The sequence below is a fragment of the Bombina bombina genome, chromosome 7, assembly GCF_027579735.1.
Source record: "Bombina bombina isolate aBomBom1 chromosome 7, aBomBom1.pri, whole genome shotgun sequence".
Classification (NCBI taxonomy): domain Eukaryota; kingdom Metazoa; phylum Chordata; class Amphibia; order Anura; family Bombinatoridae; genus Bombina; species Bombina bombina.
Genome location: NC_069505.1, coordinates 453,819,666 through 453,891,754, shown reverse-complemented (window position 1 = coordinate 453,891,754; position 72,089 = coordinate 453,819,666). Strand labels below are relative to the sequence as shown.

At 42.4% G+C, this 72,089-nt stretch overlaps 1 protein-coding gene across 1 annotated transcript; it reads left to right on the top strand.

Moving 5' to 3' along the window:
- The first annotated feature begins 26,500 nt into the window (after nucleotides 1-26,500).
- Nucleotides 26,501-66,694, top strand: LOC128636428 (gastrula zinc finger protein XlCGF8.2DB-like). Its single transcript, XM_053689442.1, has 4 exons — nucleotides 26,501-26,519; nucleotides 26,601-26,702; nucleotides 33,721-33,828; nucleotides 66,219-66,694. The coding sequence occupies exons 1-4, from the start codon at nucleotides 26,501-26,503 to the stop codon at nucleotides 66,650-66,652; spliced, it is 663 nt and encodes a 220-aa protein (XP_053545417.1). The 3' UTR covers nucleotides 66,653-66,694.
- Nucleotides 66,695-72,089: the final 5,395 nt, after the last annotated feature.

Here is a 72,089-nt window from a genome sequence, read left to right as displayed (position 1 = left end):
ATTTATAGCGTCTTCCTTTCTTCTTGCAGGTGTCACATTTATAGCGTCTTCCTTTCCTCTTGCAGGTGTCACATTTATAGCGTCTTCCTTTCCTCTTGCAGGTGTCACATTTATAGCGTCTTCCTTTCCTCTTGCAGGTGTCACATTTATAGCGTCTTCCTTTCTTCTTGCAGGTGTCACATTTATAGCGTCTTCCTTTCCTCTTGCAGGTGTCACATTTATAGTGTCTTCCTTTCCTCTTGCAGGTGTCACATTTATAGCGTCTTCCTTTCCTCTTGCAGGTGTCACATTTATAGCGTCTTCCTTTCCTCTTGCAGGTGTCACATTTATAGCGTCTTCCTTTCCTCTTGCAGGTGACACATTTATAGCGTCTTCCTTTCCTCTTGCAGGTGACACATTTATAGCGTCTTCCTTTCCTCTTGCAGGTGACACATTTATAGCGTCTGCCTTTCCTCTTGCAGGTGTCACATTTATAGCGTCTTCCTTTCCTCTTGCAGGTGACACATTTATAGCGTCTTCCTTTCCTCTTGCAGGTGTCACATTTATAGCGTCTTCCTTTCTTCTTGCAGGTGTCACATTTATAGCATCTGACTCAGTCACTGACAATAAACAAGATGAAGAAATACAGGAAGCAGATGGCAGAGCAGTTCCTGAGTCAGGCCCTGGGTATCATTTGCCTGCTCACCGGAGAGGTGAGTGCTGCTGGGAAATGTCATGTGACACTGGTCCTATTTACTGTGCTGCTGGGAAATGTCATGTGACACTGGTCCTATTTACTGTGCTGTTTCTGATCCACCAGACCTATCTCACTAACCCTAACTTCATCTCACTGACCCTAACTTCATCTCACTGACCCTAACTTCATCTCACTGACCCTAACTTCATCTCACTGACCCTAACTTCATCTCACTGACCCTGACTTCATCTCACTGACCCTGACTTCATCTCACTGACCCTGACTTCATCTCACTGACCCTGACTTCAGCTCACTGACCCTGACTTCAGCTCACCCAGACCAGCTCACTGACCCTGACTTCATCTCACTGACCCTGACTTCAGCTCACTGACCCTGACTTCAGCTCACTGACCCTGACTTCAGCTCACCCAGACCAGCTCACTGACCCTGACTTTAGCTCACCCACACCATCTCACTGACCCTGACTTTAGCTCACCCACACCATCTCACTGACCCTGACTTTAGCTCACCCACACCATCTCACTGACCCTGACTTTAGCTCACCCACACCATCTCACTGACCCTGACTTTAGCTCACCCACACCATCTCACTGACCCTGACTTTAGCTCACCCACACCATCTCACTGACCCTGACTTTAGCTCACCCACACCATCTCACTGACCCTGACTTTAGCTCACCCACATCATCTCACTGACCCTGACTTTAGCTCACCCACATCATCTCACTGACCCTGACTTTAGCTCACCCACACCATCTCACTGACCCTGACTTTAGCTCACCCACACCATCTCACTGACCCTGACTTTAGCTCACCCACACCATCTCACTGACCCTGACTTTAACTCACCCACACCATCTCACTGACCCTGACTTTAGCTCACCCACACCATCTCACTGACCCTGACTTTAGCTCACCCACACCATCTCACTGACCCTGACTTTAGCTCACCCACACCATCTCACTGACCCTGACTTTAGCTCACCCACACCATCTCACTGACCCTGAATTTAGCTCACCCACATCATCTCACTGACCCTGACTTTAGCTCACCCACACCATCTCACTGACCCTGACTTTAGCTCACCCACACCATCTCACTGACCCTGACTTTAGCTCACCCACACCATCTCACTGACCCTGACTTTAGCTCACCCACACCATCTCACTGACCTGATAGGCATAACTCTCCACTATAAAAAATAAATTAATCAGCTGGCCCCGAAAGATGAGAAGCTCAAATCAACACGCATCAACTATAAACGATTGGTAATTGATACAGACCTAAGTGTCATAGTTCATGATGTATGAGACTGGTTGATATCCACTCAGTTCTATGTGAAAATGTTCTAATGATTGTACAGTCATACTTACATATTCATTTATTGCATTGTACATTATTGTCAAATCAATAAAAAAAAGTTATTGTTAAAAAATAAAAATAAATTAATTAATAAAAAGTAATCCTAGCACCAAGACCATAATATAAAATCTCAAGCACTTAACGAACTACTATGTGACACTCATTGCAAAATTACTGCTAGAACCTAATGGTCCCTCTTTATGACCCCCAACTACAAAAATAAAATCCCTTATATCCAACGGCCACCCGTAAGGGACTCTAGCACCCAAGGGACCTCCTGTCACCTAAGGCCTCAACCCCCAGACCCCCAGTCACATCCCATAAAATGTTCGATCCTAGAATAATCCATAATAGAGCAATGTGCTCATTTGTGGGTTTGTCTCATGTCCTCTTTCGCATCATCTCACCGTAGATGGTTCCACAACATAATCTGTTCTGTTTTTTAATTTATTTATTGTGATAGAGGCTGCTCATAACCCTTCTCCTAAGTTAAATAAACTTAAGTAAACAAAAACTTCTAGTCCTGAGAAATGGAGTGTGATGATTTCCTCCTACATATTTATAGGAATATGCCATTGTGAAGAAGAGGCCCCAACACAGCAGCATTTACCGGCACAGCGGAGAGGTGACACTACTGGGGAATGTGACATTATACAGTGTCAGGGCACAGTGACTCCCTTTACTGACCCATCTGACCCTGTGTGTATTTCCTACCTTCTGTTTGTCTCTGCATGTTCTCAGTAACATTATCACACAGCAGCAGTCACCGGCTGAGCAGAGAGGTGACACTGCTGGGGAAATGTGACATTATACAGTGTCAGGGCACAGTGACTCCCTTTACTGACCCATCTGACCCTGTGTGTATTTCTCTTGTTAAGTGTATCCAGTCCACGGATCATCCATTACTTATGGGATATTCTCCTTCCCAACAGGAAGTTGCAAGAGGATCACCCACAGCAGAGCTGCTATATAGCTCCTCCCCTAACTGCCATATCCAGTCATTCGACCGAAACAAACAGAGAAAGGAGAAACCATAGGGTGCAGTGGTGACTGTAGTTTAATTAAATTTTAGACCTGCCTTAAAATGACAGGGCGGGCCGTGGACTGGATACACTACAAGAGAAATAAATTTATCAGGTAAGCATAAATTATGTTTTCTCTTGTTAAGTGTATCCAGTCCACGGATCATCCATTACTTATGGGATACCAATACCAAAGCTAAAGTACACGGATGGTTTGATTTCTGCCTAGAGACAGTTTCCTGAAGCTTTCCACTGTTGCAATATGAGTGGGAAGGGCCTATTTTAGTGCTTTTCTGTGCAGCTAAAAATACTGACAGACATTCAGCTTCCCTCTGCATGATACAGGACATCTTTGAAGGGCTCAAAAGGCTTCAAAGTCGTGTTTGAGGAGGGTAACAACCACAGTAGACTGTGGCAGTTGTTGTGACTGTGTTTAAAAAACGTTTTTGTCATTTATTATTCTGTTTTTGTTATTAAGGGGTTAATCATCCATTTGCAAGTGGGTGCAATGCTCTGCTGACTTGTTACATACACTGTAAAAATTTTGTTAGTGTAACTGCCTTTTTTCACTGTTATTTCAAATGTTGTCAAAATTTGTTTCTCTTAAAGGCACAGTAACGTTTTTTTATATTGCTTGTTAACTTGCTTTAAAGTGTTTTCCAAGCTTGCTAGTCTCATTGCTAGTCTGTACAAACATGTCTGAAACAGAGGATACTTGTTCATTATGTTTAAAAGCCATGGTGGAGCCCCATAGGAGAATGTGTACTAAATGTATTGATTTCACCTTAAACAGTAAAGATCAGTCTTTATCTATAAAAGAATTGTCACCAGAGGGGTCTGTCGAGGGGGAAGTTATGCCGACTAACTCTCCCCACGTGTCGGACCCTTCGCCTCCCGCTCAAGGGACGCACGCTAATATGGCGCCAAGTACATCAGGGACGCCCATAGCGATTACTTTGCAGAACATGGCTGCAATCATGAATAATACCCTGTCAGAGGTATTAGCCAGATTGCCTGAATTGAGAGGCAAGCGCGATAGCTCTGGGGTTAGACGAGATACAGAGCGCGTAGATGCTGTAAGAGCCATGTCTGATACTGCGTCACAATATGCAGAACCTGAGGACGGAGAGCTTCAGTCTGTGGGTGACGTCTCTGATTCGGGGAGACCTGATTCAGAGATTTCTAATTTTAAATTTAAGCTTGAGAACCTCCGTGTATTGCTTGGGGAGGTATTAGCTGCTCTGAATGACTGTGACACAATTGCAGTGCCAGCGAAATTGTGTAGGCTGGATAAATACTATGCAGTGCCGGTGAGTACTGATGTTTTTCCAATACCTAAAAGGCTTACAGAAATTATTAGTAAGGAGTGGGATAGGCCCGGTGTGCCCTTTTCCCCACCTCCTATATTTAGAAAAATGTTTCCAATAGATGCCACTACATGGGACTTATGGCAGACTGTCCCTAAGGTGGAGGGAGCGGTTTTTACTTTAGCAAAGCGTACCACTATCCCGGTTGAGGACAGTTGTGCTTTTTCAGATCCAATGGATAAAAAATTAGAGGGTTACCTTAAGAAAATGTTTATTCAACAAGGTTTTATTTTACAGCCCCTTGCATGCATTGCGCCTGTCACTGCTGCGGCGGCATTCTGGTTTGAGGCCCTGGAAGAGGCCATCCATACAGCTCCATTGACTGAAATTGTTGACAAGCTTAGAACTCTTCAGCTAGCTAACTCATTTGTTTCTGATGCCATTGTTCATTTGACTAAACTAACGGCTAAGAATTCCGGATTCGCCATCCAGGTGCGCGGGGCGCTATGGCTCAAATCCTGGTCAGCTGATGTGACTTCAAAGTCTAAATTACTCAACATTCCTTTCAAGGGGCAGACCTTATTCAGCCTGGTTTGAAAGAAATTATTGCTGACATTACTGGAGGTAAGGGTCATACCCTTCCTCAGGACAGGGCCAAATCAAAGGCCAAACAGTCTAATTTTCGTGCCTTTCGAAATTCCAAGGCAGGTGCAGCATCAACTTCCTCCGCTTCAAGACAAGAGGGAACTTTTGCTCAATCTAAGCAGGCCTGGAAACCTAACCAGTCCTGGAACAAAGGCAAGCAGGCCAGAAAGCCTGCTGCTGCCTCTAAGACAGCATGAAGGATCGGCCCCCTATCCAGCGACGGATCTAGTAGGGGGCAGACTTTTTCTCTTCGCCCAGGCGTGGGCAAGAGATGTTCAGGATCCCTGGGCGTTGGAGATCATATCTCAGGGATATCTTCTGGACTTCAAAGCTTCCCCTCCACAAGGGAGATTTCATCTTTCAAGGTTATCTGCAAATCAGATAAAGAAAGAGGCATTCCTACGCTGTGTGCAAGACCTCCTAGTAATGGGAGTGATCCATCCAGTTCCGCGGACGGAACAAGGACAGGGTTTTTATTCAAATCTGTTTGTGGTTCCCAAAAAAGAGGGAACCTTCAGACCAATTTTGGATCTAAAGATCTTAAACAAATTCCTCAGAGTTCCATCTTTCAAAATGGAAACTATTCGGACCATCCTACCCATGATCCAAGAGGGTCAGTACATGACCACAGTGGACTTAAAGGATGCCTACCTTCACATACCGATTCACAAAGATTATCATCGGTTCCTAAGGTTTGCCTTTCTAGACAGGCATTACCAATTTGTAGCTCTTCCCTTCGGGTTGGCTACAGCCCCGAGAATCTTTACGAAGGTTCTGGGCTCACTTCTGGCGGTTCTAAGACCGCGAGGCATAGCGGTGGCTCCGTATCTAGACGACATCCTGATACAGGCGTCAAGCTTTCAAATTGCCAAGTCTCATACAGAGATAGTTCTGGCATTTCTGAGATCGCACGGGTGGAAAGTGAACGAGGAAAAGAGTTCTCTATCCCCACTCACAAGAGTCTCCTTCTTAGGGACTCCTATAGATTCTGTAGAGATGAAAATTTACCTGACAGAGTCCAGGTTATCAAAGCTTCTAAATGCTTGCCGTATTCTTCATTCCATTCCGCGCCCTTCGGTGGCTCACTGTATGGAGGTGATCGGCTTAATGGTAGCGGCAATGGACATAGAGCCATTTGAGCGCCTACATCTCAGACCGCTGCAATTATGCATGCTAAGTCAGTGGAATGGGGATTACACAGATTTGTCCCCTCTGCTAAATCTGGATCAAGAGACCAGAGATTCTCTTCTCTGGTGGTTGTCTCGGGTCCACCTGCCCGAGGGTATGACCTTTCGCAGGCCAGATTGGACAATTGTAACAACAGATGCCAGCCTTCTAGGTTGGGGTGCAGTCTGGAACTCCCTGAAGGCACAGGGATCGTGGACTCAGGAGGAGAAACTCCTTCCGATAAATATTCTGGAGTTAAGAGCAATATTCAATGCTCTTCTGGCTTGGCCTCAGTTAGCAACACTGAGGTTCATCAAATTTCAGTCGGACAATATCACGACTGTGGCTTACATCAACCATCAAGGGGGAACCAGGAGTTCCCTAGCGATGTTAGAAGTCTCAAAAATAATTCGCTGGGCAGAGACTCACTCTTGCCACCTGTCAGCAATCCATATCCCAGGCGTGGAGAACTGGGAGGCGGATTTTCTAAGTCGTCAGACTTTTCACCCGGGGGAGTGGGAACTCCATCCGGAGGTGTTTGCTCAATTGATTCATCGTTGGGGCAAACCAGAGTTGGATCTCATGGCGTCTCGCCAGAACGCCAAGCTTCCTTGTTACAGATCCAGGTCCAGGGACCCAGAAGCGACGCTGATAGATGCTCTATCAGCGCCTTGGTTCTTTAACCTGGCTTTTGTGTTTCCACCGTTTCCTCTGCTCCCTCGACTGATTGCCAAAATCAAACAGGAGAGAGCATCGGTGATTCTAATAGCGCCTGCGTGGCCACGCAGGACCTGGTATGCAGACCTAGTGGACATGTCATCCTTTCCACCATGGACTCTGCCTCTAAGACAGGACCTTCTAATACAAGGTCCTTTCAATCATCCAAATCTAATTTCTCTGAGACTGACTGCATGGAGATTGAACGCTTGATTCTATCAAAGCGTGGCTTCTCCGAGTCAGTCATTGATACCTTAATACAGGCACGAAAGCCTGTTTCCAGGAAAATCTATCACAAGATATGGCGTACATATCTTTACTGGTGTGAATCCAAGAATTACTCATGGAGTAAGGTTAGGATTCCTAGGATATTGTCCTTTCTCCAAGAGGGTTTGGACAAAGGATTATCAGCTAGTTCCTTAAAGGGACATATTTCTGCTCTGTCTATTCTTTTGCACAAGCGTCTGGCAGAAGTTCCAGACGTCCAGGCATTTTGTCAGGCTTTGGTTAGAATTAAGCCTGTGTTTAAACCTGTTGCTCCCCCATGGAGCTTAAACTTGGTTCTTAAAGTTCTTCAAGGAGTTCCGTTTGAACCCCTTCATTCCATTGATATTAAGCTTTTATCTTGGAAAGTTCTGTTTTTGATGGCTATTTCCTCGGCTCGGAGAGTCTCTGAGCTATCTGCCTTACAATGTGATTCTCCTTATCTGATTTTTCATGCAGATAAGGTAGTTCTGCGTACCAAACCTGGGTTTTTACCTAAGGTGGTTTCTAACAAGAATATCAATCCAGAGATTGTTGTTCCATCATTGTGTCCTAATCCTTCTTCAAAGAAGGAACGTCTTTTACATAATCTGGACGTAGTCCGTGCCTTGAAGTTTTACTTACAAGCTACTAAAGATTTTCGTCAAACATCTTCCCTGTTTGTCGTTTATTCTGGACAGAGGAGAGGTCAAAAAGCTTCGGCAACCTCTCTTTCCTTTTGGCTTCGGAGTATTATACGCCTAGCCTATGAGACTGCTGGACAGCAGCCCCCTGAAAGAATTACAGCTCATTCTACTAGAGCTGTGGCTTCCACCTGGGCCTTTAAAAATGAGGCCTTTGTTGAACAGATTTGCAAGGCCGCGACTTGGTCTTCGCTTCACACTTTTTCAAAATTTTACAAATTTGATACTTTTGCTTCTTCGGAGGCTGTTTTTGGGAGAAAGGTTCTTCAGGCAGTGGTTCCTTCCGCTTAATCCCTGCCTTGTCCCTCCTATCATCCGTGTACTTTAGCTTTGGTATTGGTATCCCATAAGTAATGGATGATCCGTGGACTGGATACACTTAACAAGAGAAAACATAATTTATGCTTACCTGATAAATTTATTTCTCTTGTAGTGTATCCAGTCCACGGCCCGCCCTGTCATTTTAAGGCAGGTCTAAAATTTAATTAAACTACAGTCACCACTGCACCCTATGGTTTCTCCTTTCTCTGTTTGTTTCGGTCGAATGACTGGATATGGCAGTTAGGGGAGGAGCTATATAGCAGCTCTGCTGTGGGTGATCCTCTTGCAACTTCCTGTTGGGAAGGAGAATATCCCATAAGTAATGGATGATCCGTGGACTGGATACACTACAAGAGAAATAAATTTATCAGGTAAGCATAAATTATGTTTTCCTACCTTCTGTCTGTGTCTCTGCATGTTCTCAGTAACATTATCACACAGCAGCATTCACCAGCTGAGCGGAGAGGTGACACTGCTGGGGAATGTGACATTATACAGTGTCAGGGCACAGTGACTCCCTTTACTGACCCTGTGTGTATTTCCTACCTTCTGTCTGTGTCTCTGTATGTTCTCAGTAACATTATCACACAGCAGCAGTCACCGGCTGAGCAGAGAGGTGACACTGCTGGGGAATGTGACATTATACAGTGTCAGGGCACAGTGTCTCCCTTTACTGACCCATCTGACCCTGTGTGTATTTCCTACCTTCTGTCTGTCTCTGCATGTTCTCAGTAACATTATACCACAGCAGCCCTCACCGGCTGAGCGGAGAGGTCACACTGCTGGGGAATGTAACATTATACAGTGTCAGGGCACAGTGACTCCCTTTACTGACCCTGTGTGTATTTCCTACCTTCTGTCTGTGTCTCTGCATGTTCTCAGTAACATTATCACACAGCAGCATTAACCGGCTGAGTGGAGAGGTGACACTGCTGGGAAAATGTGACATTATACAGTGTCAGGGCACAGTGACTCCCTTTACTGACCCATCTGACCCTGTGTGTATTTCCTACCTTCTGTCTGTGTCTCTGCATATTCTCAGTAACATTATCACACAGCAGCAGTCACCAGCTGAGCGGAGAGGGGAGTACTGCTGGGGAATGTGACATTATACAGTGTCAGGGCACAGTGACTCCCTTTACTGACCCATCTGAACCTGTGTGTATTTCCTAACTCTGTCTGTGTCTCTGCATGTTCTCAGTAACATTATCACACAGCAGCATTCACCAGCTGAGCGGAGAGGTGACGCTGCTGGGGAATGTGACATTATACAGTGTCAGGGCACAGTGACTCCCTTTACTGACCCTGTGTGTATTTCCTACCTTCTGTCTGTGTCTCTGTATGTTCTCAGTAACATTATCACACAGCAGCATTCACCGGCTGAGCGGAGAGGTGACACTGCTGGGGAATGTGACATTATACAGTGTCAGGGCACAGTGACTCCCTTTACTGACCCTGTGTGTATTTCCTACCTTCTGTCTGTCTCTGCATGTTCTCAGTAACATTATAACACAACAGCATTCACCGGCTGAGCGGAGAGGTGACACTGCTTGGGAATGTGACATTATACAGTGTCAGGGCACAGCGACTCCCTTTACTGACCCTGTGTGTATTTCCTACCTCTGTCTGTGTCTGCATGTTCTCAGTAACATTATCACACAGCAGTATTCACAGGCTGAGCGGAGAGGTGACACTGCTGGGGAATGTGACATTATACAGTGTCAGGGCACAGTGACTCCCTTTACTGACTCATCTGAACCTGTGTGTATTTCCTACCTTCTGTCTGTGTCTCTGCATGTTCTCAGTAACATTATCACACAGCAGCAGTCACCGGCTGAGCGGAGAGGGGAGTACTGCTGGGGAATGTGACATTATACAGTGTCAGGGCACAGTGACTCCCTTTACTGACCCATCTGACCCTGTGTGTATTTCCTACCTTCTGTCTGTATCTCTGCATGTTCTCAGTAACATTATCACACAGCAGCAGTCACCGGCTGAGCGGGGAGGTGACACTGCTGGGGAATGTGACATTATACAGTGTCAGGGCACAGTGACTCCCTTTACTGACCCATCTGACCCTGTGTGTATTTCCTACCTTCTGTCTGTATCTCTGCATGTTCTCAGTAACATTATCACACAGCAGCAGTCACCGGCTGAGCGGGGAGGTGACACTGCTGGGTAATGTGACATTATACAGTGTCAGGGCACAGTGACTCCCTTTACTGACCCTGTGTGTATTTCCTACCTTCTGTCTGTGTCTCTTCATGTTCTAAGTAACATTATCACACAGCAGCAGTCACCGGCTGAGCGAAGAGGTGACATAGTAACATAGTAACATAGTAGATAAGGTTGAAAAAAGACTGAAGTCCATCGAGTTCAACCTATACAAATCTAAAATACTTACAAAAAGCTCCAGTTAAGCTTAAATAACCCCATTAAAATGTGACCCATTTAATACTAGCAATCATATCCATGAATTTTGTTTATATACAGAAATTTATCCAGACTATTTTTAAATGTATCTATGGTATTGGCATTCACTACCTCCTTTGGTAATGAGTTCCACAATTTTATTGCTCTTACAGTGAAAAAACGTTTCCGTTGCAGGAGATTAAATCTCCTTTCCTCCAACCTTAAATTATGACCTCTTGTCAGAAACAATTTTCTTGGAATAAAAAGAGCTTCTGCCATCTCTGTATATGGGCCTTGAATATATTTATATAAAGTAATCATGTCACCTCTCAAGCGCCTTTTTCTAAAGAGAACAGACCCAGTTTGGCTAGCCTCTCCTCATAGGTTAATTTCTCCAATCCCCTTATTAGCTTTGTGGCCCTTCTCTGAACTTTTTCTAGTTCTGCAATATCTTTTTTAGCAATCGGTCCCCAGAACTGCACTCCAAACTCAAGGTGAGGTCTTACCAGGGCTTTATATAATGACAGAATTATGCTTTCCTCCCTTGAATCAATGCCTCTTTTAATACATGCTAGTATCTTATTAGCCTTTGAAGCCGCTGCCCTGCATTGTGCACTCATCTTTAGCTTGTTATCTATTACTACTCCCAAATCCCTTTCCTCCTGTGTTTGGCTAAGTGTTGTCCCATTTAAAAAATACGTAGCCTGCTTATTTTTACTTCCAAAATGTAGGACCTTACATTTTTCCGTATTAAATCTCATTTTCCATTCACTTGCCCATAGTTCTAATTTTAGCAAATCCCTTTGTAAAGAGAGTTCGTCCTGCTCTGACCTAATGACCTTACTTAACTTAGTATCATCTGCAAAAATAGAGATGTCGCTATTTAATCCTTGCTCCAAGTCATTTATAAAAATATTAAAAAGAACAGGGCCCAGTACTGATCCCTGGGGGATGCCACTGATTACCTTTGTCCAATCTGAGTATGATCCATTTACTACTACTCGTTGCTCCCTATCTTTTATCCAGTTATTTATCCATGAGCTAACATTTTCAGCTATTCCCAGTCCCTTAATTTTGTGCATTAATCTCTCATGTGGCACTGTATCAAATGCCTTTGCAAAATCTAAGTATATCACATCAACTGATTCCCCTTTATCTATATTTTTACTTACTTCCTCGTAGAATCTAATTAGATTAGTTTGACATGATCTATTTCTCCTAAAGCCATGCTGATTAGAACTCATAATCTTGTTTACACGAATATGCTCATCAATATAATCCCTTATAATCCCTTCAAATATCTTCCCCACTATTGATGTCAGACTAACTGGTCTATAGCTTCCTGGATCATCCCTGCTTCCCTTTTTGAAGAGTGGTACCACATCAGCTTTACGCCAATCCTGGGGTACCATGCCTGAGGATAATGAGTCTTGAAAAATTAAGAGTAAAGGTTTGTCTATAACAGTGCTAAATTCACTTAACACCCTTGGGTGTATTCCATCTGGGCCTGGAGTTTTATTTACCTTAATTTTTTTAAGTTTTTTCCTGATATCCTCTAAACAAAACCCAGTTAGTGGTATGGACTGACATGTTCTATTCTGTTCCAAAGTATCATTCAATGGTTCCTCTCTTGTGTATACTGAAGAAAAAAACTGGTTTAGTACCTCAGCCTTCTCCCTGTCATTATTTATCATGCTACCCTCCACACATTTTAATGTACCTATATTATCCTTCTTAGATTTTTTGCTATTTATGTACTTAAAGAACCTTTTAGGGTTAGACTTAGAATCCTTGGCAATTAATTTTTCATTTTCAATTTTGGCTAATTTGATTGCTTTTTTGCATGCTTTGTTACATTCCTTATAAATATTGTATGCTGAGTCTGTACTATTTTCTTTTAATAATTTAAATGCCCTACGTTTTTTCCTAATTTCTCTTAACACATTTTTATTTAGCCATAACGGCTTAGTTTTTTTATTTTTATTTTTATAACCATATGGTATGTATTGATATGTATATTTATTTAACACATTTTTAAATATTATCCATTTATCCTCTGTATTTTTATTAGAAAATACATTGTCCCAATTTATATTATTTAATGATTTCCTTAAATCGTTGAATTTTGCTTTCTTGAAATTAAAAATCTTAGTTAAGCCTTTAAAACACTGCATATGAAAAGAGATTTCAAATGTGACCATGTTATGATCACTGTTACCCAAATGTTCTTTAACTTCTATGTTTGATATTATATCTGTATTGTTTGATAGCACTAAATCCAATATAGCTTTACTCCTAGTTGGCTCCTCTATTAATTGTGACAAGAAGTTATCCCTGAGAACATTTTAAAATCTATCCCCCTTAGCTGAATTACTAGTTTCATTGGCCCAGTTTATATCAGGATAGTTAAAATCTCCCATAATTACAGCACTGTTATTAGCAGCCTTACCTATTTGGATAAGTAGTTGAGTTTCCTCCGGGTCACTAATGTTGGGAGGCTTGTAGCATGTTCCTAGTAATATTTTTTTAGGATTTTTCCCCCCACTCTTTATTTCAACCCACAGGGTCTCTACATTGTCACTTGTATCATAAATATCTTCCCTTATTGTAGGTTTAAGGTCAGGTTTAATATACATGCAAATTCCTCCACCCCTTTTATTATTCCTATCCCTCCTAAATAATGTATACCCCTCTAAGTTAACTGCCCAGTCATGTGAATCATCCCACCAAGTTTCAGTTATACTGATAACATCATAGTCCTCTTCTGCAACTAAGAGCGTCAGCTCCCCCATTTTACCTGTCATGCTTCTTGCATTTGTTGTCATACATTTAATTTTCATGTGCTTTCTGCTGCTACTTGGTGTACTTTCCTCTATACTTTCTAATGTGACATTTCTTAAGTCATCCCTTCCTTGAGATATTAAGGGAGTGACATATTCAGAGACTGATCTCTCTGTTCTATTTTGTTCTAATTGACCCTCCCCCCCTTTGCCTAGTTTAAAAGGTTCTCTAAACGTGCTACCATCCTTTCCCCCAACACACCTGCACCCATGTCATTCAGGTGCAATCCATCCTTACTGTACAAATTGTACCCTAGTGAAAAATCAGCCCAGTGTTCTAAAAAGTCAAACCCCTCATTTTTACACCATGTTTTTAGCCATGAATTAACAGACCTTAGCTCCTTCTGCCTTACTGAGTTAACACACGGCACTGGTAATATCTCAGAAAATATTACTTTGGAGGTCCTTGCTTTAAGCTTGCTACCTAACTCCCTGAAGTCATTTTTTAGGACTCTCCATCTCCCACTGATTCCTTCATTAGTACCAATATGCACCATGACTGCAGGATCAGACCCACATCCCTCTAACAATCTATCAATACGCTCCACAATATGCCTAACACGAGCCCCTGGAAGACAGCAAACTGTTCTATGTAAAGGGTCTGGATGACAAATTACCCTATCAACCTTCCTTATAATAGAGTCTCCTACCACCAACATCTGCCTGTGGCCCTGACTTGTATGCCCCTCTTCCATGACTGAAGGACTGCCCACCATAGTATGCTCCTCTTCCACAGCTAAAGGACTGTTCACTATACTAGGCAACACGGCCCTCTCTGACACTGCCACCCCTGAACTGATATCCCCAACATCTTCACTTAATCTTGCAAATCTATTGGGGTGTACCAGCTCAGAACTGGCCTGTCTCTTCTGCTTACTTCGCCCTCTTACTGTGACCCAGCTACATCCTGGAGTCTCCTCATCTGAATCCTCCCCATTCCCACTGCTGGAACCATTAACAACCAGCTCAGTCCTATCCATTTCCCTTTCAAGTGTCAGAATTTCATGTAGTGTTGCAATTCGTTCCTCCAGATCCCCAATACGAGTTTCTAAAGAGACAATATGCTCGCACTTGCCACAAACATATAATCCCAGAAGCGGCTGCTCCAGTGATGCAAACATGTGGCAAGCTGTACACTGAATGAGATTCTCACACATTCTTAATAAAAGGTTTAACTTAAAAGTATAAAATATATTTCCCCTTGGTTACCCCAAAACCTTGTTTGCCTAACTACCTTGGTTAGCTAACTATTATACTTAAACAGACAATGTTACTTTAACAGATAATCAATACAGCAAGCCTGAAAGAGCAAGCTCACAGAGTAAATGTGCTAAATTTATAGGCTTGCAAGGCCCACACAGGTGAAAATAATCCCACCCCTAATTACCCACACAGACAGAAAAAAAAAAAAAATGGAATGCTAGAAATAAAGTTATTTAGTTATTTCCTTTTTTAAAATTAAAAATGCAACCCTTGCAAAGCAAATAATTTATAAAATAGCTTGGTTAGCTATTATACTTAAACAGACAATGTTACTTTAACTGCTGTGTAATGTGACATTATACTGTGTCAGGGCACAGTGACTCCCTTTACTGACCCATCTGATCATGTGTGTATTTCTTACCTTCTGTCTGTGTCTCTGCATGTTCTCAGTAACATTATCACACAGCTGCACTCACCAGCTGAGCGGAGAGGTGACACTGCTGGGGAATGTGACATTATACAGTGTCAGGGCACAGTGACTCATAGAAACATAGAAACATAGATATTGACGGCAGATAAGAGCCATAGGCCCAGCAAGTCTGCCCGACCTTACCTAACAGTATAAACTTATCTAGTTCGTAGGATAGCCCTATGCTTGTCCCATGCATTTTTAAAGTCCCCCACAGTGTTTGTTGCTACTACCTCTTGAGGAAGTTTATTCCATAAATCAATCACTCTTTCTGTAAAGAAGTGCTTCCTCAAATTACTTCTGAATCTACTACCCTTTAGCTTGAGCTCATGACCCCTTGTTCTTGAATTTTCCATTTTATGTAAAATACCCACAGCCTCAGTTTTACTAAACCCTTTAATGTACTTGAAAGTTGCTATCATATCACCTCTTTCCCTTCTCTCCTCTAAGCTATACATATTTAGGTCATTGAGCCTATCCTGGTAAGTTTTATTTTTTAGACCATGTACCATTTTGGTAGCCCTCCTTTGCACAGATTCAAGTTTGTTAATATCCTTCTGAAGATATGGTCTCCAGAACTGCACACAATACTCAAGATGAGGCCTAACTGATGATCTATAAAGTGGCATAAGAACCTTACTATTTCTGCTGCAAATACCTCTACCAATACATCCAAGCATTCTGCTAGCCTTACTCGCTGCATTACTACATTGTTTACTAAGTTTTAAATCATCTGAAATAATAATTCCCAAGTCCTGTTCCTCGTCTGTAACAGTCAGTAAAGTGTCATTGAGTCTGTAATTAACATTTGGATTTTTCTTCCCTAAATGCATTATTTTACACTTTGCTGTGTTAAACTTTAGACCCCAGTCATTTGTCCAATCCTCCAATTGTTGTATATCACTTCTCATTTTGTCTACCCCCCCTGGAACATCCACTCTGTTGCAAATTTTTGTATCATCTGCAAAGAGACATACTTTCCCCTGTAGCCCTTTGCTGATATCGCAGATAAATATGTTAAACAAAACAGGCCCCAGAACTGACCCCTGAGGAACACCACTAGTAACAGCCCCCTCTGCTGAATGAACTCCATTTACTAAGACACTTTGTTTTCTGTCCTTAAGCCAGCATTCCACCCAGTTCACAATTTTTGAATCTAGACCAAGAAGATATAGTTTGTGAATAAGTTTATTGTGTGGGACGGTGTCAAATGCTTTGCTGAAATCTAGATATGCTACATCAACTGCTCCTCCCTTGTCTAATACTTTTGTTACATAATCAAAGAAGTCAATTAGATTAGTCTGACATGATCTCCCTGAAGTAAAACCATGCTGATTTTGGTCCTCTAAATTGTTTGTCTTTATGTAAGTCATAATTCTTTCTTTTAAGAGGCTTTCCATTAATTTCCCTACTACTGAAGTTAAACTAACTGGCCTGTAGTTGCCAGATTCTTCTCTACTGCCCTTTTTATGAAGGGGTATTACATTTGCTATTCTCCAATCATCTGGGACAGCTCCTGTTAATAGTGACTTATTAAACAGATCAGTTAATGGGACAGTTAGCACTGATCGAAGTTCTTTTAAAACCCTTGGATGAATATTATCAGGACCCACTGCCTTTGTAACATTTATTTTTGATAATGCTAACAAAACCTCATCCTCTGTAAAAAGATTACTGTTAAGCTTGTTTCTATTTTGCGTTGCATCCCTTAATGTAGACATTGTATCTTCACAATCTTTAGTGAAAACAGAACAGAAGTAATCATTGAGACAGTCTGCAATCTGCTTATCTCCTTCTATTATTCTCCCTTTACTGACCCATCTGACCCTGTGTGTAGTTCTCAGTAACATTATCCTGGCTCTGTCAGTAAAAGTGTGTAACAGAACCAGTCCCTGTGTCAGCGCTGAATGAGTTGTGTTTGTGTGTTTCAGGTGCCTATAAAGTGTGTGACAGAACCAGTCCCTGTGTCAGCACTGAATGAGTTGTGTCTGTGTTTCAGATGCCTATAAAGTGTGTGACAGAACCAGTCCCTGTGTCATCGCTGAATGAGTTGTGTGTGTGTGTTTCAGGTGCCTATAAAGTGTGTGACAGAACCAGTCCCTGTGTCAGCGCTGAATGAATTGTGTGTGTGTTTCAGGTGCCTTTATAGTGTGTGACAGAACCAGTCCCTGTGTCAGCGCTGAATGAATTGTGTGTGTCTTTCAGGTGCCTATAAAGTGTGTGACAGAACCAGTCCCTGTGTCAGCGCTGAATGAGTTGTGTGTGTGTTTCAGGTGCCTATAAAGTGTGTGACAGAACCAGTCCCTGTGTCAGCGCTGAATTAGTTGTGTGTGTGTTTCAGGTGCCTATAAAGTGTGTGACAGAACCAGTCCCTGTGTCAATGTGTGTTTCAGGTGCCTATAAAGTTTGTGACAGAACCAGTCCCTGTGTCAGTGCTGAATGAGTTGTGTGTGTGTGTGTTTCAGGTGCCTATAAAGTGTGTGACAGAAGGAGTCCCTGTGTCAGCGCTGAATGAGTTGTGTGTGTGTTTCAGGTGCCTATAAAGTGTGATGACGTTGCCGTGTATTTCTCTATGGAGGAGTGGGATTATATAGAGGGTCACAAGGAGCTTTACAAGGACGTCATGATGGAGACTCGGTAAGCACTAAGAACTATGGAGATCCCAGGAAATGAGAGCTCAGGTAATGCTGTGTAGTAATAAATATTCTATAGAAATTGACTTAACCACCAGTGAGTCCATCACATGTGAACTTATGAGCCGTCTTATTTTAAACGAGTTTTGTAGCAAACCAAAATACAAAAAAATAGTTTTTACTGGTTTATGAGTGGATTTTGTTTTTTCAAATGAATGTGAAGTCAATTATGTGTGTTAGCATTTTTATACACATTTTGTATTTTATTTATTTTTACTTAGAAAAAAAAACGTACGAGGAAATACATATTTAATTCCTAGGTTTTTGATTACTGTTAAGCTTGTTTCTATTTTGCGTTGCATCCCTTAATGTAGACATTGTATCTTCACAATCTTTAGTGAAAACAGAACAGAAGTAATCATTGAGACAGTCTGCTTATCTCCTTCTATTATTCTCCCTTTACTGACCCATCTGACCCTGTGTGTAGTTCTCAGTAACATTATCCTGGCTCTGTCAGTAAAAGTGTGTAACAGAACCAGTCCCTGTGTCAGCGCTGAATGAGTTGTGTGTGTGTGTTTCAGGTGCCTATAAAGTGTGTGACAGAACCAGTCCCTGTGTCAGCACTGAATGAGTTGTGTCTGTGTTTCAGATGCCTATAAAGTGTGTGACAGAACCAGTCCCTGTGTCATCGCTGAATGAGTTGTGTGTGTGTGTTTCAGGTGCCTATAAAGTGTGTGACAGAACCAGTCCCTGTGTCAGCGCTGAATGAATTGTGTGTGTGTGTTTCAGGTGCCTTTATAGTGTGTGACAGAACCAGTCCCTGTGTCAGCGCTGAATTGAGTTGTGTGTCTTTCAGGTGCCTATAAAGTGTGTGACAGAACCAGTCCCTGTGTCAGCGCTGAATGAGTTGTGTGTGTGTTTCAGGTGCCTATAAAGTGTGTGACAGAACCAGTCCCTGTGTCAGCGCTGAATTAGTTGTGTGTGTGTTTCAGGTGCCTATAAAGTGTGTGACAGAACCAGTCCCTGTGTCAATGTGTGTTTCAGGTGCCTATAAAGTTTGTGACAGAACCAGTCCCAGTGTCAGTGCTGAATGAGTTGTGTGTGTGTGTGTGTTTCAGGTGCCTATAAAGTGTGTGACAGAAGGAGTCCCTGTGTCAGCGCTGAATGAGTTGTGTGTGTGTTTCAGGTGCCTATAAAGTGTGATGACGTTGCCGTGTATTTCTCTATGGAGGAGTGGGATTATATAGAGGGTCACAAGGAGCTTTACAAGGACGTCATGATGGAGACTCGGTAAGCACTAAGAACTATGGAGATCCCAGGAAATGAGAGCTCAGGTAATGCTGTGTAGTAATAAATATTCTATAGAAATTGACTTAACCACCAGTGAGTCCATCACATGTGAACTTATGAGCCGTCTTATTTTAAACGAGTTTTGTAGCAAACCAAAATACAAAAAAATAGTTTTTACTGGTTTATGAGTGGATTTTGTTTTTTCAAATGAATGTGAAGTCAATTATGTGTGTTAGCATTTTTATACACATTTTGTACGAGGAAATACATATTTAATTCCTAGGTTTTTGATACAGACGACAATTACAGCACTGTTAGTGGTGAAAAACACCTTTCTAGAAGGTTTATTCAGCTGAGGACCATCTGTTTTAAGAAAAATAGAATATGTTTTAATATTAATTTTTTTAGATGCATCAAAAAGTTTTCATGTAATTTTAATAAAATAAACTGATTCTATTCTTTATCAGAACTAACCAGTCACAGTGATGAAAATCTAGACACAGCAGCACATGCAGAACTTGTACAGAATATTCAGCCACTGGAGACCCCATCAGACGTCGCTGCAGGTAATCGGGTGTGTCTTCATGATATCACATGATACTGTGTTGGGTAACCGGGCATCTTCATGCTATCCCATGATACTGCGTTGGGTAATCAGGCGAGTCTTCATGATATCACATTATACTGTGTTGGGTAACCGGGCATCTTCATGCTATCCCATGATACTGCGTTGGGTAATCAGGTGTGTCTTCATGCTATCCCATGATACTGCGTTGGGTAATTAGGCGTGTCTTCCTGATATCACATCATACTGTGTTGGGTAATTAGGTGTGTCTTCATATCACATTATACTGTGTTGGGTAACCGGGCATCTTCATGCTATCCCATGATACTGCGTTGGGTAATTAGGTGTGTCTTCATGATCTCACATCATACTGTGTTGGGTAATCAGGTGTGTCTTCATGATCTCACATCATACTGTGTTGGGTAATCAGGCGTGCCTTCATGTTCTCACATCATACTGTGTTGGGTAATCAGGCGTGCCTTCATGTTCTCACATCATACTGTGTTGGGTAATCAGGCGTGCCTTCATGTTCTCACATCATACTGTGTTGGGTAATCAGGTGAGCCTTCATGTTCTCACATCACACTGTGTTGGGTAATCAGGTGAGTCTTCATGATGTCACATCATACTGTGTTGGGTAATCAGGTGAGTCTTCATGATATCACATTATACTGTGTTGGGGAATGAGGTGAGTCTTCATGATGTCACATCATACTGTGTTGGGTTGTCTGGTGTGTCTTCATGATATCACATTATACTGCGTTGGGTAATCAGGCGAGTCTTCATGATATCACATTATACTGCTTTGGGTAATCAGGCGTCTTTATGATATTACATCATACTGTGTTGGGTAATCAGGCGAGTCTTCATGATATTGCATCATACTGCATTGGCTAATCGGGCTAGTCTTCATGATATCACATCATACTGTGTTGGGTAACCAGGTGAGTCTTCATGATATCACATCATACTGCGTTGTGTAATCAGGCGTCTTTATGATATTACATCATACTGCGTTGGGTAATCAGGCGTGTCTTCATGATATCACATCATACTGCGTTGGGTAATCAGGCGTGTCTTCATGATATCACATACGGCATTGGGTAATCAGGGGTGCCTTTATGATATCACATCATACTGTGTAGGGTAATCAGGCGTGTCTTCATGATATCACATGTGTTGGTTAATCAGGCGTGTCTTCATGATATCACATGTGTTGGTTAATCAGGCGAATCTTCATGATATCACGTGTTGGGTAATCAGGTGATACCTCATGATATCACATTATACGGCGTTGGGTAATCAGGTGAGTCTTTATGATATCACATCATACTGTGTTGGATAATCAGGCGTGTCTTCATGATATCACATGTGTTGGTTAATCAGGCGAGTCTTCATGATATCACATGTGTTGGGTAATCAGGCGAATCTTCATGATATCACATGTGTTGGGTAATCAGGTGAATCCTCATGATATCGCATTATATGGAGTTGGGTAATCAGGCGTGTCTTCATAATATCACATGTGTTGGTTAATCAGGCGTGTCTTCATGATATCACATGTGTTGGTTAATCAGGCGAGTCTTCATGATATCACATGTGTTGGGTAATCAGGCGAGTACTCATGATATCACATTATACGACGTTGGGTAATCAGGTGAGTCCTCATGATATCACATTATACGACGTTGGGTAATCAGGTGAGTCCTCATGATATCACATTATACGGCGTTGGGTAATCAGGTGAGTCCTCATGATATCACATTATACGACGTTGGGTAATCAGGTGAGTCCTCATGATATCACATTATACGACGTTGGGTAATCAGGTGAGTCCTCATGATATCACATTATACGGCGTTGGGTAATCAGGTGAGTCCTCATGATATCACATTATACGACGTTGGGTAATCAGGTGAGTCCTCATAATATCACATTATACGGCGTTGGGTAATCAGGTGAGTCCTCAAGATATCACATGTGTTGGTTAATCAGGCGAGTCTTCATGATATTGGTGTGTTGGGTTAATAAACTATGCGCTGTGGGGGTAAAAGCTAGGGAGTCTCGAAGAAGTAATCTCACAAACTTCAAAGTGGGGGTAAAATCTGGATTGGATGAGACTCTTAAGCGCTTGTGCTTAATTACCCAATAAGGAAAGATAGTCTTACTATATAGTTGGATTCAATGAGATCTATTTATTTTTAGAATTATAAATACATACAATAAAATTTAAAACAATAGAAATTGATTCTTAAAACAAATCTAACTGGTTGGCCAACCATACAGTGTGAATAAAATGTTATAATATGTTTTCCAATCCCTGTTACTTAGTGTGTTATACAAACATATCTGTATATTTGAATTTTTGAATTTTGGTTTAATTGCAGATATTTTTTATGGATTTGATATAGTGGACTTGTGAAGAAGTATGGTATCCACAAAGAATATTCGCAATATTAATTCTTAATTACCATATTTACCATATTCGTTTGTTTAAAGCTGAACATACATAATTAAAATAGCGTCAATGGTATCAACAATATAATTAAAATAGCGTCAATGGTATCAACAATAGTAACAAATAATAAAAGTGAAACAAAAATAAAGTGATACAGTAAAAATCGTATAAGTTATGAAAGATAAAGTCTTTCTGCCGTGATCGTTAGAGTAATTGTTAATTGCTTTTTGTTAAAAGCGCTGTTGTTAAGTCCTCCGTGGGGATAGTATGTGCGGGCGTGCTGCAACACGTTTTTATCTAATTGCTATATATATTGCGATTATAAGTCACTGTTAAGTAGTTTTGGTTATCTGTCCTTCACATTAACTTCCTTAGTTGGTGTAGGTATAATAAATCTTACCCGTTGTTTCTTTTGGGATACTTTGTTTCTGGTCTAGTTTCTTTTTGTACCCAATTCAATCTTTACTGTGATGAATGTGGATCGGAAGCCGGGATAGCCGCTGCCGGTGTTGTAGTGGTTTCAGTATGTCGAGTTGGTTTGTCTCTGCGATTACACACACTTGAAGAAGTAGATGCTGGGGTATTGTGGTAGTGTGCTTTAACCGTTAATCCTTTTGTCAGATGGCTGGGCTTTTTGCCTGGTTCAGGTTTTCAAAACCTCTTGAATTGTTGCGAATGTGTTCTGTTTAGATCCGTACTCTATTTGTTTCAGAGTATCCGATCTGCAGGTGTCCACAGGTTTCTTTAGGCCCAATTATTAGGTAAGGTATTTCAGTTGTTCTTGGCGGTCCTTTGAAAGGAGGACTAGGTGCTTTGAAGGTTGTTCTTGAACGCTTCAGAATATCTTTCAAGCGTATTTGTTGGTCCGTGGTTTGATGTAGTCTTGGCGGTCCACTTCGAAAGTGGACTATGAAAATGTTCAGTGTAGCAAGGAGTAGGCAACGCGTTTCAGCTGATTAATACAGCCTTTATCAAGCATATATGCTTGATAAAGGCTGTATTAATCAGCTGAAACGCGTTGCCTACTCCTTGCTACACTGAACATTTTCATAGTCCACTTTCGAAGTGGACCGCCAAGACTACATCAAACCACGGACCAACAAATACGCTTGAAAGATATTCTGAAGCGTTCAAGAACAACCTTCAAAGCACCTAGTCCTCCTTTCAAAGGACCGCCAAGAACAACTGAAATACCTTACCTAATAATTGGGCCTAAAGAAACCTGTGGACACCTGCAGATCGGATACTCTGAAACAAATAGAGTACGGATCTAAACAGAACACATTCGCAACAATTCAAGAGGTTTTGAAAACCTGAACCAGGCAAAAAGCCCAGCCATCTGACAAAAGGATTAACGGTTAAAGCACACTACCACAATACCCCAGCATCTACTTCTTCAAGTGTGTGTAATCGCAGAGACAAACCAACTCGACATACTGAAACCACTACAACACCGGCAGCGGCTATCCCGGCTTCCGATCCACATTCATCACAGTAAAGATTGAATTGGGTACAAAAAGAAACTAGACCAGAAACAAAGTATCCCAAAAGAAACAACGGGTAAGATTTATTATACCTACACCAACTAAGGAAGTTAATGTGAAGGACAGATAACCAAAACTACTTAACAGTGACTTATAATCGCAATATATATAGCAATTAGATAAAAACGTGTTGCAGCACGCCCGCACATACTATCCCCACGGAGGACTTAACAACAGCGCTTTTAACAAAAAGCAATTAACAATTACTCTAACGATCACGGCAGAAAGACTTTATCTTTCATAACTTATACGATTTTTACTGTATCACTTTATTTTTGTTTCACTTTTATTATTTGTTACTATTGTTGATACCATTGACGCTATTTTAATTATATTGTTGATACCATTGACGCTATTTTAATTATGTATGTTCAGCTTTAAACAAACGAATATGGTAAATATGGTAATTAAGAATTAATATTGCGAATATTCTTTGTGGATACCATACTTCTTCACAAGTCCACTATATCAAATCCATAAAAAATATCTGCAATTAAACCAAAATTCAAAAATTCAAATATACAGATATGTTTGTATAACACACTAAGTAACAGGGATTGGAAAACATATTATAACATTTTATTCACACTGTATGGTTGGCCAACCAGTTAGATTTGTTTTAAGAATCAATTTCTATTGTTTTAAATTTTATTGTATGTATTTATAATTCTAAAAATAAATAGATCTCATTGAATCCAACTACATAGTAAGACTATCTTTCCTTATTGGGTAATTAAGCACAAGCGCTTAAGAGTCTCATCCAATCCAGAGTCTTCATGATATCACATGTGTTGGTTAATCAGGCGAGTCTTCATGATATCACATGTGTTGGGTAATCAGGTGAGTCCTCATGATATCACATTATACGACGTTGGGTACAGGGTACAGGTGAGTGTATGTGTGTGATGTGTCTGAGGGATACAGGGCACAGGTGAGTGTATGTGTGTGATGTGTCTGAGGGATACAGGGTACAGGTGAGTGTACGTGTGTGATGTGTCTGAGGGATACAGGGTACAGGTGAGTGTATGTGTGTGATGTGTCTGAGGGGTACAGGTGAGTGTATATGTGTGATGTGTCTGAGGGATACAGGGTACAGGTGAGTGTATGTGTGTGATGTGTCTGAGAGATACAGGGTACAGGTGAGTGTATGTGTGTGATGTGTCTGAGGGATACAGGGTACAGGTGAGTGTACGTGTGTTATGTGTCTGAGAGATACAGGGTACAGGTGAGTGTATGTGTGTAATGTGTCTGAGGGATACAGGGTACAGGTGAGTGTATGTGTGTGATGTGTCTGAGGGATACAGGGTAGAGGTGAGTATATGTGTATGATGTGTCTGAGGGGTACAGGGATACAGGTGAGTGTATGTGTGTGATGTGTCTGAGGGATACAGGGTACAAGTGAGTGTATATGTGTGATGTGTATGAGGGATACGGGGTACAGGTGAGTGTATGTTTGTGATTTGTACTAGGGATATGGGGTACAGGTGAGTGTATGTGTGTGATGTGTCTGAGGGATACAGGGTACAGGTGTGTGTATTTGTGTGATGTGTCTGAGGGATACAGGGTACAGGTGAGTGTATGTGTGTGGTGTGTACAGGGTAGAGGTGAGTATATGTGTATGATGTGTCTGAGGGGTACAGGGATACAGGTGAGTGTATGTGTGTGATGTGTCTGAGGGATACAGGGTACAAGTGAGTGTATATGTGTGTGATGTGTATGAGGGATACGGGGTACAGGTGAGTGTATGTTTGTGATTTGTACGAGGGATATGGGGTACAGGTGAGTGTATGTGTGTGATGTGTCTGAGGGATACAGGGTACAGGTGAGTGTATGTGTGTGATGTGTCTGAGGGATACAGGGTACAGGTGAGTGTACGTGTGTTATGTGTCTGAGAGATACAGGGTACAGGTGAGTGTATGTGTGTAATGTGTCTGAGGGATACAGGGTACAGGTGAGTGTATGTGTGTGATGTGTCTGAGGGATACAGGGTAGAGGTGAGTATATGTGTATGATGTGTCTGAGGGGTACAGGGATACAGGTGAGTGTATGTGTGTGATGTGTCTGAGGGATACAGGGTACAAGTGAGTGTATATGTGTGATGTGTATGAGGGATACGGGGTACAGGTGAGTGTATGTTTGTGATTTGTACTAGGGATATGGGGTACAGGTGAGTGTATGTGTGTGATGTGTCTGAGGGATACAGGGTACAGGTGTGTGTATTTGTGTGATGTGTCTGAGGGATACAGGGTACAGGTGAGTGTATGTGTGTGGTGTGTACAGGGTAGAGGTGAGTATATGTGTATGATGTGTCTGAGGGGTACAGGGATACAGGTGAGTGTATGTGTGTGATGTGTCTGAGGGATACAGGGTACAGGTGAGTGTATGTGGGATGTGACTGAGGGATACAGGGTACATGTGAGTGTATATGTGTGTGATGTGTCTGAGGGATACAGGGTACAGGTGAGTATATATGTGTGATGTGTCTGAGGGATACAGGGTACAGGTGAGTGTATGTGTGTGATGTGTCTGAGGGAAACATGGTACAGGTGAGTGTATATGTGTGATGTGTCTGAAGGATACAGGGTACCGGTGAGTGTACGTGTGTGATGTGTCTGAGGGATACAGGGTACAGGTGAGTGTATGTGTGTGATGTGTCTGAGGGATACAGTGTACAAGTGAGTGTATATGTGTGATGTGTCTGAGGGATACAGGGTACAGGTGAGTGTATGTGTGTGATGTGTCTGAGGTATACAGGGTACATGTGAGTATATATGTGTGATGTGTCTGAGGGATACAGGGTACAGGTGAGTGTATGTGTGTGATGTGTCTGAGGGATACAGTGTACAAGTGAGTGTATGTGTGTGATGCATCTGAGGGATACAGGTGAGTGTACGTGTGTGATGGGTCTTAAGGACCCAGGTAAGTGTACATATATTACTTTCAGATATGGTAACTTGCTTGTTCAGAGGCAGAAAGCAATACCCATTTTTGTGTTTACAGGTGATGTTAAGACTGAAGTGACACGTAATGCTGAACAAACTCTTGATCTATATGTACAGAGTCATCGGGAAGCTGTGAATGAGGAAATCAGTGACAATATCAGTACAGGTGAGTGTATGTGTGTGATGTGTCTGAGAGATACAGGGTACAGGTGAGTGTATGTGTGTGATGTGTCTGAGGGATACAGGGTACAGGTGAGTGTATGTGTGTGATGTGTCTGAGGGATACAGGGTACAGGTGAGTGTACGTGTGTGATGTGTCTGAGAGATACAGGGTACAGGTGAGTGTATGTGTGTAATGTGTCTGAGGGATACAGGGTACAGGTGAGTGTATATGTGTGTGATGTGTCTGAGGGATACAGGGTACAGGTGAGTGTATGTGTGTGATGTGTCTGAGGGATACAGGGTACAGGTGAGTGTATATGTGTGTGATGTGTCTGAGGGATACAGGGTACAGGTGAGTGTATGTGTGTGATGTATCTGAGGTATACAGGGTACAGGTGAGTGTATGTGTGTGATGTATCTGAGGTATAAGGGTACAGGTGAGTATATGTGTGTGGTGTGTCTGAGGGATACAGGGTACAGGTGAGTGTATGTGTGTGATGTGTCTGAGGGATACAGTGTACAAGTGAGTGTATGTGTGTGATGCATCTGAGGGATACAGGTGAGTGTACGTGTGTGATGGGTCTTAAGGACCCAGGTAAGTGTACATATATTACTTTCAGATATGGTAACTTGCTTGTTCAGAGGCAGAAAGCAATACCCATTTTTGTGTTTACACGTGATGTTAAGACTGAAGTGACACTTAATGCTGAACAAACTCTTGATCTATATGTACAGAGTCATCGGGAAGCTGTGAATGAGGAAATCAGTGACAATATCAGTACAGGTGAATGTATGTGTGTGATGTGTCTGAGAGATACAGGGTACAGGTGAGTGTATGTGTGTGTGATGTGTCTGAGGGATACAGGGTACAGGTGAGTGTATGTGTGTGATGTGTCTGAGGGATACAGGGTACAGGTGAGTGTATATGTGTGTGATGTGTCTGAGGGATACAGGGTACAGGTGAGTGTATATGTGTGTGATGTGTCTGAGGGATACAGGGTACAGGTAAGTGTATGTGTGTGATGTGTCAGGGATATAGGGCACAGGTGAGTGTATGTGTGTGATGTGTATGAGAGATACAGGGTACAAGTGAGCGTATGTGTGTGATGTGTCTTAGGGATACAGGGTACAAGCAAGTGTATATGTGTGATGTGTCTGAGGGATACAGGGTACAGGTGAGTGTATGTGTGTAATGTGTCAGGGATATAGGGCACAGGTGAGTGTATGTGTGTGATGTGTATGAGGGATACGGGGTACAGGTGAGTGTATATGTGTGTGATGTGTCTGAGGGATACAGGGTACAGGTAAGTGTATGTGTGTGATGTGTATGAGGGATACGGGGTACAGGTGAGTGTATGTGTGTGATTTGTACGAGGGATATGGGGTACAGGTGAGTGTATGTGTGTGATGTGTGTGAGGGATACAGGGCACAGGTAAGTGTACGTGTGTGATGTGTCTGAGGGATACAGGGTACAGGTGAGTGTATGTGTGTGATATGTCTGAGGGATACAGGGTACAGGTGAGTGTATGTGTGTGATCTGTCTGAGGAGTACAGGGTACAGGTGAGTGTATGTGTGTGATGTGTCTGATGGGTACAGGTGAGTGTATGTGTGTGATGTGTATGAGGGATACAGGGTACAGGTGAGTGTATGCGTGTGATGTGTCTCAGAGATACAGGGTACTGGGGAGTGTATGTGTATGTGTGTGTGTGATGTGTCTGATGGATACAGGGTACAGGTGAGTGTATGTGTGTGATGTGTCTGAGGAGTACAGGGTACAGGTGAGTGTATGTGTGTGATGTGTCTGATGGGTACAGGTGAGTGTATGTGTGTGATGTGTATGAGGGATACAGGGTACAGGTGAGTGTATGTGTGTGATGTGTCTGAAGGATACAGGGTACAGGTGAGTGTATGTGTGTGATGTGTGTGTGGGATACACGGTACAGGTGAGTGTATGTGCGTGATGTGTGTGAGGGATACACGGTACAGGTGAGTGTATGTGTGTGATGTGTCTGAGGGATACAGGGTACAGGTGAGTGTGTGTGTGTGTGTGTGATGTGTGTGAGGGATACAGGGTACAGGTGAGTGTATGTGTGTGATGTGTCTGAGGGATACAAGGTACAGGTGAGTGTATATGTGTGATGTGTCTGATGGATACAGGATACAGGAGAGTATATGTGTGTGATGTGTCTGATGGATACAGGATACAGGAGAGTATATGTGTGTGATGTGTCTGAGGGATACAGGGTACAGGTGAGTGTATGTGTGTGATGTGTCTGACGGATACAGGGTACAGGGGAGTGTATGTGTGTGTGATGTGTCAGAAGGATACAGGGTACATGTAAGTGTATGTGTGTGATGTGTCTGAGGGATACAGGGTACAGGTGAGTGTATGTGTGTGATGTGTCTGAGGGATACAGGGTATAGGTGAGTGTATGTGTGTGATGTTGTCACGGTACCAACAGGATACCAAGGGTTAACACCAGATGAACAATGTCCTGAATATGGGATCAGCAACTCACAACCCAGCCAGTTTTCCCCTCACACATGAGACCAGGCTCCACATTGCAGGTTTTAAAACAGAATGACATTTATTAAAACTATATGCCTAGTATTTATGCAGGTCTGACCCCAGCTGGGGGGTTGAAAGAATATTGTACATTAGATAGAGAGCAAACGCCCTTTGACATGCCACAATAGAAATTACATTACTTAAGCAGATAACAATTTAAACACAAGAAAACAATGCAGTCCATCTTATCAACTAGCAGCCTGACTCTGGAGATGATTAGACCATGGGAACGTTTATCACTAAACTTAATTAGAGCACACAATAGCTGATGCCAGCAACCTTGTATTTAGAAAATAGCTTCTGAGAGCTGAACAAAGTTAACTCTTTCTTACATTATAGTCCAGAAGTGGCTAGGTTTGCCACTATGCTCCCCCTTGTGGAACACTCCGACAGACCCGGCTTGACCCTTTGGCGGGTCAACCTGGGGATGACCGGACTAGGAGGTGGTAGGCATGTCAGTTTGCCAGGACAATCCATCTGTATTCCCATTATGAGAGAGAATTCCTGTCCGTATAGATAAGGGTTCAACTTCTTCAGTGCCCAGACCAGGGCTAAATAGTCCTTCAAAATCTCATCAGCTTCTTTACGCGTTTTTTGTACCTGCTCTTTACAGGTATCCACAATCCCTTCATACTGACATAGGGTGCCCTCGAGTTGCTGCACCTCACTATGAGCCAGCGTCAGCTTCTCCTCAAGTGTCGCTAAGTTTGTCTTTAATGTTTCATGTTCCACTCTCAAGCTGGTGTTTTCTGCAGTCTGTCGGTGCAGCTTGTCTAGCAGAGATTCCTGTTCTAAACGTGCTTTTTCCTCTGCACTCCTCTTCTCTCCTGCTAGCACTGTTACATGATTATTTAACGTGACCATTTCATCCTCTACGTGTCTCTTCTCCTTCATCAGCGCATTGTAACGGGACTTCCACGTATCAATAGCAGATAGAGATTTACTGCGCTCAGCGTCCTGGGGCTTAGCAGCAGGTGGGTCAGTCTCTGCTGCACGGATCTGGGCACGGGTAGTCACAGGGTTAACATCAGCGGGACCCATGGGAGCATAGGCAGAAACAAGGGGGGCCAAGTCATTTCCAAGGAGAACATCAGCAGGTAAGTCCTTCTTGACCCCCACATTCACAGGTCTAGCGCCCACTCCCCAATCCAAATGTACCCTGGCAACAGGTAGGCGGAACACAGTGCCCCCTGCCACCCTCACAGCCACAGTGTCTCCAGTGTGCTGTTTCTCAGACACCAAGTTCTTTTGAAGCAAGGTCATGGTAGCACCAGTATCCCGTAGACCACTGACCTCCTTCCCATTCACTTTAACCAGTTGCCGGTTATTCCGGTGGGCAGCTTGTATGGGGTCTGCTTCATGTAGGCTGCCCCAGCATTCTGGCGCCTCTACGTAGCGGGCCGCAGGCTGAGGATTACGTGGGATTCCGCCGGCGGGTCTTCTCCAGGACTGGGCTTGGTTCGCTGCGTTTAGGGGACACTCTGGTCTTTTGTGCCCTAGTTGCTTACATCCAAAGCACCGAATAGGTTGTGAGTAGCCCCGCGAATTGAACCGGGCTCTCTGAGGGTAGTTTGTGGCTGGAGGCCGTGTGGTATAGCGGTGCGCCGGGGGTTGGTAACTGGCAGCTGCTGGGGTGACTGGGGGTCTGTACTCCACTCTAGCAGGGGGCTTAGTGGTAGCAGTGTCCAGTTTGCGGGCATCCGTATACTCATCTGCTAGGCGAGCAGCTTCATGCAGGGTGGAGGGTTTACGGTCCCGAACCCACTCTCTAACTCCTGCTGATAACTTGTCAAAGCAATGTTCCAACAGGAATAGCTGCAGCACCTCTTCCCCAGATACGGCTTGGCACCCCGCTACCCAGTGAGCTGCTGTGCGGTGCACCTTACATGCCCACTCAACGTAGGAATCACCAGCTAATTTAACAGTGCCTCTGAACCGCCTCCGGTATGCCTCCGGTGTAATAGCATATCTTTCCAAGATCGCGCTCTTCACTTTAGCGTAATCCTTGCTGTCCTCCCTGGGTACAGCGCGATACGCTTCCGCTGCCCTACCGGCTAGCTTGCCTGCTAGCACCGGCACCCATACGGACTGCTCCAAATCATGTAACTCGCACAGTCTCTCAAAATCCTGTAAATACCCATCGATCTCATCCTTCTCCTCACAAAACATTTTAAAGGCATGGTATGGGATTTTGGGTCTTACTGGGTTGCTGAGTGCTTCCGAAATGGATTCTGCTCGAGAGGATGCATTCCGCGGACTGTGTGCCATCACGTACTCCTGCACATCTGCCATTACCACGGATAGCATGTCCCGTGGTACAGGTTGGGGTAAAAATTCCAGCCTGGTCCTCATTTCCCTCTGGTATAGGGTCTCCTCCATGGCTGCTGGAGGCGTAGCGCTGCGAGCTCTGTCTCCCTCCATCAGCTCGGCAATTAATATAGCCTTGGGTTTGCTGCTGCCTATCTTTCCCCTGGCTTCTAGCAGTTCCTTTAACGTTTGTCTCTTTAGCTTAGAATAATCTGTCTCCATTCACTTCGGTCTCTGGTACTCCTTCCATCTTAGTCAGTATTGTATTAATCCCCCTCTTCCTGAGGTTACTGGCTTGTGTAGTTGCTCTTCTGGGCGATAAGGTTCATCCCGTCGCTTGCCACCAATTGTCACGGTACCAACAGGATACCAAGGGTTAACACCAGATGAACAATGTCCTGAATATGGGATCAGCAACTCACAACCCAGCCAGTTTTCCCCTCACACATGAGACCAGGCTCCACATTGCAGGTTTTAAAACAGAATGACATTTATTAAAACTATATGCCTAGTATTTATGCAGGTCTGACCCCAGCTGGGGTTTGAAAGAATATTGTACATTAGATAGAGAGCAAACGCCCTTTGACATGCCACAATAGAAATTACATTACTTAAGCAGATAACAATTTAAACACAAGAAAACAATGCAGTCCATCTTATCAACTAGCAGCCTGACTCTGGAGATGATTAGACAATGGGAATGTTTATCACTAAATTTAATTAGAGCACACAATAGCTGATGCCAGCAACCTTGTATTTAGAAAATAGCTTCTGAGAGCTGAACAAAGTTAACTCTTTCTTACATTATAGTCCAGAAAGTGGCTAGGTTTGCCACAGATGTGTCTGAGGGATACAGGGTACAGGTGAGTGTGTGTGTGTGTGTGTGAGGGATACACGGTACAGGTGAGTGTATGTGTGTGATGTGTCTGAGGGATACAGGGTACAGGTGAGTGTATGCGTGTGATGTGTCTGAGAGATACAGGGTACAGGTGAGTGTTTGTGTGTGATGTGTCTGAGGGATACAGGGTACAGGTGAGTGCACGTGTGTGATGTGTCTGAGGGATACAGGGTACATGTGAGTGTATGTGTGTGATGTGTCTGAGGGATACAGGGTACAGGTGAGTGTATGTGTGTGATGTGTCTGAGGGATACAGGGTACAGGTGAGTGTATGTGTGTGATGTGTCTGAGGGATACAGGCTACCGGTGAGTGCACGTGTGTGATGTGTCTGAGGGATACAGGGTACAGGTGAGTGTATGTGTGTGATGTGTCTGAGGGATACAGGGTACAGGTGAGTGTATGTGTGTGATGTGTCTGAGGGATACAGGGTACAGGTGAGTGTATGTGTGTGATGTGTCTGAGGGATACAGGGTACAGGTGAGTGTATGTGCGTGATGTGTGTGTGTGAGGGATACACGGTACAGGTGAGTGTATGTGTGTGATGTATCTAAGGGATACAGGGTACAGGTGAGTGTATGTATGTGATGTGTCTGAGGGATACAGGGTACAGGTCAGTGTATGTGTGTGATGGATACAGGGTACAGGTGAGTGTATGTGTGTGATGTGTCTGAGGGATACAGGGTACATGTAAGTGTATGTGTGTGATGTGTCTGAGGGATACACGGTACAGGTGAGTGTATGTGTGTGATGTGTCTGAGGGATACAGGGTACAGGTGAGTGTATGTGTGTGATGTATCTGAGGGATACAGGGTACAGGTGAGTGTATGTGTGTGATGTGTCTGAGGGATACAGGGTACAGGTCAGTGTATGTGTGTGATGTGTGTGATGGGTACAGGTGATTGTATGTGTGTGATGTGTCTGAGGGATACAGGGTACATGTAAGTGTATGTGTGTGATGTGTCTGAGGGATACAGGGTACAGGTGAGTGTATGTGTGTGATGTGTCTGAGGGATACAGGATACAGGTGAGTGTATGTGTGTGATGTGTCTGAGGTATACAGGGTACAGGTGAGTGTATGTGTGTGATGTGTCTGAGGGATACAGGGTACAGGTGAGTGTATGTGTGTGATGTGTCTGAGGGATACAGGGTACAGGTGAGTTTACATATGTCACTTTCAGATATGTCAATTTGCTTTTTTAGAGGCAGAAGGCATTGACCATGTTTATATGTTATTTGCAGGTGATGTTAAGACTGAAGTCACATTTGATGCTGAACAAACACATGATCTATATGTAGAAAGTCAATTGGAAGCTGTGAATGAGGAAATCAGTGATAATACCAATACAGGTGAGTGTCTAAGGGTTACAAATCACCTGCCCTACTAGGTACAGGGAGGTTTTTAATTAAGAGTAGGGAGTATGTGTTAAAGCTCCTAATCCCCCCCATATGACACACTTGCATAGAAAAACCCTGTTATTGGTAAGTAATATGATATCATTTATATAGGACTAAATTAAGTGCACGAGTGGCAGGCTAGCCGCATAACCAGGTTAGTTCCTGGGTATCGGTTTTGGGGTGATCACGGGTGGCAGGCTAGCCGCTTATCCAGGTAAGTTCCGGGTACCGGGTTTGGGGTGATCACGAGTGGCAGGCTAGCCGCATAACCAGTTGAGTACCGGGTTTGGGGTGATCACGAGTGGCAGGCTAGCCACATAACCAGGTGAGTTCCGGGTACCGAATTTGGGGTGATCACGAGTTGCTGGCTAGCCGCATAACCAGGTGAGTTCCGGGTACCGAGTTTGGGGTGATCACGAGTGGCAGGCTAGCCGCATAACCAGGTGAGTTCCGGGTACCGGGTTTGGGGTGATCACGAGTGGCAGGCTAGCCGCATAACCAGGTGATTTCCGGGTACCGGGTTTGGGGTGATCACGAGTGGCAGGCTAGCCGCATAACCAGGTGAGTTCCGTATACCGGGTTTGGGGTGATCACGAGTGGCAGGCTTGCCGCATAACCAGGTGAGTTCCGGGTACCGGGTTTGGGGTGATCACGAGTGGCAGGCTAGCCGCATAACCAGGTGAGTTCCGGGCAACTTTGTGAGATTACAGGAAGGATCAGAGACATCCTCTAGATAAGCGATACAACTTAGACAGCCTCCAGAAGTAAGAGGTATTTTGTATCTTGTGCTAGGCTTGTGAGAGGCCAGTTCATGGATAACCCTTTGTGCGGTCACTTAGTATCTGGCTTTGTTGCACCTCTTTGGACACGGATTTCTCTGTGCCTGATTTGACTTCACCTTTGTTTTGACAAGGGAACATATTTGTATTTTTCCAGCACCCACTGTTTAACCTCATATACATTTTGCAATGTTACATAACTTGATCTGTTCATATGTTTTATTATATAGCTTTATCTCAGCGGATTTGATCTGATCTGTCATTTCTAAGGGGCTTTTTATAGGGGTTATTTCCTCCTTTTTATGCCATTGCGTACTTTGTGAGTACTTTGTGTATTTAATCCATTCTTCTGATCTCTGGGAGATGCCCCAGTATAGGACTTGTTTTTTATGTTCTTATCTTTATGTTTTCTCTTACTTGGTGTATTCAGTCCACGGATTCATCCTTACTTGTGGGATATTCTCAATCCCTACATGAAGTGGCAAAGAGAGCACACAGCAAAGCTGTCCATATAGCTCCCCTCAGGCTCCGCCCCCCCAGTCATTCTCTTTGCCGCTCTAACAAGTAGCATCTCCACGGGAGGGTAAAGAGTATGTTGTGTTAGATTTGTAGTTTTTATTTCTTCAATCAAGAGTTTGTTATTTTAAAATAGTGCCGGTTTGTACTATTTACTCTGAGGCAGAAAGTGATGAAGATTTCTGCTGAGAGGAAAAAGATTTTAGCATGTTGTAACTAAAATCCATTGCTGTTCCCACGCAGGACTGTTGAGTACAGGAGAACTTCAGTTGGGGGGAACAGTTTGCAGGCTTATACTGCTTCAGGTATGTTCAGTCATTTTTTCTAACGACCTGGTAGTGCTAGAAGACTGACAGAAATCCCATGAGGGAAGGTAAGCCATTTTCTGAGACACAGTATAGAATGATGGCTTCAGTTAAGGGCTTTAATACTGACAGACACTGTGATGGGCTAAATCTATTACTTTATTAGGGTAATCTTATATTTATTAAGCGTTTTAGACGTTGGAAACACTTTTTGGGGACTTTTTTTACGCCTGGCATTTTGTAAGACAGCTAATCTGACTCAGAAAGGCCCCATAACTCTGGAGTAATGAAGGAGGGGGCCTCATTTTCGCGCCTCAATTGCTCAGTTGATTTGCAACACAGCTCCATGCAGCTTCATGTGCAGAGCCTTTAGAGTACAGGAGGACTTCAGGGAGGCTTAATTTACACCTGCAAATAACCCTAAAGGAAGGTAAAGCCACAGCAAAGACTGTGGCATCGTACTGTAGTGGGTAAAACCGGGTGTTTACTTCATTTTGCTCCGGTTTGGGCATTAAGGGGTTAAACGATTTTAAAATCTGTGTGCAATCATTTCAAGGCATTAGGATCGTGTGGTGAAAATTTCATTAAGATCGGATGTTTTTTGATGATTTGGTAAAAAAAGTGTGTGCCTTTTATTATTTAAAGAGACAGTAACTTTTTTTTAAAAAGTATTTTTTTCAATATTTTTTATTGTTGTCTGAATCTGTCAAACATGTCTGAGCCTTCAGATAGACCTTGTTCTTTATGTTCAAAAGCCATGGCAGTACCCCCATTGCATTTATGTTTAAAGTGTGCAAAAACATCTAAGCATTTTAAAGATCATCCAGTGACAATTAAAAATGCTGCCCAAGATGATTCCTTAACGGAGGGTAATGAGGATAGTCCTTCTTCCTCCCCCCTCGTGTCTACACCAGTTACGCCCGCGCAAGCGATGCCTAGTACCTCTAGCGCATTGGCCCCTATTACTTTACAACAATTAGCAGCAGTAATGGATAATTCCCTTGCAGCATTTTTATCCGCGTGGCAGACGGTCCCTAAGGTAGAGGGGGCTGTTTCAACACTGGCCAAGCGTACAACTATACCAATAGAGGACAGTTGTGCTTTCAAAGATCCTATGGATAAAAAATTGGAAGGATTGCTGAAGAAAATTTTTGTTCAGCAAGGTTTTCTGCTTCAACCAATTGCCTGCATTATTCCGGTAACTACTGCAGCGGCTTTTTGGTTCGAGGCCCTGGAGGATTTGCTCCAGAGGGAGACTTCATACGACGAGGTCATGGATAGAATTTATGCTCTAAAGCTGGCTAATTCTTTTATCACTGATGCCGCTCTACAGTTAGCTAAACTAGCGGCGAAAAACTCAGGTTTTGCCATCAGGGCGCGAAGAGCGCTTTGGCTCAAATCATGGTCGGCGGATGTGTCGTCAAAAACAAAACTGTTAAATATTCCCTTCAAGGGGAAGACCCTTTTCGGCCCTGAGCTGAAAGAAATTATTTCAGATATCGCTGGGGGCAAAGGTCATGCCCTTCCACAAGATAGGCCGTTTAAGGCCAAAAACAAGGCTAATTTTCGCTCCTTTCGCAACTTTAGGAGCGGACCTGCTGCAACCTCTGCTGTCGCAAAACAAGATAACGCTTCCCAGCCCAAAGCAACCTGGAAACCCTTGCAGGGCTGGAATAAGGGTAAACAGGCCAAGAAGCCTGCTCCTGCTACCAAGACAGCATGAAGGGGTAGCCCCCGATCCGGGATCGGATCTGGTAGGGGGCAGACTTTCTCTCTTTGCTCAGGCTTGGGCAAGAGACGTTCCAGATCCCTGGGCATTGGAAATAGTTGCTATGGGGTATCTTCTAGAATTCAAGGATTCTCCCCCAAGGGGAAGGTTCCACATTTCTCGTTTGTCTTCAGACCAAACAAAGAAACAGGCGTTCTTACGCTGTGTAGAAGATCTACTAAAAATGGGAGTGATACACCCAGTTCCAATTGCAGAACAAGGACTGGGCTTTTACTCAAACCTGTTCGTAGTTCCCAAAAAGGAAGGAACTTTCAGGCCAATCCTGGATCTAAAAATTCTAAACAAATTCCTCAGAGTTCCGTCTTTCAAGATGGAAACCATTCGGACAATCTTGCCGATGATCCAGGAAGGTCAATATATGACTACCGTGGATCTAAAGGATGCGTACCTACATATTCCTATCCACAAAGATCACCATCAGTTCCTAAGGTTCGCCTTTCTGGACAAACATTACCAGTTCGTGGCCCTTCCTTTCGGGTTGGCCACCGCTCCCAGAATTTTCACAAAGGTGCTAGGGTCCCTTCTAGCGGTTCTAAGACCGCGGGACATTGCAGTAGCACCTTACCTAGACGACATATTAATACAGGCGTTGTCCTTTCACAGAGCCAAGGCTCATACGGACATCGTTCTGGCCTTTCTAAGGTCTCACCGGTGGAAGGTGAACGTAGAAAAGTTCTCACAAGGGTTCCCCGCTCACAAGGGTTCCCTTCCTGGGAACACTAATAGACTTGGTAGAAATTAAAATCTTTCTGACAGAGGTCAGGAAGTCAAAACTGCTGAATACTTGCCGAGTTCTTCATTCCATTCCTCGGCCTTCCGTGGCTCAGTGCATGGAAGTAATTGGTTTAATGGTTGCGGCAATGGACGTAGTCCCTTTCGCCCGAATCCATCTCAGACCACTGCAGCTGTGCATGCTCAAACAGTGGAATGGAGATTACGCAGATTTGTCTCCTCAAATCCAAATGGATCAAAAAACCAGAGACTCTCTTCTCTGGTGGTTGTCTCAAGTTCACCTGTCTCAGGGAATGAGTTTCCGCAGACCAGAGTGGATCATTGTCACGACCGATGCCAGTCTGGTAGGCTGGGGTGCGGTCTGGAACTCCCTGAAGACTCAGGGACTATGGTCTCGGGAAGAATCTCTTCTCCCGATAAACATTTTGGAACTGAGAGCGATATTCAACACGCTCCAGGCGTGGCCTCAACTAGCAGAGGCCAAGTTCATCAGGTTTCAGTCGGACAACATCACGACTGTGGCGTACATCAATCATCAGGGAGGAACAAAGAGTTCCCTAGCGATGAAGGAAGTAACCAAGATCATCAAATGGGCAGAGGATCACTCCTGCCATCTATCTGCAATTCACATCCCAGGGGTAGACAACTGGGAGGCGGATTTTCTAAGTCGTCAGACTTTCCATCCGGGGGAGTGGGAACTCCACCCGGAGGTTTTTGCTCAGCTGACCCAGCTTTGGGGCATTCCAGAGTTGGATCTGATGGCGTCCCGTCAGAACACCAAACTTCCCCTTTTACGGATCCAGATCCAGATCCAGGGATCCCAAGGCGGCATTGATAGATGCATTAATAGCGCCTTGGTCATTCAGTCTAGCTTATGTCTTTCCACCGTTTCCTCTTCTCCCTCGGCTAATAGCCAGAATCAAACAGGAGAAGGCTTCGGTAATTCTGATAGCGCCTGCGTGGCCACGCAGGACTTGGTATGCAGACCTAGTGGACATGTCATCGGTCCCACCATGGAAACTGCCATTGAGGCAGGATCTTCTAATCCAAGGTCCTTTCAAGCATCCAAATCTAGTTTCTCTGCAACTGACTGCTTGGAGATTGAACGCTTAATCCTAGCTAAGCGGGGTTTCTCTGATTCAGTTATAGATACTCTGATACAGGCCAGAAAGCCTGTCACCAGGAAAATTTACCATAAGATATGGCGGAAATATCTTTGTTGGTGTGAATCCAAGGGTTACTCGTGGAGTAAGGTTAGGATTCCAAGGATATTGTCTTTTCTCCAAGAAGGTTTGGAGAAAGGTCTGTCAGCTAGTTCCTTAAAAGGACAGATATCTGTTACACAAGCGTCTGGCAGCTGTACCAGACATTCAGGCGTTTGTACAGGCCCTAGTTAGAATCAAGCCTGTCTACAGACCTGTGGCTCTTCCATGGAGTCTAAATTTAGTTCTTTCAGTTCTTCAAGGGGTTCTGTTTGAACCTTTGCATTCCATAGATATCAAGTTATTATCTTGGAAAGTTTTGTTTTTAGTAGCTATTTCTTCTGCTCGAAGAGTTTCAGAATTGTCTGCTTTGCAGTGTGATTCACCCTATCTGGTGTTCCATGCAGATAAGGTTGTTTTGCGTACTAGACCTGGTTTCCTTCCAAAGGTGGTTTCTAATAGGAATATTAACCAGGAAATCATTGTTCCTTCTCTGTGCCCTAATCCAGTTTCTAAGACGGAACGACTGTTGCACAATCTTGATGTGGTTCGTGCTTTAATGTTCTATTTAAAAGCAACTAAAGATTTCAGACAAACATCATCCTTGTTTGTTGTGTATTCTGGTAAGAGGAGAGGTTAGAAAGCGACTGCTACCTCTCTGTCATTCTGGCTGAAAAGCATCATCCGATTGGCTTATGAGACTGCTGGTAAGCAGCCTCCTGAACGAATTACAGCTCATTCCACCAGAGCTGTGGCTTCCACATGGGCTTTCAAGAATGAGGCTTCTGTTGAACAGATTTGTAAGGCAGCGACTTGGTCTTCACTGCATACAATTTTATAAATTCGATACTTTTGCTTCTGTGGAGGCTATTTTTGGGAGAAAGGTTTTGCAAGCAGTGGTGCCTTCCGTTTAGGTTACCTGACTTGTTCCCTCCCTTCATCCTATTGCTTTGGTATTGGTATCCCACAAGTAAGGATGAATCCGTGGACTGAATACACCAAGTAAGAGAAAACAGAATTTATGCTTACCTGATAAATTACTTTCTCTTACAGGTGTATTCAGTCCACGGCCCGCCCTGATATTTAAGTCAGGTTCAAATTTAATTTACAATAACTACAGTCACCACTGCACCCTATGGTTCTCCTTTTTCTCCTAACCGTCAGTCGAATGACTGGGGGAGCGGAGCCTGAGGGGAGCTATATGGACAGCTTTGCTGTGTGCTCTCTTTGCCACTTCCTGTAGGGATTGAGAATATCCCACAAGTAAGGATGAATCCGTGGACTGAATACACCTGTAAGAGAAAGTAATTTATCAGGTAAGCATGAATTCTGTTTTTCTTTTCATGCACTTTATTAAATAATTTTGCTCTTTTAACACTTCCAGCTTGTAGCGCCTCCTTCACTAGTGTATCCGTTTTCTTTCATGTAATTAGCAAGAGTCCATGAGCTAGTGACGTATGGGATATACATTCCTACCAGGAGGGGCAAAGTTTCCCAAACCTCAAAATGCCTATAAATACACCCCTCACCACACCCACAAATCAGTTTTACAAACTTTGCCTCCCGTGGAGGTGGTGAAGTAAGTTTGTGCTAGATTCTACGTTGATATGCGCTCCGCAGCAGATTGGAGCCCGGTTTTCCTCTCAGCGTGCAGTGAATGTCAGAGGGATGTGAAGAGAGTATTGCCTATTTGAATTCAATGATCTCCTTCTACGGGGTCTATTTCATAGGTTCTCTGTTATCGGTCGTAGAGATTCATCTCTTACCTCCCTTTTCAGATCGACGATATACTCTTATATATACCATTACCTCTACTGATTCTCGTTTCAGTACTGGTTTGGCTTTCTACTACATGTAGATGAGTGTCCTGGGGTAAGTAAGTCTTATTTTTGTGACACTCTAAGCTATGGTTGGGCACTTTTATAAGTTCTAAATATTTGTGTTTAAACATTTATTTGCCTTGATTCAGGATGTTCAATATTCCTTATTTCAGACAGTCAGTTTCATTATTTGGGATAATGCATTTGAATAATCAATTTTTTTCTATGGGGCTATCTCTACTCTTGCTAAACGTACTACTATTCCTACGGCAGATAGTACTTCCTTTAAGGATCCTTTAGATAGGAAAATTGAATCCTTTCTAAGAAAAGCTTACTTATGTTCAGGTAATCTTCTTAGACCTGCTATATCTTTAGCGGATGTTGCTGCAGCTTCAACTTTTTGGTTGGAAGCTTTAGCGCAACAAGTAACAGATCATAATTCTCATAGCATTGTTAATCTTCTTCAACATGCTAATAATTTTATTTGTGATGCCATCTTTGATATCATTAGGGTTGATGTCAGGTATATGTCTCTAGCTATTTTAGCTAGAAGAGCTTTATGGCTTAAAACTTGGAATGCTGATATGTCTTCCAAGTCAACTTTGCTTTCCCTTTCTTTCCAGGGTAATAAATTATTTGGTTCACAGTTGGATTCTATTATTTCAACTGTTACTGGGGGGAAAGGAACTTTTTTACCACAGGATAAAAAATCTAAAGGTAAATTTAGGTCTATTAATCGTTTTCCTTCCTTTCGTCACAATAAGGAACAAAAGCCTGATCCTTCCCCTACAGGAGCGGTATCAGTTTGGAAACCATCTCCAGTCTGGAATAAATCCAAGCCTTTTAGAAAGCCAAAGCCAGCTCCCAAGTCAACATGAAGGTGCGGCCCTCATTCCAGCCCAGCTGGTAGGGGGCAGATTACGATTTTTCAAAGAAATTTTGGATCAATTCGATTCACAATCTTTGGATTCAGAACATTGTTTCACAAGGGTACAGATTAGGCTTCAAGATAAGGCCTCCTGCAAGAAGATTTTTTCTTTCCCGTGTCCCAGTAAATCCAGTGAAAGCTCAAGCATTTCTGAAATGTGTTTCAGATCTAGAGTTGGCTGGAGTTATTATGCCAGTTCCAGTTCTGGAACAGGGGCTGGGGTTTTACTCAAATCTCTTCATTGTACCAAAGAAGGAGAATTCCTTCAGACCAGTTCTGGATCTAAAAATATTGAATCATTATGTAAGGATACCAACATTCAAAATGGTAACTATAAGGACTATTCTGCCTTTTATTCAGCAAGGGCATTATATGTCCACAATAGATTTACAGGATGCATATCTGCATATTCCGATTCATCCAGATCACTATCAGTTTCTGAGATTCTCTTTCCTAGACAAGCATTACCAGTTTGTGGCTCTGCCGTTTGGCCTAGCAACAGCTCCAAGGATTTTTACAAAGGTTCTCGGTGCCCTTCTGTCTGTAATCAGAGAACAGGGTATTGTGGTATTTCCTTATTTGGACGATATCTTGGTACTTGCTCAGTCTTCACATTTAGCAGAATCTCATACGAATCGACTTGTATTGTTTCTTCAAGAACATGGTTGGAGGATCAATTTACCAAAAAGTTCATTGATTCCTCAGACAAGGGTAACCTTTTTAGGTTTCCAGATAGATTCAGTGTCCATGACTCTGTCTCTGACAGACAAGAGACGTCTAAAATTGCTTTCAGCTTGTCGAAACCTTCAGTCTCAATCATTCCCTTCGGTAGCCTTATGCATGGAAATTCTAGGTCTTATGACTGCTGCATCGGACGCAATCCCCTTTGCTCGTTTTCACATGCGACCTCTTCAGCTCTGTATGCTGAACCAGTGGTGCAGGGATTATACAAAGATATCTCAATTAATATCTTTAAAACCGATTGTACGACACTCTCTGACGTGGTGGACAGACCACCATCGTTTAGTTCAGGGGGCTTCTTTTGTTCTTCCGACCTGGACTGTGATTTCAACAGATGCAAGTCTGACAGGTTGGGGAGCTGTTTGGGGGTCTCTGACAGCACAAGGGGTTTGGGAATCTCAGGAGGTGAGATTACCAATCAACATTTTGGAACTCCGTGCAATTTTCAGAGCTCTTCAGTCATGGCCTCTTCTAAAGAGAGAGTCGTTCATTTGTTTTCAGACGGACAATGTCACAACCGTGGCATATGTCAATCATCAAGGAGGGACTCACAGTCCTCTGGCTATGAAAGAAGTATCTCGAATACTGGTATGGGCGGAATCCAGCTCCTGTCTAATTTCTGCGGTTCATATCCCAGGTATAGACAATTGGGAAGCGGATTATCTCAGTCGCCAAACGTTACATCCGGGCGAATGGTCTCTTCACCCAGAGGTATTTCTTCAGATTGTTCAAATGTGGGGACTTCCAGAAATATATCTGATGGCTTCTCATCTAAACAAGAAACTTCCCAGGTATCTGTCCAGATCCAGGGATCCTCAGGCGGAGGCAGTGGATGCATTGTCACTTCCTTGGAAGTATCATCCTGCCTATATCTTTCCGCCTCTAGTTCTTCTTCCAAGAGTGATTTCCAAAATTCTAAAGGAGTGCTCGTTTGTTCTGCTGGTGGCTCCAGCATGGCCTCACAGGTTTTGGTATGCGGATCTTGTCCGGATGGCCACTTGCCAACTGTGGACTCTTCCATTAAGACCAGACCTTCTATCGCAAGGTCCTTTTTTCCATCAGGATCTCAAATCCTTAAATTTGAAGGTATGGAGATTGAACGCTTGATTCTCAGTCATAGAGGTTTCTCTGACTCTGTGATTAATACTATGTTACAGGCTCGTAAATCTGTATCTAGGAAGATATATTATCGAGTCTGGAAGATTTACATTTCTTGGTGTTTTTTCTTGGTGTTTTTCTCATCATTTTTCTTGGCATTCTTTTAGAATTCCTAGAATTTTACAGTTTCTTCAGGATGGTTTGGATAAAGGTTTGTCTGCAAGTTCCTTGAAAGGACAAATCTCTGCTCTTTCTGTTCTTTTCCACAGAAAGATTGCTAGTCTTCCTGATATTCATTGTTTTGTACAAGCTTTGGTTCGTATAAAACCTGTTATTATTTGAAACTAAAATCTTTAATATGCTGGAGGCGGATTTAGGGGTCTGTGATATCTGGAGGTTGATGAATCCAGAGGGGAAGGACTATACTTGTCTGACCAAGGCTAAACATACCCTCTCCAGAATTGACTTATTCATGATTGCTGGGGAATTAACCACACTGGTACACCATTGTAAGATACACAATATTCTGATTTCAGACCACGCACCAGTGGAACTGTCACTTGGGACCCGGAGAAGGTACACTAACAGAAACACCCTTAGATTTCCGACCTATCTGACCACCTCAGAGGCATTTACCAAATATTTACAGCACACATGGACGGACTTTCTCACTGATAACGCAGCACATACGGAAAACACCCAACTCCTATGGGAGACGGCCAAGACAGTGTTTGCTGGAGCTATAATCTCATATATCTCTAAATTAAGACACAAAACACAATATAAATTAAAGAACCTACAAAAACAACTGGGTCTAACATACCAAACATATCTACAGGCTAACACGAAAACAACCTATGAGACATACTTAGCAGCAAAAGCGGACCTTGAGGCTTTTATGAAACAACAGGCGACTGCTGGACTATTAAAGACAGCAGGAAAATTCTATAGATTCGGTGGAAAGGCAGGCAGGATGCTGGCTAACTTGTCGAAACCCCAGACAGCAAGAGCCAACATAACAGCAATCAGAGCGCAAGGCCTAACATACACTAAACCAGAGGACATAGCGCAGTGCTTTGCACAATACTATGCAAAACTCTATACCCAACAGGATGCGGCTCCAGAGGGAACCCAGACGCAGTTCTGGCGTTCGCTACAGCCGCCCCAACTAACACAGACCCAAATTGACAGCTTAAACGCCCCGGTGACACTCGAGGAACTCACCTTCACCCTGGGGTCCTTGCCAGCAGGCAAGGCACCAGGGCCAGACGGTCTACCGGCTGAATTTTACAAATCACTACAGGCCCAGATCACACCTATTCTGACCAGACTGTACAATACCTTCCTTCAGACGGACACCCCCCCCTCTAACAGCTTCACTTCAGCGCACATCACCCTGATCCCCAAGCCGGGTAAAGACCGCTCAAAGCCTGAATCTTACAGACCAATATCTCTGTTAAATACAGATTACAAGTTGTTCATGAAGATTCTTGCTAACAGATTGAAGGTGATTCTCCCTGACCTAATCCATCCGGACCAAACGGGCTTCGTCTTTAAACGTTCATCGGTGGTGAATCTTCGCAGGGTCATGCAGGTAATAGAACATTACTGGGCACAGGGGCAGGAAAGGGATAGGAAAGACACGCCGGAGGCCTTCCTGCTATCCTTGGATGCAGAGAAGGCCTTCGACCGGGTAGAATGGCCACATCTTCTAGATACTATGCGGAGGTTCGGTTTTACGGGTCCGTTCCTGGAGGTTATAGGTAAAATGTACCACCAACCGGTGGCACGGGTTGTCGCAAACGGCCTCTTTTCCTCGGATTTTCAGTTACGTCGGGGCACCAGGCAGGGCTGCCCCCTTTCACCACTGCTGTTCAACCTAGCACTGGAACCCCTCGCGATGAAACTTCGACAACTCTTCCCAGGGATCACGATAAGAGGGATCCCCCTGCACCTGGCGTTATACGCCGATGACATGCTACTATTTGTCGACACACCAGCCGTTCATATACCACACATACTACACATGATTTCGAACTTCGGTACCTTTTCGGGATATCAAATAAACACCTCAAAGTCAGAGATACTATGGCTACATAGACATACGTCCTCCACCCAAAGCTATCCATTCGTGGAAGTCTCGGAGGGGCTAACCTACCTTGGCATTAAGCTCCATAGAGATCCCTCTAAGATGTATGATCTCAACATATCACGTAAATGTTCAGAGTTGGCTTCTCAGCTAACGAATTGGTCTAACCTCCCTCTGGGCTTGTCGGGTTGTATTGGCTTGATCAAGATGACAATACTACCCAAAATCTTATATCCACTGCTTATGCTACCGTTTCTGCTGTCCAGACGGGACCTGAGGATGCTCTCGCGTGCCATGTCGCGATTTATCTGGAAGGGAGGTAAACTCAGAATAGCAGCGAACAAGCTACACCTCCCATACCTGGGGGGAGGCTTGGGATTGCCAAATCTCAAGTTGTACAACTGGGCGGCATTAGCCAGATTGGTCACCGACTGGCAGATGAATTCGAAACACTTCACCGACATAGCGCTTGAAGAAGCGATTGTCGCCCCGCTAACGCCGGCTTATCTCCCCTATGCGAGAATGGCATCTCTTCCACCTAGAGTTGCCAACAGTGCACTATACCGTGACCCACTGAGGGCGTGGCAGCTGATTCACAAATTCCTAAAAATAGATACCCCCTCCCCAAGGTATATCCCTATCCGCGGGAATGCAGACTTCCCAGCAGGTGATGAGCATGCACCGTTCCGCGTATGGGAAACCCGGGGTATCAGGACAGTGGGAGACATCCTGGACCCATTGCTGCACACGATACGCTCTTTCCAGGAGCTAAAAACGAAATATCAGCTTCCAAATCAGCATTTTTATGCTTACCTTCAGTTGAGGCACTATGTGATGTCTTTACAAGCATCTCATGACAGCTTCTGGCACAAATCACCCTTCGCTATCGCCCAGACATTATTCCTAGTGGGTCGGTTCTCCCTCACACATTTCTACACACAACTAATAAAACATACTGAGGCCACCATACAAGCCAACATGCTAGCAAGACTAGCTACAGACATCCATATTGAAGTATCGGTACAAGATTTGAAAGACAGTCTAGACAGCACAAAACAAGCCACTCTCGCAATAACCTATAGGGAGGCGCAGACTAGACTATTACACAAGGACTATATTACTCCTAATAGATTAGCAAAATGGAACAACGCATGCCCCAACCAATGTATTAAGTGCAGCAGTGCAGCCCCCTCTTTTCTGCACTACTTCTATACCTGTCCGGCTATCAGACGTTTCTGGGGACATTTTCAATACTGGGTAAAAATCACCCTTAGGGTTGAAATAGAACTCACCACGGCCGAAATATATCTCTTCAAATGGGGAGATACACACCAACGACATCACAAGATCCTTACGATATGCACCATACTGGCAAGGCACTGTATCCCCCGACAATAGCACAATTTAAACACTTATTGATTAAACAACTTTACATAGAACAATATGACGTACGGTTAGATGTGACCAGACGACTGAGGCCCTTCTGGAGAAAATGGTGCCCTCTTATTAATACGTTCTACATAGACCTGAAACAGCAGATCTTGAGACCATTTCTCCAGTCGGAGATGATGCCCCAGCTTACTCTTAACTTTAACCCCGGTGAAATTGAGGGGGAGACCCTTAATACCACCAAATACCCGACTGAGGAAATGCTTTTCTAGATATCGGGATCCAACCCGGTAGGTTGTGGGTTTTTTTTTTTTTTTTTTCTTCTCTTTCCCTTCCCTCCCCACCTCTCCTCCCCGTCTTGAACCCTACCCTTTTATTACAATGTTAGTATATTATAGTTACTGTTGTTGTTAAATGTTATGTTATTAAAATATTTTGGAAAATGGAGACGGATGTGGCATACAAAGTTTACTAGACGGACTTTACTACATCAAAATGTTACAGATTAAAGCCTATAAAGACAATACCTAGCCCTCCTCTCTCATGGACTACTCTGCGCACTTGGCTCTGACAAGCCATCTGCAGAAATGTAATCAATATGAATGCAAAATACTGATGCAAATTCTATAATATCTACTGTAATGCCTGATTTTCTGTTGTACCACATTTGTTTACAGTAATAAAAAGAATTTAAAAAAAAAAAAAAAAAACCTGTTATTAAGTCAATTTCTCCTCCTTGGAGTTTGAATTTGGTTCTGGGGGCTCTTCAAGCTCCTCCGTTTGAACCTATGCATTCGCTGGACATTAAATTACTTTCTTGGAAAGTTTTGTTTCTTTTGGCCATCTCTTCTGCTAGAAGAGTTTCTGAATTATCTGCTCTTTCTTGTGAGTCTCCTTTTCTAATTTTTCATCAGGATAAGGCGGTGTTGCGAACTTCTTTTAAATTTTTACCTAAGGTTGTGAATTCTAACAACATTAGTAGAGAAATTGTGGTTCCTTCATTGTGTCCTAATCCTAAGAATTCTAAGGAAAGATCGTTGCATTCTTTGGATGTAGTCAGAGCTTTGAAATATTATGTTGAAGCTACTAAAAATTTCCGAAAGACTTCTAGTCTATTTGTTATTTTTTCCGGTTCTAGGAAAGGTCAGAAGGCCTCTGCCATTTCTTTGGCGTCTTGGTTAAAGTCTTTGATTCATCATGCTTATGTCGAGTCGGGTAAAACTCCGCCTCAAAGGATTACAGCTCATTCTACTAGGTCAGTTTCTACTTCCTGGGCGTTTAGGAATGAAGCTTCGGTTGATCAGATTTGCAAAGCAGCAACTTGGTCTTCTTTGCATACTTTTACTAAATTCTACCATTTTGATGTGTTTTCTTCTTCTGAAGCAGTTTTTGGTAGAAAAGTACTTCAGGCAGCTGTTTCAGTTTGATTCTTCTGCTTATAATTTCAGTTTTTTTCATTATAAGATTTAAACTTTGTTTTGGGTGTGGATTATTTTCAGCGGAATTGGCTGTCTTTATTTTATCCCTCCCTCTCTAGTGACTCTTGCGTGGAAGATCCACATCTTGGGTATTCATTATCCCATACGTCACTAGCTCATGGACTCTTGCTAATTGCATGAAAGAAAACATAATTTATGTAAGAACTTACCTGATAAATTCATTTCTTTCATATTAGCAAGAGTCCATGAGGCCCACCCTTTTTTGTGGTGGTTATGATTTTTTTGTATAAAGCACAATTATTCCAATTCCTTATTTTTTTATGCTTTCACACTTTTTTCTTGTCACCCCACTTCTTGGCTATGCGTTAAACTGATTTGTGGGTGTGGTGAGGGGTGTATTTATAGGCATTTTGAGGTTTGGGAAACTTTGCCCCTCCTGGTAGGAATGTATATCCCATACGTCACTAGCTCATGGACTCTTGCTAATATGAAAGAAATGAATTTATCAGGTAAGTTCTTACATAAATTATGTTTTTGCTGTCTGTGTTCTACTTTTGGGGGAGGTAGTAACTTTTTATGGAAGACTAGGAAGTCCCAACTTTAGCGCATCCCTTCTTTCTTTTACAAGATATGACGAGTCCACGGATTTCATCCTTATGGGTTTACGCCTCCTGGTCAGCAGGAAGTGGCAAAGAGCACCACAGCAGAGCTGTGTATATATAGCTCCTCCCTTCCCTCCCACCCTAGTCATTCTCTTTGCCTGTGTTAGTGATAGGAAGAGGTAAAGTGAGGTTTTAGTTTAGATTTTAAAATGGTGCCATTTTTCTTAGGGAGAAATCATCAGTCACTTAATTCCTAAGAGGAGTGGAGACATCTTATTTTTCTGCCCTGATGGTGATGATCTTAGCAAACGTTATCTAAGATCCTGCTGGTTTCCACAGAGCAGTTGAAGGTAGTGTAAAGAAATATCTTCAGTGTGGAGAACCGTGTCATGCTACAAGCAGCATTGAGGTATGTTCAGTCATTTGTTTCTGGGGAGACTTGATACATCAGAACAGGCTGACATTATTCCCTATCTGGGGAGGGGTAATCAGTATGCACTATATGTATGGAAAGGGTGTACCTGGAATTCCCTTTTATATTGATTGCTTATCAGTATGTTTCACTTATGATATTCAGTGCGGGCTAGACGCTGGGAGATGCGGTTTGCTGTCTAAGGGCTGTCATTGTTATACACTATAACTGGCCTGAGAGAGTGCAGTTTTTTCATAAAGTTACGCTTTATTATTGAGGTGTATGTGTAGAGGGGCACATGGCTTTTAACATTTTATTTGGGAACCGACATGTTGTTTTACTTCCCATGCGGGTCTCAGTACGGCTCGAGTTACACCCACGGTGGGCGGGGCCTAATTTCGCTCGCTCAGCCGCGCAGTATTCATCCGGATCGGCAGCAAGGTCCTGGGCTCCGGTGGGGCCTAAGTTGTTTTTGTAAATGAAGGAAGAGACTTAGGAGCGCTTCTTAAGCAGAATCAGTGTGATCTGGGGGCAGGTAGGCGCCGCAGCAGAGCTGTGGCGAGGTGCAGGGGCCTGAATTGATAAAAAGTTAATATAACTGATAAAATTGATATAATTTGATATATAACATATCCTAACAAGCGGTGCAATATTGTTACGCTAATTTGGGCACATAAGGACATTTTTTATTGCTGCAAACGTTGTTTTTGAGATAACAGAAAAATAGTTTCGCTTTTATTATTTAAAGGCGCAGTGCGCTTTTTAGTTAAAAAATTTGAGTATTGGTTTTGACTGCAGAGTTCAATATATCAAGTTAAGAACGACTATTATTGCTATTGCTAGTCTGTTTAACATGTCTGAAATTCAGGAAAGTACATGTTCTATGCATTTAGATGCCAATGTGGAACCCCCTCTTACTTTTTGTCCCTCATGTACTGAAAGGGCCTTACAATGTAAAGAACAGATTTTCTTTAATGCAAATATGTCTAAGGATGATTCTCAGACTGATGAGAATCAGGGTATGCCGCTACTTTCTCCCCAAGCTTCACAACCTTTAACGCCTACCCAAGCAACGCCCTGTTCTTCAACCGCGTCCACTTCATTTACTCTGCAGGATATGGCTGCAGTTATGTCATCTACCCTTACAGAGGTTTTGTTTAAGTTGCTAGTATTGCAGGGCAAACGCAGCAGGACAGAGGCCACTCTGATTCCTGCGACTTCTGATGCTTTGATGGCTATTTCCGATGTACCCTCACAGGGATCTGAATTGGGGGTCAGGGAACTTCTGTCTGAGGGGGAACTTTCCGACTCGGGAAGTGTGTTACCTCAGACGGTCTCAAACGTCATGTCCTTTAGATTTAAGCTTGAACACCTCTGCCTGTTACTTCGGGAGGTTTTAGCGACTCTGGATGACTATGACTCTATTGTGGTTCCACCAGAGAAATTGTGTAAGATGGACAAATATTTAGAGGTGCCTGCTTACTCTGATGTTTTTCCGGTTCCTAAGAGAATCTCAGAAATTATTACGCGGGAATGGGAAAGACCGGGTATCCCGTTCTCACCTTCTCCTAATTTTAAGAAAATTTATCCCATAGCTGACACTGTCCGGTACTCTTGGCAAACAGTCCCTAAGGTGGAGGGAGCTATATCTACCCTGGCTAAACGTACTACTATTCCTATTGATGACAGTTGTGCTTTCAAAGACCCTATGGATAAAAAGTAGGAGGGTCTGCTAAAGAAGTTATTTATTCATCAGGGTTTTCTGTTACAGCCGACGGCCTGCATTGTGCCAGTCACAACTGCGGCGGCCTTCTGGTTTGACGCCTTAGAAGAGTCTCTTAAGACTGAGACTCCTTTAGAGGAAATTTTAGATAGAATTAAGGCTCTTAAGCTGGCTAATTCTTTTATTACAGACGCCGCCTTTCAGATTGCCAAATTGGCGGCTAAGAAATGCCGGATTTGCCATTTCAGCGCGTAGAGCGTTATGGTTAAAGTCTTGGTCTGCTGATGTGTCATCTAAGTCAAAGTGTTTGGCTATTTCTTTCAAAGGGAAAACCCTATTTGGGCCTGCTTTGAAAGAAATAATTTCTGACATTACGGGAGGTAAGGGTCATCTCCTACCTCAGAATAAAGCAGCTAAACTGAGGGGTAAACAAAATAATTTTCGTTCCTTTCGGAATTTCAAAGGAGTCCCCGCTTCTTCTTCCGCTAAACAGGAAGGGAATTTTGCTCAAACCAAGTCTGTCTGGAGACCCAACCAGGCTTGGAACAAAGGTAAACAACCCAAGAAGCTCATGCTGCTCCCAAGACAGCATGAAGGGGCGGCCCCCAATCCGGGACCGGATCTAGTATGGGGCAGACTTTCTCTATTTACCCAGGCTTGGATAAGAGATGTTCAGGACCCCTGGATGCTGGAAATTGTGTCCCGGGGTATCAACTGAAATTCAAAAATTCTCTCCCAAGGGGGAGGTTTCTTCTTTCACTATTGTCTGTAGACCAGATAAAAAGAGAGGCGTTCTTACGTTGTGTAAAAGACCTCTCTACTATGGGAGTAATCTGTCCTGTTCCAATACTGGAACAGGGGCAGGGTTTTTACTCAAATCTTTTCGTGGTTCCCGAAAAAGAGGGAACGTTCAGACCCATTTTAGATCTCAAGAGTCTAAACAAGTTTCTCAGAGCCCCATCCTTCAAGATGGAGACTATTCGAACAATTCTGCCATTGATCCAGGAGGGTCAATATAATGACTACTGTGGACTTGAAGGATGCATACCTTCATATTCCTATCCACAAAGATCATCATCAGTTCCTAAGGTTTGCCTTCCTAGACAAACATTTTCAGTTTGTGGCTCTTCCCTTCGGATTGGCCACAGCACCCAGGATCTTCATGAAGGTTCTAGGGTCCCTTCTGGCGGTTCTCAGGCCACGGGGTATTGCAGTGGCACCTTATCTAGACGATATTCTGATCCAGGCGTCGTCTTACCATCTGACAAAATCCCATACAGACATGGTTCTGTCCTTTCTGAGGACTCACGGGTGGAAGGTGAATCTAGAAAAGAGTTCATTAATTCCACAGACAAGGGTTCCCTTCTTGGGAACTCTAATAGATTCCATATCCATGAAAATTTTCTTGACAGAGGTCAGAAAGTTAAAGATTCTGAATACATGCCGAGCCCTTCAGTCCAATCTTCGGCTATCAGTGGCTCAGTGCATGGAGGTAATTGGATTGATGGTGGCGGCAATGGACATCATTCCGTTTGCTTGTTTTCATCTCAGACCGTTGCAACTGAGCATGCTCAGGCAGTGGAATGGAGCTTATGCAAATTTGTCTCCTCAGATAGATCTGGATCAGGAGACAAGAGACTCTCTTCTTTGGTGGTTGTCGCCGGATCATCTGTCCCAAGGGACGTGCTTCCGCAGACCTTCATGGGTGGTAGTGATAACGGATGCCAGTCTACTTGGATGGGGTGCAGTCTTGAATTCCCTGAAGGCTCAGGGTGTGTGGACTCGGTCGGAGTCTCTACTTCCAATCAATATTCTGGAATTGAGAGCAATATTCAATTCGCTTCAGGCTTGGCCTCAGTTGGCTTCGGCCAAATTCATCCATTTTCAGTCGGACAATATCACGACTGTGGCTTACATCAATCATCAGGGAGGAACAAGGAGTTCCTTAGCGATGACAGAAGTTTCCAAGATAATTCGATGGGCGGAGGCTCGCTCTTGTTATCTGTCAGCAATCTACATCCCAGGAGTGGACAACTGGGAAGCAGACTTTTTAAGCAGACAGACGTTTCATCCGGGGGAGTGGGAACTCAATCCGGAGGTCTTTGCCACTCTGATTCTCAGATGGGGCAGACCGGAATTGGATCTGATGGCGTCTCGTCCGAATGCCAAGCTCCCAAGATACGAATCCAGGTCAAGGGATCCTCAGGCCAAAATGATAGATGCTTTGGCAGTGCCTTGGTCGTTCAACCTAGCTTATGTGTTTCCACCGTTTGCTCCCCTTCCCCGGGTGATTGCACGGATCAAACAGGAGAGGGCTTCGGTAATTCTAATCGCGCCTGCGTGGCCTCGCAGGACTTGGTATGCCGATCTAGTGGACATGTCCTCTCTGCCGCCGTGGAAGCTTCCATTGTGGCAGGACCTTCTCATTCAGGGACCCTTCCAACATCCGAATCTAGTTTCTCTGCAGCTGACTGCTTGGAGATTGAACGCTTAAATTTATCTAAGCGGGGGTTCTCTGATTCGGTCATTGATACTCTGATTCAGGCACGTAAGCCTGTCACTAGAAAGATCTACCATAAGATATGGCGTAAATATGTTTATTGGTGCGAATCCAAGGGCTACTCATGGAGTAGAGTTAGGATTCCCAGGATTTTATCTTTTCTCCAAGAACGATTGGAGAAGGGGTTATCAGCAAGTTCCTTAAAGGGACAAATTTATTTATTTTTGGTTGCTATTTCTTCTGCTCGGAGAGTTTCCGAGCTTTCAGCGTTACAATGTGACTCGCCTTATCTTATTTTCCATTCTGATAAGGTGGTTTTACGTACCAAACTTGGTTTCCTTCCTAAGGTTGTTTCTAATAAGAATATTAATCAGGAAATTGTTGTTCCTTCATTATGTCCTAATCCTCTGTTGCATAACTTGGACGTGGTCCGTGCCCTGAAGTTTTACTTGCAGGTGACTAAAGAATTTTGTCAAGCATCTTCATTATTTGTTGTTTTTTCTGGAAAGCGTAGGGGCCAGAAAGCTAAGGCTACCTCTCTTTCTTTTTGTCTGAAAAGTATCATCCGTCTGGCATATGAGACTGCTGGACAGCAGCCTCCTGAAAGAATTACGGCTCATTCTACTAGAGCTGTGGCTTCCTCATGGGCATTTAAAAATGATGCTTCTGTTGAACAGATTTGCAAGGCTGCAACTTGGTCGTCTCTTCATACTTTTTCCAAATTTTCCAAATTTGATACTTTTGCTTCATCTGAGGCTGTTTTTGGGAGAAAGGTTCTTCAAGCAGTGGTGCCTTCCGTTTAGGTTCCTGTCTTGTCCCTCCCTTTCATCCGTGTCCTATAGCTTTGGTATTGTATCATAAGTAAGGATGAAATCCGTGGACTCGAAATATCTTGTAAAAGAATAGGAAATTTATGCTTACCTGATAAATTTATTTCTTTTACGATACGACGAGTCCACGGCCCACCCTGTCATTTCTAAGACAGGTATTTACTTGTTTTTTTTGTTACACTTCAGTCACCTCTGCACCTTTGGCTTTTCCTTTCTCTTTCTAACTTCGGTCGAATGACTGGAGTGGGAGGGAAGGGAGAAGCTATATATACAGCTCTGCTGTGGTGCTCTTTGCCACTTCCTGCTGAACAGGAGGCATAATCCCATAAGTAAGGATGAAATCCGTGGACTCGTCATATCGTAAAAGAACTAAATTTATCAGGTAAGCATACATTTCCTTTTCTTTCATTTAATTAGCAAGAGTCCATGAGCTAGTGACGTATGGGATATACATTCCTACCAGGAGGGGCAAAGTTTCCCAAACCTCAAAATGCCTATAAATACACCCCTCACCACACCCACAATTCAGTTTAGAAAGATTTATTATCGAGTGTGGAAGACTTACATTTCTTGGTGTTCTTCTCATAAGTTCTCCTGGCATTCTTTTAAAATTCCTAGAATTTTATAGTTTCTTCAGGATGGTTTGGATAAAGGTTTATCTGCAAGTTCCTTGAAAGGACAAATTTCTGCTCTTTCTGTTCTTTTTCACAGAAAAATTGCTAATCTTCCTGATATTCATTGTTTTGTTCAGGCTTTGGTTCGTATCAAGCCTGTCATTAAGTCAATCTCTCCTCCTTGGAGTCGTAATTTGGTTCTGAGGGCTTTACAGGCTCCTCCGTTTGAACCTATGCATTCTCTGGATATTAAATTACTTTCTTGGAAAGTTTTGTTCCTTTTGGCCATCTCTTCTGCTAGAAGAGTTTCTGAGTTATCTGCTCTTTCTTGTGAATCTCTTTTTCTGATTTTTTATCAGGATAAGGCGGTGTTGCGGACTTCATTTCAATTTTTACCTAAGGTTGTGAATACTAACAACATTAGTAGAGAGATTGTTGTCCCTTCATTGTGTCCTAATCCTAAGAATTCAAAGGAGAGATCTTTACATTCTTTGGATGTAGTAAGAGCTTTGAAATATTATGTTGAAGCTACTAAAGATTTTAGAAAGACTTCTAGTCTATTTGTTATCTTTTCTGGTTCCAGGAAAGGTCAGAAAGCTTCTGCCATTTCTTTGGCGTCTTGGTTAAAGTCTTTGATTCATCATGCTTATGTGGAGTCGGGTAAGTCCCCGCCTCAAAGGATTATGGCTCATTCTACTAGGTCAGTTTCTACTTCCTGGGCTTTTAGGAATGAGGCTTCTGTTGATCAGATTTGCAAAGCAGCAACTTGGTCTTCATTGCATAATTTTACTAAATTCTACCATTTTGATGTTTCTCTTCTTCTGAAGCAGTTTTTGGTAGAAAAGTACTTCAGGCAGCTGTTTCAGTTTGATTCTTCTGCTTATGATTTCAGTTTTTTTCATTATTAAGATTAAAACTTTTGATTTGGGTTGTGGATTATTTTTTCAGCGGAATTGGCTGTCTTTATTTCATCCCTCCCTCTCTAGTGGCTCTTGCGTGGAAGTTCCACATCTTGGGTATCTGCTATCCCATACGTCACTAGCTCATGGACTCTTGCTAATTACATGAAAGAAAACATAATTTATGTAAGAACTTACCTGATAAATTCATTTCTTTCATATTAGCAAGAGTCCATGAGGCCCACCCTTTTTGTGGTGGTTATGATTTTTTTGTATAAAGCACAATTATTCCAATTTCTTATTTTTGATGCTTTCGCTCCTTTCTTATCACCCCACTTCTTGGCTATTCGTTAAACTGAATTGTGGGTGTGGTGAGGGGTGTATTTATAGGCATTTTGAGGTTTGGGAAACTTTGCCCCTCCTGGTAGGAATGTATATCCCATACGTCACTAGCTCATGGACTCTTGCTAATATGAAAGAAATGAATTTATCAGGTAAGTTCTTACATAAATTATGTTTTTTGTTTACTATAGCATGACCCTAAGGCCAGAAACTTTCAGAATAGGTGGGGATACCACAGGCTAAATCAACTATTTGAAATGCCAATATAAGGGTAAAGAAAATACTTTGAAACTATTTAATACAATCCAGCAGGCAAAGTGGATCATTGGGAACAAATTAAAGGTAAGACAATTTTTGAGTAAACTGTCCCTTTAACACCCTCCAGGTGAACTTAATCCGATTAATTAACACAGAGAGAATCCCAGTAAAATCTGGACTGGATCCTGTACAACTGGCCCACCCGTCTCATTCGAATACTCCACCCCAGGGAACCCATAATACACAATAACTAAAACCGGTTCATTTAAACAGTCTTTCCTTGGGGCTGCCTGTATTATCCCACATATCAGCGTAGTGATTTCTTAAAGTCCTAAATACATCCCATCCACAACTCTGCCCAGGACTATAGTATATGTATATATATATATATATATATATATATATATGTGTGTGTGTGTGTATAAAATATATATATATATATATATATATATATATATATGTATTCAAGGCAATGGGGATCCAATTCAGGGGCCAAGATAACAGGAAATTATCTGCAGATAAAACTGCAATTCTTGCCCCACTTAGAACTGGTTCCCCATTGACCCCCCCCCTTTTTTTACGTATTTTGATTCTTCCTTTTGGATATCATACCAGTAATAAGGGAAATCTATTAAGGATTTGCTTATATTTGGGTCTATATGGGAGGGGCCTGTTCCTGCCCCACCTCCTTCAGGGATAGGAGTTCAAGGCAATGAGGATGTAATTATAAAGATAAATAAATTGCAGTTATATCTGCAGCACTCACACTCACTGTATTGCACATGTTTTCCTAAGTATTAAGGTTTTACAAGTATTTAAATAAACACACAAGGGTCAATCTCATGCCATTAGAAAAGGTTCTCTGATTATTGTACTACATCGTTCACCATTAAATCATTTTGGGATTTATGTAGATAAATAATTGTGTAAGCTTTTTTGCAGGATTAAACTGTTAGTCTCTTAAATTAGGTTTAACTTACTCCAATTAATGGGTCACATTTTACTACTTAGAGCCGCAGTTTTAAGCAACTTCCAATTCACTTCCATTATCTAAACGTGCAGATTTTTTTTTATATTTACACTTCATGAGACACCAGATCCTCCTGAGCATGAGCAACAATTCACACTACGGGGCCGATTTACCAATGTCTGGCGGACATGATACGCTGTCAGCATTTATCATTGCACAAGCAGTTCTACTGAACTGCTTGTGCAATGCCGCCCTGCAGATTTGCGGCCAATCGGCCGCTAGCAGGAGGTGTCAATCAGCCCGATCAAATAGGATCGGGCGGATTGATGTCCGCAGCCTCAGAGCGGTCATATGACCGCTGCTTCATCACTGCTGTTTCCGGCGAGCCTGAAGGTTTGTGCAGAATCAGGGGCCATTCGGGCCCTTGATAAATCGGCCCCCTATATACGTACATGCATTTTCTGATTGGCTGATGGCTGTCACGTGATGAAGTGGGAAGGAAAATAGAACTAACTTAGAAATTTCTCTAAAAAAAAAATCTATTGATCAAAATTGAAACAAAATTCCTTTGTATTGTGTTTTTATTATGCGTCTGTTGTTTATGCTGTTTTACTGAGGAGCATTGTCCATTGCTGGACTGGGAATAATAATCATTCCTGGGAGAATTTGAGGACCAGTCCTATTTTTGGTTGAGTCTGTAGAATGCCCCATTTTAATCAAGAGGATACTGGTATAGTTTTTCTCCCAATATTTGTTTTGAAAAATAAATTCTATTAGTTTGTAGTAGAACAAATACAAGCTTGTTGTTATATAGGCATCCAACTTCATCCATTTAACTGTGTGAAAATGATCATCCATAGTGTGATCTGGAGAAGACACTTAAAATAGTGTTTCACTTTGCCTTACAGTTTAACTTGACAATAGATTCAGAGGAGGGCTCCTGAAATCGTACCTGGTCTAGGACATCAAAGGAAATATGTGCGCTTAAAGGGACAGTAAAGTTATCATTAGACAGAGGATTAAATTTTAAACAACTTTCCAATTGACTTCTATTATTTAATTTGCTTCCTTCTCTTGTTATTCCTTTGCTGAAAGGTTTATCTAGATAAGCTCAGGAGCAGCAAATAACCTAGGTTCTAGCTGCTGATTGGTGGCTGCATATATATACAGATTGTCAATGGCTCACCCATGTGTCCAGTTAGCAACCAGTAGTGCAATGTTCCTTCAACAAATAATACCAAGAAAATGAAGAAAATTAAATAGAAGTAAACTGGGATTATTGTTAAAAATTGTCTGTTCTACTTAAATCATGAAAGAACATTTTTTGGTTTCATGCCCCTTTTAATACGTGTAGCTCAGAGGAGAAGAGAGAGGTGATATAGCTAAACCACCCCCTTAAAGGGATACTAAAGGCCAAATTAAACTATCATGATTCAGATAGGGCATGTCATTTTGAACAACTTTCTAATTTTACTTTTATCATCAAATTTGCTTTGTTCTCTTGTTATTCTTAGTTGAAAGCTAAACCTAGGCAGGTTCATATGCTAATTTTTTAGACCTTGAAGGCCGCCCCTAATCTGAATGCATTTTGACAGTTTTTCACCACTAGAGGGCATTAGTTCATGTGTGTCATTTAAATCAAATTGAGCTCACGCAAGTAAAGTTACCTAGGAGTCAGCACAAATTGGCTAAAATGCAAGTCTGTCAAAAGTACTGAGATAATGGGCAGTCTGCAGAGGCTTAGATACAAGGTTATCAGAGGTAAAAAGTGTATTAATGTAACTGTGTTGGTTGTGCAAAACTGGGGAATGGTTAATAAAGGGATTATCTATCTTTTTAAACAACAAAAATTCTGGTGTTGACTGTCCCTTTTAATTTGAGTTGTGACAGACGCCGGTTTTTATTTTTATGTTAATTTCTCCATTTCATTCGGCTTCACTCACTATAAAGTTACTTAGATCCCTTCATTCTCTACACAGTGCTCTTCATGGTTTTTATTGCTGGTAAGTAACAGCTGACATCAGTCAGGCACACAATGTATTCATGTATCGGCCTATATGGAGTGTTGTACATAACACTACGGCCGGTGCTTTATAAAGAGGACAAGTTTATTGTAATATAACACAAGTAATTGTTGTGAGATTTAGTTTCACCATTTTAGCATTCTGAGCAGATTTTAAAGTAAAACATTTTTTTTTTTTTCGAAATCAGTCAGTAAGTTTCCTTTTATCCAGCACATGCCCCTTCATCTGATGCTCATCAAAGACATTGCCCTGACATAGCTCCCCCTATTCGTCTTCTTCATGTAACAGTGAAATACTGGTGGAGCCAAGGTATGGGTGTGGGTAACGCTTACAAACACGCTACGTTGTGAGTTATTTTTACTGTATTTTTTTGCTGACGATAAGTTTACAGTAAAAGGTTTTAGAAGTCTGTGAATTGGGGGAAAACATACATATTAAGCTCAATGTATCAATCACTGGCTGACAAGGGCCTACATATTCACCCCTGTTTGCCCAAGCTCTCCTCTGGCAGGCAGCAATCTGCTGCCCGCATTTAACATTGCATACAAGTGCTCCTTTGTGCTCGCGTGCAACCCCGCCCACTGTCCACACACAGCCTATCACGCGCGGGTAGGAGCTGTCAATCTTCCTGGTCGGAAGAGGTGGAGAACAGAGTAAATTGTGACTGCATGTTCGCTTGCGTGAACCTGCAGTCAAAGTGGAGAACAGGGATTGATAAATCTAGCCTATTGTATTAATTTGTTCAAACATATTTGTCAGTGTGCATTTATACGGTGGGTAAAAATCATGTTTGTCTTAAATATGTAACAGTCCACTCACCTCTAATAATGCGGTGCTATCTGCGTGCTATAACTGTGTGTCCTGGGAAGTTGTGACATGGTGCCCTTGTATTCAGAGCTAATGTGAAAATACCTTTGTGTTTATAACTGGGTTTTCCTCATGATCTTCTGTCATCCCACAGCACCTCACAAAGTTAAAGGACTAGTAAATACACTAGATTTGCATGATAAAAAGACAATGAAGAGCTGAGTCATGAAGAGATCGCCATTGCTTACAAGGCCTTCATCTGTATGACCAGGGCTGCCGCATTTACCCCCCCGTAAACTGGGTTACCAGGCAGATATTTAACGCTGCCACAAAACATGTGGAGAGTGATCCTATCAAAGCTACACGCAAGAAGAGTTTGAGAGGGACTTGGTACATATTATATCTGTGTCTACACTTGAGCAGACCGGATGGATTCTAACGCCAGCTTAATACTGGAATCCGTGGCCCGCCTGCTTAACAATCACTATGAGAGGCTGTCAAAAGTTTGGTCCGCTGAAGTAAATAGTCTCCGTACACTTACACTCCAAATTAGTAACTGGAGTACTATAGCTAAAGAAAAAACCGAGCAAGGAATCAGAGGAGGCGATTCTGATGTATGTCCTACAGACCGGGAGATGTCCACCCCATATGGTCATGAGCCAGGGAAAGATCATGTCACCAGCGCCTCCCAGCAAGCTACACCACTGGATCTTTCTGCTACGCAATCCACAGCTTGGAAAGGAGACGCCATAAAACGGCATGGGGAGAGAGCTACCGAGGCCAGTGTCAGTTTGCAGAGAGTTGAGAAAGATATCATGGCCAGGACAACACTTCAACTGTCTAGCTCCTCGAGCCAACTCTGGGACAACTTAGAGGAACGAGCGCTGCCCACAAGGATATAGGAGCAAATATGGAGGAAGCCTTAATTTCTATCCAAGGGGAACCCTTGCTCAATCGCCTAACCTCCTGGCTTTCATTAGGCTGTCACGGATTCCCTAGAGATTTGCCCATCAGGTCTCAGTTCTATTTAACATCAAGGGCAGAGCATTGGTATGCTTTCAGAGAAGTTAAAGCAGGTATCGGCTGATCAAATCCTATGTATAATATAATCAGTGGGACTGTTTTCCTGCATATTCATCTCCGCTATCAAGACTCTTTACCCTGGAGCTATGTTTACTTTTAGAGACACATCCACATATCCGCTGGAACTATCTATGATGACCTAGGAGTCTGAAACATTAAGTATCCATATATATTTCAGATAATTGGATTGGGCTTGGGGTAACATGGCTGCTGTCACAGGATTAATGGCAGTATATAGCTGTGAATTATATCACCAATTACACGCTTGCAGTTTCTCCCATCAGGGACCCTGACAATCCACGGAGTGTACATGAGTGCTTAACCTGCATAGGGTACCAACATTTTTATTTCTTAGCATGTAGGTGAATAATACATCTATGTACTATGGTTGCCATATGTTTTAGAGCTTTACTATGTGTTTAAATTGCAGACCTGTGTGACATTTGTATGGAATTTCAACAACTATACCTGTGTATGCTAAGTGATATTGCTTGTTAAAATGCATGAAAAATATATTCCTACCACAATGATACATTTTGTAATGCTGCTATAAGTCTATACATAGATACCAGGCTTCTCCACTAGAGGGGAGTAAAGTATCAACACTTTCCCAGTTTCAGGATTAATTATATTATATAGTTGAGAATCATACCATCAATTGCACACAGGAAGTCTCTCCCATCATAGGCCCCGACAATTCTTAGAGTGCACATGAACGCTTAACCTACATAATGTATCAACATTTTTATCTCTTAGTACGTAAGTGTAAACTCTGGGGCAGGCGTTTTCCAGATTCAATTAGATAGATTGGTAAACATATTAGCCCTCTTTCTTGCATTTTACATGAATACATCTATGTACTTTGGTTATTATAATGTTCCAGAGTATAACTTTGTGTTTAACCCCTTAATGACCACAGCACTTTTCCATTTTCTGTCCGTTTGGGACCAGGGCTATTTTTACATTTCTGCAGTGTTTGTGTTTAGCTGAAATTTTCCTCTTACTCGTTTACTGTACTCACACATATTATATACCGTTTTTCTCGCCATTAAATGGACTTTCTAAATATACCATTATTTTCATCATATCTTATCATTTACTATAAAAAAAATTATAAAATATGAGGAAAAAATGAAAAAAACGCACACTTTTTATAACTTTGACCCCCAAAATCTGTTACACATCTACAACTACCAAAAAAACACCCATGCTAAATAGTTTCTAAATTTTGTCCTGAGGTTAGAAATACCCAATGTTTACATGTTCTTTGCTTTTTTTGCAAGTTATAGGGCAATAAATACAAGTAGCACTTTGCCATTTCCAAACCATTTTTTTTTTTCAAAATTAGCGCTAGTTACATTGGGACACTGATATCTTTCAGGAATCCCTGAATATCCCTTGACATGTGTGTGTATATATATATATATATATTTTAGAAGACATCCCAAAGTATTAATTTAGGCCCATTTTGGTATATTTCATGCCACCATTTCACCACCAAATGCGATCAAATAAAAAAAATTGTTCACTTTTTCACAAATCTTTTCACAAACTTTAGGTTTCTCACTGAAATTATTTACAAACAGCTTGTGTAATTATAGCATAAATGGTTGTAAATTTTCTCTGGGATCCCCTTTATTCAGAAATAGCAGATATTTATGGCTTTGACGTTGCTTTTTGGTAATTAGAAGGCCGCTAAATGCCAATGCGCACCACAAGTGTATTATGCCCAGCAGTGAAGGGGTTAATTAGGGAGCATGTAGGGAGCTTTTTGGGGTAATTTTAGCTTTAGTGTAGTGTAGTAGACAACCCAAAGTATTGATCTAGGCCCATTTTGGTATATTTTATGCCACCATTTTTAACGCCAAATGTGATCAAATAAAAAACGTTACATTTTTCCAAATTTTAGGTTTCTCACTGAAATTATTTACAAACAGCTTGTGCAATTATGGCACAAATGGTTGTAAATGTTTCTCTGGGATCCCCTTTGTTCAGAAATAGCAGACATATATGGCTTTGGTGTTGCTTTTTGGTAATTAGAAGGCCGCTAAATGCCACTGCACACCACACGTGTATTATGCTCAGCAGTGCAGGGGTTAATTAGGGAGCTTGTAGGGTTAATTTTAGCTTTAGTGTAGTGTAGTAGACAACCCCAAGTATTGATCTAGGCCCATTTTGGTATATTTCATGCCCCCATTTCAACGCCAAATGCGATCAAATAAAAAAAAATAGTCAACTTTTTCACAAACTTTAGGTTTCTCACTGAAATTATTTACAAATAGCTTGTGCAATTATGGCACAAATGGTTGTAAATGCTTATCTGGGATCCCCTTTGTTCAGAAATAGCAGACATATATGGCTTTGGTGTTGCTTTTTGGTAATTAGAAGGCCGCTAAATGCCGCTGCGCACAACACGTGAATTATGCCCAGCAGTGAAGGGGTTAAATAGGTAGCTTGTAGGGAGCTTGCAGGGTTAATTTTAGCTTTAGTGTAGAGATCAGCTTCCCACCTGACACATCACACCCCCTGATCCCTCCCAAAGAGCTCTCTTACCTCCCCCACCCCACAATTGTCCCCGCCATCTTAAGTACTGGCAGAAAGTCTGCCAGTACTAAAATAAAGGTTTTTTTTGTGTTTTTTTTTTTTAGCATATTTACATATGCTGCTGTAGGATCCCTCCTTAGCCCCCAACCTCCCTGATCCCCCCCCCAAAAACAGCTCTCTAACCCTCCCCCTCTGCCTTATTGGGGGCCATCTTGGGTACTGGTAGCTGTCTGCCAGTATCCAGTTTGCAAATAAAAAAAATGTTGTTTTTTTTTACATTTTTTTTTCCTGTAGTGTAGCTCCCCCCCCCCCCCAAGACCAATCCCACACCCCCTCCCAGATCCCTTAGATTACTTTTATTGCCACTTATTAAAAAAAATGTTTCTGTAGTGTAGCGGTTCCCACCCGCAACCTCCCCGTGCACGCGTGCCCGTGCGTGCCCCCGGCAATCCCGCCCCTGATCCCGCCCCCCTCTCTGACTTTGAAGCCATCGATGGCCGCCCACCCACCTCCCACTTCAGCTCCCACTCACCACCAACGAATGCGGCCATCGATGTCCGGTGCAGAGAGGGCCACAGAGTGGCTCTCTCTGCACCGAAGGGGTAAAAAATGTTATTGCAGGATGCCTCAATATCGAGGCATCCTGCAATAACCAGAAAGCAGCTGGAAGTGATCAGGATAGCTTCCAGCTGCTTTCCAGACCGAGGACGTGCAGGGTATGTCCTTGGTCGTTAAGTGACTTTTTTTAGAGGACGTACCCTTCACGTCCTCGGTCGTTAAGGGGTTAAATTACGGAGCTGTGTGACATCTTGATAGCATTTCAACACCTCTACCTCTGTATGCTCATTGTTATTGTTTTGTTAAATGCATGAAAAATATATTCCTATCATGATGATGCATACTGAAAAGCTACTGTAAGATTACACATGGATACCAGGCTTCTCTACTAGACGAGAGTAAAGTTTACTTCTAAATTTAGGAGTTTATCAATGCTCTCTCAGTTTTATCCACTTTAGAGCAGCCCTCAGACTGATGCGATCACTCTCCAGAAAGACGTGGAGTAAATTTACCAAACATTTTATATATACCCCCTTGTCCCTAAGTATTTGATTAGTGGTAGTAACTATTCATTCTGCTATGTTCTTGCTCCTTCTACCAAGCTATTATTGTCCCTTATACAATTTGATTTGCATCATTCTCTACAGAATCTTGGTCCCGAGAGTGGCCTGATTAGTTATTTTATTTTATCCCCAAAGTCCCCCATTATTTCATAAATCTAGTCCAGGTAGTCCAAATTAGGCCCCTTTATGTTTTTTGGGAAATTTCTACTTCATTGTATATCTTACTATACCTTAAGGGAATTCACCTTAATGGAAAATATGAGGTTCACTTTTTATTTGCTTTCTTAGGCAACATACATTTTCCTAGTTTGACAAATCTTTATTTGGAGATTAAGTTCATGTTAGTGACTTTTTTTTCTCTTGTATGTTGTAACCCTGTGATATAAATTGCCTGTTGTACTTATTTTTCAACCTCAATAAAAATCTATTATAAAAAAAAAAAGACAATGAAATAGAACTAAGTCTGAAATTTATAGGAGTAATAGATTGTTTTCTGACAAATTTCAAACATATGTCTATTTCCACTCCAACTGCATCATGTGACAGCTATCAGCCAATCACAAATGCTCATACGTATATTCTGTGAATTCTTGCACATGCTCAGTAGAAGCTGGTGACTCAAAAAGCATAACTATAAAAAAAAACTGCACATTTTGTTAATCGAAGTAAACTGGAAAGTTTCTTTAAATTGCTGCTCTATCTGAATCATGAAAGTTTAATTTTGACTTGAGTGTCCCTTTAATTGTAACATAAGTGAATAAATCTCACTATCTTTATTTTCAACAGATGGAGCCATGAGCTCAGATATTCCTTGTCACAGCCGGAGTGCCGCGGCCTCTTTCAGTCTCATTGAAGATCAGCAATACTACTTGGGAAATGCATTATTTCGTTGTTATGAATGTGGAAAATGTTTTACCCAGAAATCACATCTTGTTACTCATCAGAAAATTCATACACTAGACAAAGTATTTCCATGTTCTGTATGTGGGAAATGTTTTACCCAGAAACAAAATCTGATTACTCATCGGAAGATACACACGGATGAGAAAGCATTTACATGTTCTGAATGCGGAAAATATTTTGCCTGGAAATCTAGTCTTACGTATCATAAAAAAATTCATACAGGAGAGAGACCATTTTCCTGCTCCGTGTGTGGGAAATGTTTTTACTGGCAATCGCATCTTATGAAACATCAGAAAATACATAAAAGTGAGAAATAATTCTCATGTTCCAAATGTGGGAAATGTTTTATCCCTAAATAGTCTTTTATTTCCAATGGCATGGAGAGTCCAAAATTCTATACAATTACTAGTGTGAATTCAACTCTTGGCCACCAAGAGGAGGTGAAAAACACCCCAGCAAAGCTTTAAGTATGCGTCCCCCTTCCCATAATCTCCAGTCATTCTTTGCCTTCGTAAGGTGTGCAAGGATAGTGCTCTGAAGAAAATTTGTTGTCCTTTAGTGCAGTGTTTTTCAACCAGTGTGCCGTGGCACACTAGTGTGCCGTGAGAGATCCTCAGGTGTGCTACGGCAGACTGACAACAGTGTGACATATTTTTTAAACTTTGCTTGTTTTTTTACTCCCAGTGCAGGGGTAGTTTGTAGGAGGCATGGCATAACAGCAAAATACATACATTATGTGTGTATGTGTATATATATATATATGCTGTATTAGGCTACAATGTGTGATTTTTTTTAAATTTTGGGATGGTGGTGTGCCACAGGATTTTTTAATGTAAAAAAGTGTGCCACGGCAAAAAAAAGGTTAAAAATCACTGCTTTAGTGGGTAGTTTCCCTGCAAGTAAGGATTCGGGTAATGCTGTGTCTATGTAATCCCCTTTAGTAAGAGTTTTGGTAGCTGTTGGAGGTCGCAGGGTAGTCCTTGTTTTCCTCCAACAATGTTTACTAACCCCCCCCACTTGGCAAACCATGGTTAGTTGCTCTGCTTTTCCTTCTTCTCCAGGTCCCTGTCAGAAGTCTATATGGATCTGTCAGACCTGGATTTCTGTGTCTGCCACACAGCTAAGGCACCAAGGTAAGTGCTTATTTCCTTCATAGGTGAGAAGGTACAAGGCACATTGAAGGTTAATATCCCCTTTTTTCACTATGGAGCCTGGGGACATTAAATAATAAATCTCTTCATGGTGGGGATTTTATTTGGGCAGCATATGTAGGGAAAAGCTTAAGAAATGGTCCTACATTGATTTTTTTTGGCAGTTTGATTACGTTTTTGGGACTGAGGCTGTCAGGGACTTGTTCAGGGGAGAAAAAGATTGTATACACAGAGGAAAATTACCTTTTCTTTATTAAGGATCCGTTGTGAGATTAAGAAATGAGGAATGTGGTTATAGCTGTGCCGTTTTTCTTATTCTATAAAAAGAGTTTATATGCAAGGAGGATTTCTTTATTAAATCTCCTTATTTTTTCCTTTTTGGGCTCTGAGAATTCTGCAGGTTTTTTATTTAAAAATAATTTCTGTGGGTCTGTGCGATTTTCCCCATATGGAGGAGGACACTATGGAAAAGGGTCAGAATTTATCTGTTAACTTTGATAAATGTTTATACTGTGTAGAGGCCCAAGTGATTCCTCCTGTACAATTTTGCTGTGTGTGTTTAGAAAATATGTTGCAGTCTAAAAATAAAGATTGTCATTCCTCAGAAGTTTAACCCCTTAGAGCCCTCTGTCTCTCAGGACTCTGTTGCCCTAGCCATGCCTCAGCTTTCTCCTCAGTCTTAGGGATACAAGATAGATTTCAAATCTTGTCCTCCAAGAGGCAGATTTCTCCTGTCAAGATTATCTTCAAGCAAGGAAAAAAGAGAGGCTTTCTTAAATTGTCAGGGACCTCTCCTCACTAGGGGTGATCGTTCCGGTTACTCTGGTAGAACAGGGCCGAGGATTTTATTCCAACCTTTTTGTGGTCCCCAAGAGAGAGGAAACTTTTCACCCTATTTTGGACCTGAAGTGCCTCAACAGATTTCTCAAGGTTCAGTCCTTCAAAATGGAGACTATTCGATCCATTCTCCCTCTAGTCCAGGAGGGTCAGTTCATGACCTGAAGGACGCTTACCTTCATGTTCCTATCCATATGGAACATTTTCAATTTCTTCGGTTTGCTTTTCTGGACAAACACTTTGTTTGTAGCCCTTCCTTTCGGCCTGGCTACAGCTCCCCGAATCTTTACAAAGAAATTACCGCAGAGCAAGGACCTTCTACTTCAGGGTCCTTTTCTTCATCCAAATCTGGATTCTCTGAAATTTACTGCATGGAGATTGAATGCTTAGTCCTGTCTAGATGGGGGTTTTCAAAAAGGGTCATTGACACTTTGATCCAAGCTCTTAAACCTGTAACTCGTAAAATATATCATAAGGTTTTGGCGCACCTACTTATCCTGGTGCGAATCTCATGGGTTTTCTTAGCGCAAGGTGAGAGTTTCCCGTATTCTGTCTTTTCTCCAGGAGGGTCTGGAGAAGGGTTTGTCAGTCAGTTCTCTAAAGGGTCAGATCTCTGCCCTCTCGGTTTTGTTGCATAAACGTTTGGCCGACTTACCTGATGTTCAGTCATTTGTTCAGGCTTTGGTCAGAATCAGGCCTTTGTTAAAACCTGTTGCTCCGCCTTGGAGCCTTAATCTTGTTCTTCAGGTTTTGCAGAGTTTTGATCTTGTTGGCTATTTCTTCTGCTCGTAGAGTCTCAGAACTTTCGTCTCTGAAGTGTGATCCCCCTTATCTTATTTTCCATGCAACTAAGGTGGTCCTACGTACCATATTGGGATTTCTTCCTAAGGTGGTTTCGGATCACAATATCAATCAGGAAAATATTGTTCCTTTTTATCCTAATCCTCCTTCTCAGAAGGAACGCCTGCTTCACAACCTGGATGTGGTTCATGCTCTAAAATTCTATTTCCAGGCTACTAAGGATTTTCGTCAATCTTCTGCCCTTTTTGTAGTGTTTGCTGGCAAACGTATGGGCCAAAAGGCCATGTCAACTACTCTTTCATTTTGGTTGATGAGTGTCATTCGCTTGCTTTATGAGACAGCTGGACAACAGTCTCCTGAGAGGATTACTGTTCATTCAACTCATGCGGTTTCTTCTTCCTGGGCCTTTAAAAACAAGGCTTTACACATTTGATATTTTTGCCTCAACTCAGGCTTCTTTTGGGAGAAAGGTGCTTCAAGTGGTGGTGCCCTCAGTCTAGTCCGCCTGCCTTGATTCCTCCCTCCCTTTCCATTCTGTGTCCTCTTTGACTTGGGTATTGGTTCCCACTAGTAATTGAATGGAATCGTGGACTCTCCATGCCATTGGAAAGAAAACCAAATTTATGCTTACCTGATAAATTATTTTCTTTCCTGGCATGGAGAGTCCACGATCCGCCCTTGTTTAAATTTCAAGATGGCTTATTATTTTTATTTTCTAAACTTCAGGCACCTCTATACCCCTGGTGTTCCTCTTCTCTTTCCGTAGTCCCTCAGCTGAATGACTGGGGATTATGGGAAGGGGGAGGGATATTTAAAGCTTTGCTGAGGTGTTCTTTGCCTCCTTCTGATGGCCAGGAGTTGAATTTCCACTAGTAATTGAAAGGAATCGTGGACTCTCCATGCCAGGAAAGAAAATAATTTATCAGGTAAGCATACATTTTGTTATTTGTCATGTGAAAATTTTGTACAGGGGAAAAAAAAAAATCATGTTCTTGAATGTAGAAAAATGTTTTTTACCGTAAATAAAGTCTTGTCAAAATAAAATTCATATAATAAAGAAACCATTTTCCTTTGGGGTTAAGAACTGGGTGCATGTCAAAGTACGCGCAGAAAGAGATATATGCGCCCTGTAATAATGTAAAGCCCAGTGCGCTATCTGACGCAGGGGAACGCATTCAGAGTTTCAATATGCCCTACAGACACAAATAGGTTACATTTATGGATAGTGGTAGATACATTTATATATATATATATATATATATATATATATATATATATATATATATATATATATATATATACACTGTATATACTGTGTGTATGTATGTATGTATATATATATATCCCTCTATTTTCATTACTAAAAAGTAATCTCAGGGATTTTTCTGCTTTAGGAGTTGTATCATTTCAGCTGTAGATACTTCACAGCTCCTGTTTAACTGACTGACATTGCTATTTCCTATATATTTGCTAATGTTTGCATTTAGCGCTATACTATAGGATTTGAAAACTAATTTATTGCATTTTTTTCTGTTTTTTTATCTTGAGCCATGCTGTTGTATCTTTGTTTCTGTAATATTGTGTATATAAAAGACTGAACACATTTGTCATAGCTGTATACATTTTTTTAAATAAGGTATTTTCAGTTCACTGGCTATGACTCACTGGCCTGTACTACAGACCCTGAATATCCTCAGCTGGATAACAACACCTCTACTCTTTTGTATTTTCATTTTTTTTTCTCTTTGGTACCCGGCTACCAGTTCCCTCTCACAACCATAAGTAATTACATTTCTTCGACTACTTCATGGTATTTGCCAGATTCTGCATTATGGAAATTATCTCTAGTTGCACAGAAGACAAAATGGCTGCCACTTATGAGCACAAGGTTCGGGCTTCTCTGGGAGATGATGCAGCGTTAGGGCAGAGATATTAAAAGGGAGGGTTACGCGATTAAAGTAAAATCCGCCCAATGCATTTCACTTGAATTAAAGCAACTTCGCAATGCACATGTGTTGGCAAAATGCTTCTTGTAAAAACTGTCCCTGTTTTCAGTGAGAGCTTGTGATTTGTAGCAGGTAACTTGAGTTATCAACAGTGCATTACAAGGCATCACTAGGGCTCTTGGCAGATACACTGTTTACAATACTGATGCATGGAGCATATTTAAATATGAGTCATTTGCACATGCTCAGTAACCGCTCTCAACGAAAACAATGTTAGTGTTTATTAGAAGAATTTTTGCTGATACAAATATAGTGCAAAAATGCTTTTTTTCCAAATTAAAAGGCACTTACATTTATTTTAGCTTTGGTTGGAATGTTCATTTAATTCACTGTCATTTTAGACAACCATAACTTAAATTAGAACTTGTACTTAGTAAAGGTCTCTATCCACTCACCTTTATGATAATAGTGGGTGGCACAATGTGGATGTGTAACTGGCCTATGGCACAGTGGTGTTGCGTTGACGGTAGGCATGCTGGATCATGTGACATTTCTGGTCCTATTACATCAGGATTTTCCTGTCTGGGTTGACCGACGCTGACGTTTCTATATCCTCCTTGTCTGTGTCTAGCTGGATTTAGGCACAAGATAAGTCTACCATGGTGTTAACATCATGGAAGACTGATATAGTCTTCTTCTAGTCTGAAAAGACAGAAAGAACAGAAGGGGCGCCTCCTAGTGCAGATCACTTGGTAACAAAGAGACCATACAAACGAATGTTAATATGGCAATATTACTCACAAATAGTGCAGCACTCATCGTGCTGTTGGACACAGGCTGAAGATTGATGTAGCGCTTCAGCTCACTACTGGAGATATTTTCCAAACAGGTCTGATGAGGATCCTGATGTTTCAAATGTGGTCTACAGGCTATGTGCGCCGAACTAGATGGGACAACAGAAGCATACGACAAACACTTCCTAGTGCAAATCAATCGTATACCGGAGTTGGCTCAGATAA

Coding starts and splice junctions, on each gene's coding strand:
- LOC128636428 (XM_053689442.1), top strand. Junction 26,703..33,720: donor GGAAATCAGTGACAATATCA/GTACAGGTGAGT, acceptor TGTTATTTGCAG/GTGATGTTAAGACTGAAGTC. Junction 33,829..66,218: donor CAGTGATAATACCAATACAG/GTGAGTGTCTAA, acceptor TATTTTCAACAG/ATGGAGCCATGAGCTCAGAT.